The sequence below is a fragment of the Eschrichtius robustus genome, chromosome X (genome assembly GCF_028021215.1).
Source record: "Eschrichtius robustus isolate mEscRob2 chromosome X, mEscRob2.pri, whole genome shotgun sequence".
In the NCBI taxonomy this organism is placed as follows: Eukaryota; Metazoa; Chordata; class Mammalia; order Artiodactyla; family Eschrichtiidae; genus Eschrichtius; species Eschrichtius robustus.
In genome coordinates this window covers 35224769-35296857 of record NC_090845.1, presented here as the reverse complement: position 1 = coordinate 35296857, position 72089 = coordinate 35224769, and the positions used below count along the sequence as shown (strand labels likewise).

General features: G+C 41.5%; 1 pseudogene; it reads right to left on the bottom strand.

Moving 5' to 3' along the window:
- Nucleotides 1–31998: 31998 nt before the first annotated feature.
- On the bottom strand, nt 31999–59203 carry LOC137756286 (serine/threonine-protein kinase MRCK beta-like; annotated as a pseudogene).
- Between the last annotated feature and the right edge of the window lie 12886 nt (nt 59204–72089).

Below are 72089 nucleotides of genomic sequence, written 5' to 3'. Positions count from 1 at the left end.
GATAAGCTGGACTTCATTGAACTTAAAAATTTTTGCTCGGTAAAAAACACTGTCAAGAGAATTAGAAGATAAGCCACAGACTGGGAGAAAATGTATCCTCAAGACTTATCTGATAAAAGAGTGTTATCCAAAATATTTAAAGAACTCCAAAAATTCAACAAAATATACTCAAATTTTTTAATTTAAAATGTTGGCTACACAATAAAATAAACATATCTTGAGTCAACGTATCTGCAGAAGTTTTATTAAAAAGCAAAGGAGTGAATCACAATGCAAGAAACTTGCAATGAGTTTTCTCTTCCTCAAGGGAACAGCTTATATATCATTGCGTTAAGGGAAGGTAAAAAAGTAGTTGGTTCAAAATACAGTAAGTATACAAAATATTTTAGATCATTGTAATGGTGTACTGGATGTGAAAGCCCAAATAGAATTATAACTCAGAGGCCCAAATAAAATGAAACATACTATTACTGTAGAGATCTCCACACATTTTAACTTAAAAATATAAATGAGAAAACTGACATTTTAATTTTTTTCTTCTGAATTAGGAAATAATTTTAAAATATATATGTGTACAGCTCTGCTCCGTAAATTCATTCATAGAGTTCTGTTAATGTTAATAAAACACTCACACTTCATTTATGTGTTATATGATACCTGGACCTTTCAACAGAATGGCTTCCTTATTATTTACAGTTGAGTAAATACACACACACACACACATACACACACACACAGTTTTTGTAATGCAGTCAATTTCTATGGAATCATTTTTCAGTATCTATACTATAGTAATATCCTGTTGAAACCAATAGGTGTGGTTTTGGGGTCTCCAAGGAGCCTGGTCCTTTATGTCTCAGGGCAGAAAGAATTCAGTGAGAGGCAAAGTGGTAGATAAGAAGTGATTTATTACAATAGGACGCTTGTGAGGCTTACAAACGGGCAGGCAAGCGTTGCACTGCCCCGAGTACTTAGTGGGTTACATTTTTATAATCAAAGGAAGAGAGGGGAGGGGAAGAAGACCTTCTTTGTCTTTCTTGAGTAGACGTCACATTTCCATCATCAGCTCCTCCTCCAGGGTGGACAGGGGAGTTTTCTTGTCCCTACATGGTCAGGCCAGGACTGTCATGGCACTTTAGAAAAATTATTTCAGGTCTCAGTACAATGAGGGTCTTTCACTTTGAAATGTCACCTTTCCATAAATGACTGTTTTTTTTGTGTGTGTACGCAGAGCATGTCCTGGGGGTCATTAACTTGATGACACCACCGGGCAGGTTGTAGGCCTTATTCTCCACTATTGTTTTATTGTTTTGGGGGCACTGTGCAAAGAGCATGTTCTAGGGGTCACAGAGCATGTTTTGGGGGTCATTAACTTACTGAGCTCACTGGGCAGGATGTGGGTCTCATGCCACCATTGTTTTATTCTTTGGGGGCATGTCTCGTGCTTCTGTTACATGGTTTTGTTGCTAATCAAGTTAGCTTGATTTTGTTGTTAAGCAAGCCAGTCTGGCTTTGATGCTAACCAACTTGTTCTGCTTTATGAGTCAAGCAAGCCCACATTGTTTCAGAATTTTCCCATTACTTTCTTGAGTGATCATTAATCTTATTGTGGTCTCCCAAAGCCCCCTAAAGTTCCCTCTCTATCTACAATCCCCTAATGGGGTTTTTAGCTAACTATTTGATTATGAAGTATGTTTCAATTCAGACTTTTACAATTTATGAGCAAAGTATTATTGTAAAGAAATAAAGTAACAGAGGATACTCATAAAATGTTTACAGATTGCATGATATAAAGAATACACCTGTATGTCTATGTCAAAGTAAATTTCACATAGAGTGTTCACACTGTGGGGGAGGAAAAATAATTTTCCCTCTACCATTCTAGGTTCTTGGCTGAGACACCCCAGTAATAAAAAGACAGATTAAAAGGAGAAAAACAGAAGTTTAATAATATGTATACCTGCTGTATACATGGGAGATACACAGGAAAATTGAGTAACTCTCCGAAATGGCCCAAGCCACCACCTTAAATATTACCTCCAGCTTAAAACAAAAGATGTTGGGGGTCGGGCAGAAGGTCAGTTATAAAAGGTTACCAGGAAAACACAGTAAACAAGGGTAAGGTTGTTATGCAGATTTAGGCCCACACCTCCTGCATAGGTAAATAGGTTTGTAAAGATTGAGTCATCTCCCTCTTCCTGTACAGCAAGGGCGATACCCTTACAAATGGAGATTTCCCTTGTAAATATCTCTTACTAAAGGGTAACTTCTGCGTGGTTTTCAGAGCCTCTCTCATGTCTGCTTTTTAAAAAAATGATCAGCTTAAAATAATCCTCACGTCAGAGAGGCGTATTTTGGGATAAATTCTGCTCCCCGTACAATGATTGGGCAATTGTGCAGATACTGTTTAGGACAGTTCAACCTTTTGCATATATCTACCAAATGAGAGTCTGGGAAACACAATATTCAATCTTTTAGTAATAGAAGCAAATTGCTGCTTCATTAGCTTTCTTTGTAGTTCAATGAAAAGGTATTTGAAGGTTAACACTTAGACCATTTATTGATACATTAAATGCAAAATGCAAGAATAAATTAAAAAGCATTGATAGCATAGTTTGAGAAGAACTATGTGTTTGGTAGAATTCACCTGTGAAGCCATCTAGTCCTGGACTTTTGTTTGTCGTGTTTTTTAAATTACTGATTCAATTTCATTACTGATAATTGGTCTGTTCATATTTTCCATTTCTTTTTGGTTCAGTCTTAGGAGACTTGCATTTCTAGGAATTGGTCCATTTCTTCTAGGTTGTCTATTTCATTGGCATATAATTGTTCATAGTAATCTCTTATGATCTTTCATATTTTTGTGGTGTTGGTTGTAACTTCTCCTTTTACATTTCTGATTTTATTGATTTAGGCCCGATCTCAATTTTTTTTATCTTTTCAAAGAATCAGCTCTTAGTTTCATTTATCTTTCTTTGTTGCAAGTTTTTTTTATTTTTTAAATTTATTCAAGTATAGTTGATTTACAGTGTTGTGTTAATTTATGCTGTATGGCAAAGTGATTCAGTTATACATATACATTATTTTTCATATTCTTTTCCATTATGGTTTATCACAGGATATTGAATATAGTTCCCTGTGCTATACAGTACGACTTTGTTGTTTATCCATTGTATATATAATAGTTTGCCTCTGCTAATCCCAAACTCCCAATCCTTCCCTCCCCTACCCCCGTCACCCTTGGCAACCACAAGTCTGTTCTGTATGTCTGTGAGTCTGTTTCTGTTTCATAGATAAGTTAATTTGTGTCATATTTTAGATTCCATATATAAGTGTATATGGTATTTGTCTTTCTCTTTCTGACTTACTTCACTTAGTATGATAATCTCCAGGTCCATCCATGTTGCTGCAAATGGCATTTCATATATTTTTTTTATGGCTGAGTACTATTCCATTGTATATATGTACCATATCTTTTTTATCCATTCATCTGTTGATGGACATTTAGGTTGTTTTCATGTCTTGGCTATTGTGAATAGTGCTATTTTTTTTTTTTAATAAATTTATTTATTTATTTATTTTTGCTGTGTTGGGTCTTCGTTTCTGTGCGAGGGCTTTCTCTAGTTGCGGCGAGTGGGGGCCACTCTTCATTGCGGTGCGTGGGCCTCTCACTATCACGGCCTCTGTTGTTGCGGAGCACAGGCTCCAGACACGCAGGCTCAGTAGTTGTGGCTCACGGGCCCAGTGGCTCTGCGGCATGTGGGATCTTCCCAGCCAGGGCTTGAACCCGTGTCCCCTGCATTGGCAGGCAGATTATCAACCACTGCGCCACCAGGAAAGCCTGCTGCTATTTTTTTGATGTGATTTTAAAAGGGATTTTTTTTTACATTTCCTTTCTGATATTTCATTGTTAGTGTAAAGAAATGCAACCAATTTCTGTATGTTAATCTTGTATCCTGCTACCTTCCTGAATTCTTTTATCAGTTATAGTAGTTTTTGTGTGGAGTCTTTAGGGTTTTCTATATATAATATTCTGTTATTTGCATATAATTACAATTTTACCTCTTCCCTTCTAATTTGGGTACCTTTTATTGCTTTTTCTTGTCTGATTGCTGTGGCTAAGACTTCCAATACTATGTTGAAGAGAAGTGGTGAGAGTGGGCATCCTTGTCTTGTTCCAGATTTTAGCAGGAAGGCTTTTAGCTTTTCACCATTGAGTATTATATTGGCTGTGAGTTTGTCATAAATAACTTTTATTATGTTGAGTCATTGATCTTTTCTATTTTTTTAGTCTCTATTTCATTTATTTCTGTTCTGATCTTTATTATTTCTCTTGTTCTACTAACTTTGGGTTTTGTTTGTTCTTTTTCTGATTCTTAAATTTTAAGTGTAACGTTAGGTTGTTTATTTGAAATTTTTCTTGTTTCCTGAGGTAGACTTGTATTGCTATAAACTTCCCTTTTAAAACTGCTTTTGTTGCATCCCGTAGATTTTGGATCATTGTGTTTTCATTTTCATTTGTCTCCAGATATGTTTTGATTTCTTTGATTTCTTTGGTGATTCATTGCTTCTTTAGTCATGTACTGTTTACCCTCCAAATTTCCAGTTATAAATAAGTACTTTGGATATAATGTACAACATGATAAATATCATTAGCACGGCTCTATGTTATATATGAAAGTTAAGAGAGTAAATCCTAAGAGTGCTCGTGACAAGGAAAAATATTTTTTTCTGTTTCTTTAATTTTGTATCTATATGAGATGATGAATGTTCACTAAGCTTATTGTGATAATCATTTCATGGTGTATGTAAGTCAGATCATTTTGCTGCATACCTTAAACTTATACAGTGCTGTATGTCAATCATAACTCAATAAAACTGGAAGAAAAAATGTGTATGGAGTCTCAGAAAGGATGGGTTACTTGTAACTCTAAAGTTTCATTGTCGATTTCCTTCTTTGTTGAGCAAATTTTCATACATGTAGAACAAGTATATGGAAGGCTTGGCATAAATAAGAGAAATTTTATGGCTTAAGGAAGGCAGAATTACTTGACTTATGAAAGACAAGGCAGAATTAAGGAAAATAAAAGGAATTCTCAATTACAGAAAGTATCACTACATAGAGATTGGAACAAAAAATGAAACCTTCTGAATATTAAATAAATATCTGAGTGGAGGGAGGGTAACTTAAATAGTGGAAATTACTGCCAAGTTGAATGGGGGCATCTCAGTAGTTAAAGAGTTTCCAAATTAGCCTAGCTTCTCAATGGGATGAGATGATTTCTTATATGAATGTGAAGGACACAAGTGGGTGATCTTCATATATCCATACAAATCCCATGAACCCTACTTGCTGTGAGGGAAAAACGATAGAATATACTCATTCCATGTTGTGATATTGTGATTTATAAGAAATACATATTTGGTCTTCATTGGGGTTCCAGGCTCACAGCTCCTAAAACCCTTGGAATTTCCTGAATGATAAGAGGAATGGGAACATCTTTTGTTAAAATATTTGGTCTCTTGTCCTCAGTTCCTGAAAATGCTTCAGAGCCATGAAGGTGAAATGGGTATCCTGTTATTCATAACAAGCCTCTTTCCACCAAAACTGGTTTATGTCAATGAGATGACTTTCAGAGAGCACCCAAGGATGGGGCGGTGGGGGGGAGGGCTTGTTGCCAGGGGAATCAACCATGTGATTAGAAGGTTGGAACTTTCAGTCCCACTCCCTGAGGGGAGAAGGGTTGAAGGCTGAATCCATCATCAATGGCCAATAATTTAATCATTCAAGCCCATGTAATGAAGCTCCACAAAAACCCAAAGGGAGGGGGAGTTCAGAGAGCTTCCGCATTGGGGAACCAGAATGCCTCCATGTGCCACCATGCCAGGTCTCACACTCCATGAGGACAGAAGCTCCTTTGTTCAGGACTTTGCCCTATGTATCTCTTCATCTGGCTGTTGATTCCTATCCTTTAATATCCTTTGTACTAAATCAGTAATCCAGTGAGTAAACAGGTTTCCTGAGTTCTGTGAGCCGCTCTAGCAAATTAATCAAACTCAAGGAGGAGGTCATGGGAACCTCCAGTCCGTAGCTGGTGGGTCAGAAGCACAGGTAACAACTTGGCTTTGCAATTGGCATCTGAGGTGGAGGGCAGTCTTGTGGGACTGAGCCCTTAACCTGTGGGATCTAATGCTGTCTCTGGGTAGACAGTGTCAGAAATTAGTTAAATTCTAAGATACCCAGCTACTATCAGAGAATTGTTGGTATTTCCCCACACATTGGAAACTGGGTGACCAGAACCCTTACATGTGTATTAACTTCACAAACCAGGATTGCTTTACCCCTGAAATTTGAAGACTTAGTTTTCTCTAGAACCCCAAATGTCTTGGATGCTTCCAGAAACAGTACTGGTTACTTTTTCATCTGAGATGCCACACCCTTGAGCATTTTTATAGCATATCATTTCAAAATCAGTCTACTCAAATAGAAGTTAAAATAGATAACCAACGGGACCTACACAATAGGGAACTCTACTCAATATTCTGTAATAACCTAAATGGGAAAAGAATTTGAAAAAGAATAGATACATGTATATGTATAACTGAATCACTTTGCTGTACACCTGAAACTAACACAACATTGGTAATCAGCTATACCCCAATATGAAGTAAAAATTAAAAAAAAAATCACTAGAAGTCTTAAGCTAATATACAAAATTATTTGAAATTCTACATTTTCTGTGTTTATAATTTTTTCCTGCTAGAAACCTATTAATATTTTTATGTCTAAGATATAATGCATCTCAAAGGAAATGATTTTAACATTCTTATTTCTATTTGGCCTAATATGTATGAACTAAACATGTTTCTTTTAATGTGTAATCAACATCCATGGCTTTCAATAACAATTGAGAGTTTCACTGTGTAGCCAACATTCATTTTCTGTGTACTGAAAACAAAAATGCCTTTTGGTTTGAAAAGAGCAATTTACTAGCTTTTTAAGGCCTTTACATATGACACTGTTTTTCAGGAAGGTGATAGTGAATGTTAGCAGTAGGTACAGACTGTGTCCTCAAAATATACCATCCCTACTTGCTGTCATCATTGTGTGAACCTAAATAATATTGAACCCAATTCTGGTAAGATGAAATGTAGGTTTGTAGGTATTAAGCAATTTATCCTCTCTCTTCTTCTCGCTCTCTCTCTGTTACCTGTATCTTTCAATGGCTTTTGAAAAAGTATTTTATAGTCCCATGTATTTGTACATACCTCAGAGTTTATTGGGATATATATATATATATATATGTGTGTGTGTGTGTGTGTATGTGTGTGTGTGTATATGTGTGTGTATATGTGTGTGTATGTGTGTATATGTGTGTGTATATGTGTATATGTGTGTGTATATGTGTGTAAATGTGTCTATGTGTGTATATGTGTGTATGTGTGTGTATATGTGTGTATGTATGTGTGTGTATGTGTGTGTATATATGTGTGTGTGAATGTATATATATATGTGTGTGTGTATATATATATTTGCCTCCACTATTCTCATTGCAGAGGAATATTGGAAACTTTACTATAAATCAATGAAGCTAATTTTCAGTTGTGGTTATATGATTATTCTTATTGTTTTGAAGTCACATATAGTGTATTAATGATTTTTTTTTTTCAGCTTGAGGAACTCAGAATTCAAAGATATCATACAGTAACTTAACCATTCTTGTAAGAACCAAATCCTATCCTTTTTTTTTTTTTTTTTTTTAAATTTATTTATTTTTGGCTGTGTTGGGTCTTCATTTCTGTGTGAGGGCTTTCTCTAGTTGTGGCAAGCGGGGGCCACTCTTCATCGCGGTGCGTGGGCCTCTCACTATCGCGGCCTCTCTTGTTGTGGAGCGCAGGCTCCAGATGCGCAGGCTCAGTAGTCATGGCTCACGGGCCTAGTTGCCCCGCGGCATGTGGGATCTTCCCAGACCAGGGCTCGAACCCGTGTCCCCTGCGTTAGCAGGCGGATTCTCAACCACTGCGCCACCAGGGAAGCCCTCCTATCCTTTTTTTTAAACAGTTTTTCCAAGCACTTTTGCATCACTTCACTGTCATGATGGCCTCCTTAAGAATCCTAATTTAATCTGAAAACAAACATTTTTTGAGTGCGTACTATGTATCAGGCACTCTTTGAGGCTCTAGAATTACAGATAACAATCTCTCATCAGGTTGCAGATAGACTAGTGAGGAAGGCAGGTAAGCAAAGAGTTACACTAGTCGTGTATAAATTCTAAATGACTGACTACATACCAAGTCCCGTGGGAGCAGAGTGGCACCATGCCTAATCTTACCTTGATCTTATCTGTGTTCGTTATTTATAGCTGTGTAACAAGTTAACACAAATTTAGCATTTTAAAACAATGCACTTTATTATCTCACAGTTTCCTTGGATTAAGAGTCCAAACAAGACTTGGCTGAGTCATCTGCTTAAGATCTCACACATTTTCAATCAAAGCATCAGCCAGACTTACCTAGTATATAGAGGATCATTTATACATGAAAAATAATACAGAATATTAGATATGTAAAATAAACTTTAATTTTACACATAAAATTACACATATAATGATGTTGTATGGTAATAGTAAATCTTGTTTATCTTCTTTAAAGTAACATTTGGCTTAACTGAATTCTCCTATATAAAACTTTGTGAAAAAAATAAACTACAATGTGATCAGTGGTTTAATCAGACGCTTCTGAATCCCCTTGTTGTGTTTATTCATAATATAGCCTTAGAAAAATGCTAATAGCTTAGCTAATGCTCAGTGGCATAGTAATGAAGTCAATTTTATTCTTTCAGTTAGACAATTGGAATATTAATATTTTACTCCCTAACTTTATATCAGTCAAAATATAATTACACTTATTTTGGCATCTAAATGTATTAAAACATGTCTTGATTACATATACTTTGTCTTGGTAGAAAAAATATTAGGAAAAAGCGACAATCATAAAATTATATTGCTGTCAAATAAGAAATACTGCTCTCAATCTAAAGGATTATATTGAATTGCAAATACTTATGTAGGAAATGTATCTACTAATTTATGTACTCAATTATATTGGTAAGCATATCGAAAAATGCAATAATGAACTTAAATATATAATCAGATCAACATCTAAGTCCACCTAGTTGGCTCTTATTCTAATTAAATGTGCAGTAACTTCTTTGCTATTAAGAACCACATGTTGAAACCTGTAAAGTAATTAGGCCTCTTTTTGATGACTTTACATATGTATAACAGAAACATTTCTACTTTACACTGCTCTAAGGAAAGGCCATTTGTTTCATTTTAGCTCTTCTATTTGAACTTTCAAATAATATTGAAATAATTTATTTAAAAGCTCTTTGAAAATAGAAATGGTTCTACAGAACTCCCACTGAGATTCATAGAAATTCTAAAATTAGGGGAAAACCTACAAAAGCCTTGAAAATTCATGCTCTCAAATGCTACAAATCCAAACAAATTTCTGCTCATGCGTAGACAGGGGCAGATTGAATGGAGGAACCTGGAGCAGAATCATGACCCAGTCCCTGAGGAAATGCACTTTCTGGGAGGAGGTATTGACAGACCCCCACACAGAGCACACAAACACTGCACAGCACAAAGCCATGTACTGACACAACCCTGGGACTCTGTCCTCACTTTTGGTGCCCATGAGAACATCTGCTCTGTGTAGTCCTGGGTTCCAAAGTTGGAAACCACCCACATTGCTGGGCTTATCTCTATGGGGAAGGTAGAGGGGCCAAGTATGGGCATCGATTATTATCTGTATGCGGGGGAGGCAAGGGATCCTTGAGTTTGGGCTGGGTTAAGAGAGGGTTCCAGTTTGAGCCATTTGCTGTGGCCTAACCAGCCCTTTCCCACCAAATCTTGGGCCTATCTTTGAGGTATAACTAGACTCAACTTTCCCCCTAGTAGATTTCTCTTCCACGCCTTTTCTGTCTACAAATGGTTGTCAGAAACAATTCCATTATGTTCTTTGCTTCCATGAATTTGACTATTTTAGATACTTCATATAAGTGGAACCATACAATATTTGTCCTTTTGTGACTGGCATCTTTCACTTATCATAATGCCCTCAAGGTTTATCCATGTTGTCTCATATTCCAGCATTTCCATGTTGTCTCCGATTCTAGCATTTCCTTCTTTTTTAAGGTTTAATTCTTATTTTTAAGGTTTCCTTCTTATTTAAGGAATAATATTCCGTTGTATGAATATACAACATTTTCTTTATCCATTTATCCATCAGTGGACATTCAGCTTGTTTTCACATCTTGGCCATTGTGAATAATGCTCCAATAAACATAGGAGTGCAGATATCTCTTTGAGATCTTGATTTCAATTCTTTTAGATATATACCCAGAAGTGGGATTGTGGGATCAGTGGTAGTTCTATTTTTAATTTTTTAAGGAACCTCCGTACTGCTTTCCATAATGGCAGTACCTCAGATACCTTATACTAGATTAAAGAACAGTAGTTCCTATTTTCCCACATTGATGTTAATTTTATGGACCCATGTACTCTTGAAGGAAACCATAGGATATGGGGAAAGACTGTTGCAAATTTTTAAGTTTGCCATTTCAAGTTGAATTCTCAATAAGTTTATTATTGTGTTCACTCCTCCCAACAAAATTTAATTAATTAAATAGGGAATGTTAATGAATGAGAAAGAGCATGAACCCTGCGCTTAAGTTTGTCACAATCAAGTGAAGAGGGCAAACTTACCTAGTGCTTCCCTGTGGAGTAGGTGCCTCCTCCAGGTGGATGAGAAAAGCTTGCTGAGCATATATCAAATTTGCAAGAATAAGAAAAATGCATCTCTTGTTTCGGTGGATGGAGCCTTGTGCTGGGACAACCTTGCCCTCCACAAGATGCCCCTTGTTAGGCATAATCTTTACTAGGGTACATGGCATCCCAGAACATGGTTACTAATTTCTGTAATACAGTCAACCAGACAGACTGACAATTTCTGGAATAGAGAGAAGAATGCATTTCTGTATGATGGTAGAGATGGGGATAGTTGATTAAGAGGAGTTTGATCAAGGAAGATGAGTAGAAATTTGCCAATAAAATAATGAGATGGCAAGGGGCAGATGTGCTTGGGAGAAGACTGTAAAAAGAGCAGCTAAGCATGAAATTCCACGGACACTTGAGTGGATAATTCTGAGAATGGTTTACAAGAAGTGTCAATAAATTGGTTGCATGGGTAGGACAAAATGGAATTGAGGAGACCAGTAAATTTTAAATTGAATAACAGGTTTTGTTTTACTGAAAGCAGGAACTCAGTGGAAGGTATTGATCACAGGCAAAATCTGTGTTTTAGAAAGGGTCTCGGGAGCCCATGTTGAGAGTACATTAAAAGTTTGGAGAAAGAAATCAGAGTCAGGCATACTGGCTAAGAAGCTCAGGCATTCTATTTCTGCTGCCCTTTGGTTTTCCTTCTCTGATTCTGGCAAGGGCCACAATTTGATTACTGGCAGTAAAAAAGAAGGATGTGAGGAGCAATAGTGAAAAAAGCAGTGACAGTATTGCACTTGGAGAAAGGAATAGGAAGAAGGACAGAGGAACAAGGGACAACTGTAAAGATGAATCTGGATATAAAGATTAATCTTCCATATGACCCAGCAGTCCCACTCCTGGGCATATACACAGAGAGAACCATAATTCAAAAAGACACGTGCACCCCAGTGTTCATTGCAGCACTATTTACAATAGCCAGGTCATGGAAGCAACCTAAATACCCATTGACAGACGAATGGATAAAGAAGGTGTGGTGCATATATGCAATGGAATGTTACTCAGCCATAAAAAGGAACGAAATTGGCTCATTTGTAGAGACATGGCTGGACCTAGAAACTGGCATACAGAGTGAAGTAAGTCAGAAAGAGAAAAACAAATATCGTATGTTAACGCATATATATGGAATCAAGAAAAATGGCATAGATGATCTTATGTGCAAAGCAGAAGTAGAGACACAGATGCAGGGAACAAATGTATGGATACCAAGGGGGAAAGGGAGGGTGGGATGAATTGGGAGATTGCGATTGACATATATACACTATTGATACTATGTATAAAATAGATAACTAATGAGAACCGACTGTATAGAACAGGGAACTCTACTCAATGCTCTGTGGTAACCTAAATGGGAAGGAAATCCAAAAAAGACGGATAGCTGGGACGAAGTGAGAGAGTGGCATGGACGTATATACACTACCAAATGTAAAATAGATAGCTAGTGGGAAGCAGCCACATAGCACAGGGAGATCAGCTCGGTGCTTTGTGTCCACCTAGAGGGCTGGGATAGGGAGGGTGGGTGGGAGGGAGGGAGGGAGATGCAAGAGGGAGGGGATATGGGGATATATGTATACGTATAAGCTGGTTTACTTTGATATAAAGCAGAAACTAACACACCATCGTAAAGCAATTATACTCCAATAAAGATGTTAAAAAAAAAGGAGATATATGTATACGTATGGCTGATTCACTTTGCTGTACAGTAGAAACTAACACAACATTGTAAAGCAGCTATACTCCAATAAAAATTAATTTTTAAAAAGTTTAATCTTAATATCGGTTTAGTTGATATTCACAGTTGAAAGAAAGCAAATTTTAATTTACTTGCAGAGCAAATTGGTGGCATTTTTAAAAATAGAAACTCTTTTTTTTTCCCCCCCCCCCAAGAAATGTGGCAACAGTGAGGAGGAAGAGTATTAATTTTATCACCACAATGACTTCTGCAGTCTAGACACAGTTTCCTGGTATTTGCTGAGATAATGTCGTACAGCACACTACATTTTTATTAGGAAACCCATTTGTATGTTTTTCCATTTAAGTATACATTACCTTCTCAAGATGTCCGTGGAATCATCTCTGACGCATGCAATTAAGTTGGGTTAAGATTGTGTTCAAATGACTGAATTTTTCACTGCAGGCTTACAAATTTTTTTATGAATCTTTCACCTGCACTGAGTTTTCCAACACATTCCCCTGAGTTAATTATTATTAATAATTCAATTAAAATTATTCTTTTCAAAATAACAGCAATTATTCTGCCCTGGTCATGTTATATATAATTTTTTAAAGTCAAGTAGTCATCTTGAATGATTAATGGCCTTTTTCTAGAGTATGCAATTTAAAATTTTATAATTTCAGTTTAGCTCTCATTTGCCTCTCTAGCCTTCAAACTCATGTAATTTGCCCACAGGATCTAGGCTCAAGGTAAGAGAATAAGTAGAATTTAAGATCTGTAAGACAATATGGATATCTGTCTAGGACAGTATCTTTTTATAAGATTGAGGTTATTTGTATCTAGAGGGCATTCACAACATGTCCAAGGTTACCCAGATAATTAGTTACAGAGCTAGGATTAGACCTTTTCTGCCCATTAAGTTTTGTGTCCTTCCTTTCTGGGTCATTAATAGTTGGTCTTCTTGCAAAGTTGCATGCAGCTGTGCTATTTGAGGAATGCAATTACCTAGATACACAGAATGAACAAAATATTTTCTGACTGTTTCTTAGTTTCTCCCAGGATAATATAATTACAATAATCAAGTACAATAAAAATATGAAATTAAGAGCAGGAAGGAATTTGTACAGGTGACTCTAAGGACAGCTCACAATGGCAAGTGTCTGCTGTGTTTAAGAGAATTTCATTTCTCTGGCCGTGATCTCTAGACCTATAAATTAAGGAACTTTTTTCCCAGCATTACTGAGATATCATTGACATGCAACATTGAGTATGTTTAAGGTTTACAGTGTGGTGATGTGATAAATTTATATATTACAAAATAATTGTTACAGTAAGATTAGTTTACACATCTATCACCTCACATAGTTACAATGTGTGTGTGTGTGTTGAAAACTTTTAAGATTTACTCTTAGCAACTTTCAAATATACAATACAGTATTTAAAAAAAATTTTTATTGAACTATATTTGATTTACAATATTGTGTTAGTTTCAGGTGTACAGCTTCAGATTATTTTCTATTATAAGTTATTGCAAAATATTGAATGTAGTTCTCTGTGCTATACAGTAAATCTTTGTTGTTTATTTTATATATAGTGGTGTGTACCTGTTAATCCCAAACTCCTAATTTATGTCTCCATCTCCTCTTCCCCCTTTGGTAACCATAAGTTTGTTTTCTATGTCTTTGAGTCTGTTTCTGTTTTGTAAATAAATTAATTTGTATTACTTTTTTAGATTCTGCATGTAAGTGATACATTTGTCTTCCACTGTCTGACTTACTTCACTTAGTATGATAATCTCTAAATCCATCTATGTTGCTGCAAATGGCATTATTTCATTCTTTTTATGGCTGAGTAAATATTCCATGGTATACCACACCTTCTTTATCCATTCATCTGTTGATGGACACTTAGGTTGCTTCCATGTCTTGACTGTTGTGAATAGTGCTGCTGTGAACATTGGCTGCCTGTATCTTTTCAAATTGGAGTTTTTGTTTTTTCCAGGTATATGCCCAGGATTGGGATTGCTGGCTCATATGGTAGCTCTATTGTTAGTTTTTTAAGGAACCTCCATACTATTCTCCATAGTAGCTGTACCAATTTACCTTCACACCAACAGTGTAGGAGAGTTTCCTTTTCTCCACACCCTCAGTAGAATTTATTATTTGTAGACTTTTTGATGATGGCCATTCTGACTGGTGTGAGGTGATATCTCATTGTAGTTTTGATTTTCACCCTTCTAATAATTAGCAGTGTTGAGCATCTTTTCATGTGCCTGTTGACCATCTGTATGTCTTCTTTGGAGAAATGTCTGTTTTGGTCTTCTGCCCATTTTTTGATACAATACAGTATTTTAAACTATACTGTATTGTATTTTAAACTATAGCCACTGTACTGTACATTACATCCCCAGAACTTTTTCTTTCAATCAATTAATTAATTTTTTTATTTTTGGCTGCATTGGGTCTTTGCTGCTGTGCACGGGCTTTCTCTAGTTGCGGCGAGCGGGGGCTACTCTTTGTTGCAGTGCGCAGGCTTCTCATTGCAGTGGCTTTTCTTGTTGCAGAGCACGGGCTCTAGGTGCACGGGCTTCAGTAGTTGTGGCACACAGGCTCAGTAGTTATGGCTCACGGGCTCTAGAGCGCAGGCTCTGTAGTTGTGGTGCACAGGCTTAGTTGCTCCGCGGCATGTGGGATCTTCCCAGACCAGGGCTTGAACCCGTGTCCTCTGCATTGGCAGGTGGATTCTTAACCACTGCACCACCAGGGAAGTCCTACGTCCCCAGAACTTATTAATCTCATAACTTCCAACTGTCCTTTATTACATTTGCATCCCCTTCTTAGTCTGATCTTATTTCAAGAATAGTAGAGAAAAATAATTACGTCAGACTACAGGTTAAAGTTGCCTGAATAACTTCTCTAACATAAGCAAAACAAGAATTATTTTCATTTATTTTAAGTGTTGTTATATAATAAGGAGAACATATTCAAAATGAACAAGTTAGGTAAAATAATTTTTAGAGAAATGGTAATATACCATCTGTGTAAGAAATGGAATTAAATGGAGACTAATTTATTGATATCTTCATAAAAATTGGCTAATCAATGGCTGGAAAACAGTTTATCATTTGTATTAGGTTTTGGAAATAACAGTTTACTCCTTTTATATAGACAGTCATGGTTTGATACTCATTTGCATGAGGTAGACAAACTTCAGGTTTCATTCAGCCACACACAAAAACACTGAAAATTAGGATAATATTTTAATCACTGAGTCTAATTGCTTATGAATAGTATATTTTGGAGAAAAACAACTGAATTTTAAATTAGAATAGGGATGCCATGACAATTCAAATAAAAGTAAAAGAACTATTTCTTGTTTTCTCAAGCCTCTGCTTTGTTGAGCTGATATTTTGTCCTCTATTCTAATTACTATTGAAAATTTTCCATCATTATCATTGATCAGTCAGCTATATTTGTACTTTAGAAAAATGTTTTTTGCATCCTGCAAAATACATGGCTGCTTAGGAAATATTCTGTATTCAAATTATATAAAAATACTATGTATTTCCTGGAGTAGCTGAACTGAAGACAAATTGTGTATCTTAATTAATGAAATTCTAGGAAACTTCATCTTATGTAAGTAGACCACTAAATGAATTATAATATAAACAAATGTCAGTTTGGGAAGAAGGTAAGGAAGCTAGGAATGTGACCTTACAAACAAATTATTTATTTCTACATTGTCTTCCTATTTAATTTTCAGTTTCCAGTGTTTTACTTCTTACCTATTTATACTATTTTGGAATATTTAAAAATAGATTGCATACTTAAAGATATCCATGGAATACTCTCTCAGGCATGCAGTTAATAGTGTTTTAAGATTGCCGCAGGGCACTTCAAATGAGTTAAAAGCCCTCCTCAGAGTTGGATTTGATACTCTCTTGGTTACCTCATATAATAGTTATTTGTATGCCTGTCACAAGCCCATGTAGTTGCAAGAGTCTACACTGTAGGCCCAAACCTGAATTTTCCAGCCTTTATTTTCATTGATCCTTTCTAGTCTTGGTCCTTCTAGACCTTTTGTGTCAGAATCTGCATTTCACAAGATCCCCAAGTGATGTGTATGCTCATGAAAGTTTATGAAGCCCTGCTCTCAAAGAATGGTCCCAGTCTATTTAAATGGATCCCTAAATACCTCATACGTGCCTGGAAAAGGGGTCGGTTTCTAATATATGTTACTTCATGTAGTCCTTACCACATCCTTACTATCATTCTACTTCTCAAGATTTAAGGATTTTTTAAGTTAATTATTGAAAATATAAAATATATATAATTGTAGAGATAAAATAACAACAAACCTCTGTTGTATCCTCTACCCAGATTCCATTGCATGGCCACACATTTTTCATGATTATTTTGAAGCAAATCCTAACCATCACACCATTTTATCCTTAAATAGTGCTGTGTTTCTAAAACAGTCTCTCTATTTTTGACACAGCCATGCTGCCATTACTACTAAAAATATTTCTTAAGTTATTCCTTAGTATCCTCAAACATCCAGGCAGTGTTCATACCTCCGTAATTGTCTCGTAATTGTGTTTGTCTTATTGCTGATGCTTCTTTTTAAGTAACTTTGTTTCAGTTAACATCTAAATAAAGTTCATCTATTGTGATTGTATGTTTTGTCTTTTGACTGTCTCTGTCTCTCTCTGCAATATGGTGACTTATAAGAAATATACATTTCGTCATTCATGTTAGCAGAAGAGAGTCTTGGGACCCCTCCTGCCAGGGCCTCTGTTCTTGGTAAGGACGCAAAGAAGAATCTGAGGTCTTACCCGTTGCAAGAGAGTTTATTGAAGATAAGGAGAGAACAGAGAGAACACCTCAAGAGAGAGGTGGGCCAGGCCAAGGAAGGCAATGGCCCTGGAAGCTGGGATGTAGAGTTTTTAAGGCAAGGTCTTTGATTGACAGTCTTGATTGACAGCTGCAGGTTATATAACAAGAGGCTCTGCTGTGCATGTCCTTCCCATAATTGTCTGTTATAATCAGATGTATGTATTCATAGAATATTTATGAACATTTAATGAGCCTAAAGGCCACCAGAGGTTATCTATGGACATGATAGCGTGAGGTGCGCGCATGTGCCAGAGTGGGGAAAGTCCCTCCAGTCGGCCATTGGGGGATTTTTCTGGTCCCCTGACCATTTTGGAGTCCTGATGGGGGTGTGTTTGGGGCGGGGTTGGCAAATAGCTTGGCAGGATTTAGGCGGCTACTGGACGTTCAGCCGCCGGGGCCGCCTCTCATTGCTCATGGCTAACTTCCTGCCTAACGTTCAGATGATCAGAATCTATTTTTCATATATATTTGGTCTTCATCCACAGTTCCTGCCTCACAGCTCCCAAAACCCTTGGAATTTCCTGAATGATAAGAGGAATGAGAACATCTTTTGTTAAAATATTTGGTCTCTTGTCCTCAGTTCCTCAAAATGCTTCAGAGTCATAAGGATGAAATGGCTATCTTATTATTCATAATGTAGGGGAGGAAAACTTTTCCCTTTTTCCCTTCTAGGTTCTTTGGCTGGTCTAATAATTAAATTGACATAAGACAGGTTAACAGGAAAAACCAAGTTTAATTTTGTATGTACAGGAGCTCAAAGAAATAGGAGCTCAAAGGAGTGACTAAAGCAGGCAGCTTTTTATACCTTTTAATCAAAGAAACAATTTTTTTGTGAAGAATTGACAAAGGCGTTTGGACTAGGGGTAGTAAATGGCCAAGAATTAACAAGGTTCGTTTATACAGTCTTCTTGGCTCTAAATTCCCTGCCTCTGTTGATATGGATGTCTTCTACCCTCCTGGTACAGGGAGGGTACCTTTCACATCAGAGATTTATTTCCTGCTTTCAGGGAGACAAAGGAGGGTCAGAGTGCCCTTCTTGCACTGGCTGTTTCTTGAGTAACTTGAATTCAAAATACTCAATATGCCAAAGTGGTGTATTTGGGGATGGCCTGTCCTGAACCTGATCAATAACAAGCCCATTTCACCACAGCCAGGTTTATGTTAATGAGGTGACTTTTGGAAAGCACCTAAGGATGGGGGCTGGTTCACAGGAGAACCAATCATGAATAGAGAGGTGAAACTTTCAGTCTCACCCCCTGACCTCCTGGGTGGGGAGAGAGGCTGGAGGCTGAATCAGTTGCCAGTGGCCATGACTTAGTCATGCCTATGTAATGAAGCCTCCATAAAACCCCCAAAGGACAGAGTTTGGAGAGCTTCTGGGTTGGTGAACACATAGAGATCTGGGGACAGGGGAGCACCTGGAGAGAGCATGGAAGCTCCAAGCAATTTCCCTATACTTTGCCCTAGGCATCTCTTTCATCTGGCTGTTCCTGAGTTGTATCTTTTTATAATAAACTGGTAATCTAGTAAGTAAAATGTTTCTCTGGGTTCTGTGAGCCACTCTAGTAAATTAATCAAACCCTAGGAGGCGGTTGTTGGAACCCCCCATCTATAGTTACCCAGGACAGGTGACAAACTGGGCTTTCCACTTGTGTCTGCAGTATGTGTGTGTTTGGGGGTGGGGACAGTCTTGTAGGATTGAGCCCTTAACCTGTGGAATCTGATGCTATCTCCCAGTAGATAGTGTCAGAATTGAGTTAAATTTTAGGATACCCAGCTGGTGTCCCAAGTATTTGCTTGGTGTTACAGGGGGAAACCCTCCCCCCATACATTAGAATTGGGCATGTAGAATCTAAATACTCTCCCTAAATCTCATTTAATCTCTAGGTTACTACAAAGGAAGGTATTTTTTATTCCAATTTACAGAGGACAAAACTGGAACTCAAATTAAGTACATTGCCTGAGATTAAGTAGCTAGTAAATGGCAGTGCCAGAAGTGAAACCAGGCCTGTCCGCTTCCATTAATTCTTCTCTACATCATGTTACCGCCCTTACATTGTCCCAGTTTTATTTCTTCACTCTCATTTAGCTCACTGACTTCTTGCCTTTTCATTCTTAAAGATTGTTTGTACCCACACATGTCCATTTAGGAAGTCCACAGGTTAAAGTCTAGTTTCCTGGGAAATCAGACACACCCTGAAATGATGTCACTACCCTCCAACAATAAGTTACAGAATGAGGAAAAAGGGGTGTGTGTGTGTGTGTGTGTGTGTGTGTGTGTGTGTGTGTGTATGTGTATGTATGTTTTGGTTGCTTTCTTGATTGTTCATTAATTTTAAGGTTGCATTCTTTCAAAGATTATATGTGTCTGTAAAGATTCAATTATTGTTGGTTCCATCCTGGGACCTTTTAAATCCACCCACCATGTTCTGGTTGCATGCAAAATTTCCTCCACACTATTGTAGGGCTATATTTATACCTGACCTTTTCTCCACCCATTTAGGACCTATATTGCATAATGTATGGATCTTACTGTTGCATGCTGACTCATTCTCAGGAACTGTTTAGTTCTGCCTTTAATATGGAAACAGTTTTGTTTTATGATTTATCATAATTTTTCTGAACTTTAAAAAATATTGTCAAGTTGTTATATATTGCAGAATTAGTATACATTGTGCAAGGAACAAGTATGATCCCTCTGCCTTCCACCTTCCTTCCAAGAAATTTTTAAAGTTTACTTAACTACATCAGTATTCCAGAATACATTACAGTACGTATACATTATATTTATTTATAATGCTGAGGGATGGGACTGGTGTTCATATAGTCACCTAACCATCTTCATAGCAAAATTTTCCAGTGTGTGATTGGATTTTGGAAGGCACCCTTTTGACTTTATTATACCAGCATGCATATAATAGAGCAACATTTCACCAATTTTAAAAAGTATTAATTATGGTGCTCTTGTAAAACTTTATTTTTTGATCTTAAGATTGATATCAAAATTTGGTATGTAAATTATTTATTTACTCAGCAAAACTTTCCATTTCTCAAATGATTAGGAAACCACTGTATTCTCAAAATCTGTGTATTATGGTATGATCTAGAATTCTATCCCATGTTTTATTTGCTTGATTATTGACCACTAAAGAATTAAATATTAAGTGGTAAAGTTGTGACCAAATGTTCATTCACTATTGCCCGTTACATACCCTCTACCTTACCTTAACCAACTTTTAGTCAGGGTTTTCTCCACCCTACAGGCCCCTGAACTTTGGCTTGCCCTAGAGTTTAATCATTAAAATGCAGAACATCCCCCCTTAACATCTCATCCTGAGAACTAGCTGACCACATTGAAAAAGACAGCCCTGATCATGCTGTCTGGTCACTCCCACTCATTCCCCCATTTTCCCTTCAAAAATTCCTGCTAGCCCTGCTTACCCCTCTCTATAAGAGAAAAGCGTTTTTAAGTTTGATTTTGAGACATGTTCAGATCCTAAGGTTGGAGCATCCTCCCTATTGCAAAACTTTTTGAGTAAAGTCTCTACTTATCCAAGTCCAGATTTGTTTTTATTTGACATTTGTTAGCATCTCCGACTCGTTATACTCTATTTCTTTACGTTTATTTCTACTCTCCGTGCCTTCTAATGCCAAAAAAAAAAGCATAATAGTCACTAAATTTTTTGAGCATGTTGATGATGTTTCTTTGAGAGAACTGTTTGACTAGAACACATACTTGATATTGTTAATAAAATGCCTCTTCTCTAATTCTTCTTGAATCACTAAATTAGAACTACTAGAAATGGGTTATCCATTTATATTACCCTGTTTAATGAAGTTCATGACTGCACTTTTATGTTTCATATCTCCCAAGTCCATCCTGGATAACAATGACAAGGACATAAATATTCACTCCAGTCACCAATGTTTTTGCTTCCCCTAGTGTTTAATAAGGAAGACCTAGTTCTGTATTTGGAATGAGAGCTCCTTCAAATACTGGATGTGGAGCTCCAATTGCTGCTAATGAAGCCAAGGGAAAGACTTTGGCTTTTGAAGCATAGCAATAGATGTCACACATGAAGTCTGAGCAAAGGTTGATGACAGGCACTGTGGAGAGCAGTAGTATCCAAATGGTCATTGCCCTTCTGAGGCTGACCAAGGTCATGATGGGACTGGAAAATAAGTGATGCACTTAAATTACTCACTCATGAAAAATGTGTACACAACTGTCACCACTTAATCAGTACCAATATTTTTGATAGAAAACTTGGGGTTTACACGGAAGACTTTTTTTCCCCAGAAAGCTCAGTTGTTTTTTTTTTAAACCTCACTAATAATATATTTGAACCAAATTGTTCTGCTAGGTAATTTTAGGCATTACAGTATGGTTGATATTTCACAGTAGTTCTCAATTCTGGCTCTACATCGGGATGCCCTGGAGAGCTGATCCCAGTGCCCAGGCCCCACCAGAACAATTCAGTATCAATCTCTGGAAGGGGGTGAGTGGGGACATATTCTAAAAGTTGTCCAGGATATTCTGTTGTTCATCCAGAGAGGATCATTTCTGGGGTCAGATTACCAGGCTGAGAATCCAGACCCTAACACTGTCCAGCTGTGTGACTGTGAGCTGGTAACTTAAAACTCCTCCAGCCTTGATTTTTACATTTGTAATAAGGAGATAATGGTCATTAATGAAAACTAAGTGAGATAATTATATAAATTTAGCACAGTACCTAGTATATAATAAGTGCTCTCTAGATGTATGGCATTGTTGCTGTTGTTACTGTAGACTCCATTATTACAGCTTGAACTCTGTCTTATAATTGAAATAAAGTACAGTCGAGCTCCACAGAGCCACCAAAGCGATTCTTCTAAAATGGAAACCTGCGCCCTTTGCTCCTTTGCTCCCCTGGCTTTTCCAGCTTGTGTCAGAATGAAAACCAACATCTTTACGGTGGTCTTCATGACCCTCCTGGTCAGGCCCATCCCCTTCCCTGACCTCAGCATCTCCACTGGAGCCCATTTACTCCTGTCCCTCCATGTGCACAGGCCTCCTTGCTGTTCTTCCAGCACCCGAGGAAGGCCTGCTCCCTGCGGCCTGTGCACATCTGTCCTTTGTTGCTTTTCCCTGGACGTGAGAGGCTGCGTCCCTCAGTTACTTCAGGTCTACTGGAATGCTACCGCTGAGGTTCTGCTTTACCAACTTGCATTTTTATTTTTTCATTTAATTTTTATTTTATATTGGAGTATAGTTGATTTACAATGTTGTGTTACTTTCAGGTATACAGCAGAGTGGTTCAGTTATACATATACATATATCCCCTCTTTTTTAAGATTCTTTTCCCATATAGGCCATTACAGAGTGTTGAGTAGAGTTCACTGTGCTATACAGTAGGTCCTTATTAGTTATCTGTTTTATATATAGTAGTGTGTATATGTCAATCCCAGTCTCCCAATTTATCCCTCCCCCCCTTACCCCCCTGGTAACCATAAGTTTGTTTTCTACATCTATGACTCTACTTCTGTTTTGTAAATAAGTTCATTTGTACCCTCTTTGTAGATTTCACATATAAGTGATATCGTATGATATTTGTCTCTCTCTGTCTGGCTTACTTCACTCAGTATGACAATCTCTAGGTCCATCCATGTTGCTGCAAATGGCATTATTTCATTCTTTTTTGTGGCTGAGTAATATTCCATTGTGTATATGTACCACATCTTCTTTATCCATTCCTCTGTCGATGGGCACTTAGGTTTTTTCCATGTCTTGGTTCTTGTAAATAGTGCTGCAGTGAAATTGGGGTACATGTATCTTTTTGAATTGCGGTTTTCTCCGGATATATGCCCAGGAGTGGGAGTGCTAGATCATATAGGAGTTCTTTTTTTAGTTTTGTTTTTTTTTTTTTTAATAAATTTATTTACTTATTTATTTATTTATTTTTGGCTGCATTGGGTCTTCGTTGCTGTGCACGGGCTTTCTCTAGTTGCGGCGAGCGGAGACTACTCTTTGTTGCAGTGTGTGAGCTTCTCGCTGCGGTGGCTTCTCTTATGGCAGAGCGTGGGCTCTAGGCATGTGGGCTTCAGTAGTTGTGGCTCGCGGGCTGTAGAGCGCAGGCTCAGTAGTTGGGGCACACGGGCTTAGTTGCTCCGTGGCATGTGGGATCTTCCCAGACCAGGGCTCAAACCTGTGTCCCCAGCATCGGCAGGCAGATTCTCAACCACTGCGCCAGCAGGGAAGCCCTTTTTTTAGTTTTTTAAGGAAGCTCCATACTGTTCTCCATAGTGGTTGTACCAATTTACATTCCCACCAACAAGGTAGGAGGATTCCCTTTTCTCCACACCCTCTCCAGCATTTATTGTTTGTAGACATTTTGATGACCACTCTGACTGGTGTGAGGTGATACCTAATTGTAGTTTTGATTTGCATTTCTCTAATAATATGTGATGTTGAGTATCTTTTCATGGGCTTTTTAGCCATCTGCATGTCTTTGGAGAAATGTTTATTTAGATCTTCTGCCCATTTTTTGATTGGGTTATTTCTTTTTGATATTGAGCTACATCAGCTCTTTGTATATTTTGGAGATTAATCCCTTGTCAGTCACATCATTTGCAAATATTTTCTCCCATTGTGTGGGTTGTCTTTTTGTTTTGTTTATGGTTTCCTTTGCTGTGCAAAAGCTTGTACTTTAATTAGGTCCCATTTGTTTATTTTTGTTTTTGTTTTCATTAGGAGATGGATCCAAAAAGATATTGCTGTGATTTATGTCAAAGTGTTCTGTTTATGTTTGTCGTAGATTAACTGACCATAGGAGCATGCGTTTATTTCTGGGCTTTCTATCCTGTTCCATTGATCTATTTTTCTGTTTCTGTGCCAGCACCATACTGTTTTGATGACTGTAGCTTTGTAGTATAGTCTGAAGACAGGGAGCATGATTCCTCTAGCTCTGTTTTTCTTTCTCAGTATTGCTTTAGCTATTCAGGGTCTTTTGTGTATCCATACAAATTTAAGAATTTTTTGTTCCAGTTCTGTCAAAAATGCCATTGGTAATTTAATAGGGATTGCATTGAATCTGTAGATTGTCTTGGGTAGTACGGTCATTTTAACAATAGTGATTCTTCTAGTCCAAGAACACGGTATACTTTCCATTTGTTTGTGGTGTCTTTGATTTCTCTCGTCACAGTGTCTTATAGTTTTTGGAGTACAGGTCTTTTGCCTGCTTAGGTGGGTTTATTCCTAGGTATTTTGTTCTTTTTGATGAGATGATAAATGGGATTGTTTCTTTAATTTCTCTTTCTGATCTTTCGTTGTTAGTAAATAGAAATGCAAGATATTTCTGTGTATTAATTTTGTATCCTGCAACTTTACCAAATTCATTGATGAGCTCTAGCAGTTTTCTGGTAGCATCTTTAGGATTTTCTATGTATAGTATCATGTCATCTGCAAACAGTGACAGTTTTACTTCTTTTCCAATTTGGATTTTTTATTTCTTTTTCTTCTCTGATTTCCATGGCTAGGACTTCAAAACTATATTGAATAAAAGTGGTGAGAGTGGACATCCTTGTCTTGTTCTTGATCTTAGGGGAAATGCTTTTAGCTTTTCACCGTTGAGTATGATGTTAGCTGTAGGTTTGTCATATATGGCCTTTATTATGTTGAGGTAGGTTCCCTCTATGCCCACTTTCTGGAGAGTTTTTATCATGAATGGGTGTTGGATTTTGTCAAAAGCTTTTTCTGTATCTGTTGAGATGATCATATGGTTTTTATTCTTCAGTTTGTTAATATGGTGTATCTAATATGGTGTATCACATTGATTGATTTGCATATATTGAAGAATCCTTGCATCCCTGGGATAAATCCCACTCGATCGTGGTGTATGATCCTTTTAATGTGTTGTTGGATTCAGTTTGCTAGTATTTTGTTGAGTATTTTTGCGTCTATGTTCATCAGTGATGTTGGCCTGTAATTTTCTTTTTTTTTTGTGGTGTCTTTGTCTGGTTTCGGTATCAGGGTGATGGTGGCCTCATAGAATGAGTTTGGGAGTGTTCCTTCCTCTGCGATTTTTTGGAATATTTGCAGAAGGATGGGTGTTAGCTCGTCTCTAAATGTTTGATAGAATTCACCTGTGAAGCCATCTGGTCCTGGAATTTGTTTGTTGGGAGTTTTAAAATCACATTTCAATTTCAGTACCAACTTACATTTCTTCAAAAACCCCTACTTCCACCAGCCACTCCCCAAACCCTAAACTTCTTTCAGATTTCTCTGTAGTTAGCATTTACCATCTGAGAGTAGTATATTTATGTGTTTACTCTTTATCTCCAGCAAGGGAATTTGTGAGAAGATATTTGTTTAGTTAATTCTCATATCACTAGTGCCTACAAAAGTGTGCACTGTGCCAAAGGTAGTCACTAAATCTGTTCACTGAAGAAATAAATAGTAATTTACAAAATCCTACTAGTTTAACATCAGCCTTAATCTACATAGGTTACAACAAAACCCTTGGCATCGTAGGCATAGTTTCTTTTGTATTTGTGAGAATGCCAGAATCAGTACAGGGGGAAAAAAAGTTTACCAACTATTAATGATGGCTTTTTAAGAATGTCCCAAAACATCAAGGCCTCAGGTTCTGATGCCCTCTTGCTTGATCCATCCATTCTGTGCTTCTAAGAAGCTAATGGCTCTCTTCAGCTCATATGTAAAAGCCTACTTCTACTATAGAATAGTGCATTTGGGAAGGTTTATGTTCAACTTTCAGTGCACTATTACAGTAAAAATGTTCAATGAGTGGCCATTTTAAACTTTAAGTCTATCTTAGAGTGCTTTCTCACTCTCCTTTTAAATTCATTTTCTTCATTCTTATCTCTTTTCAAGAGATTTTATTGAAATGGAAAATGGTTGTCAGAGATAATTTTGTACAAGGACCAACTTTCTATGATGAAGGTACTTACACTCTGAATTTTCTCACTCTGTCTTTGGCTCTCTCCCTGGAACCCCGTACACTTATTGTGTTAATTACTGTGTCATTGCATCGATCAAATTATGTTTTCTATTGATTTACTTTTACATTTACCTGTGCTGCCCACCAGGTTGTGAATTCCTAGAAATCTAAAGAGCTTTTCTTACGTATATTTTTGTCTCTCTCTCAATGTTTTGTGCATGATATGTGCTCTGTCATTGTTTAATTGAATTAAACATATGCCTGAACAAAAAATGGCTCTTTTAACCTACTTGACTCACACTCTTCGGGCTGGATTTATCTGCAGTGTCCCATTTTAGATGGAACTGTATTGAACTAGATTATGTCTAAAGAAGCATTATGCATGGGGGCATTATGTGGACGGGAGTAAAAATGGTGGACGGAATGGTGGACGGAAGTAAAAATGTCTAAACTAGATAAGAAGAATTTTGGAAAGCTATGGAGGGGTGGGAACTAGTTGCTTTTACATATTTATAAAATTGTCATTAGTAAAAGAGGGGGGACTCACTGTGTACTGCTAATAAGAATATGTCTGTTGGGTAGATGTTAAGGAGCACAAGTTTCAACTCAAGCAAGAAAGCACTTTCACAATATCATTCATCAGTAGAATGGTTTCCTCACAAGTCAATGAATTCCTCAACACTGAAAACATTAGAGCAGGAACATTAAGCACCTCTTGATAAAGTGTGGCTCCATTAGTTCTGTGAAATGTGTTGGTGTTATCTTCCAGTAATTAAATAAAATTTTGGCTAAAGAAATGAACCAGTTCAACCTCTTGATGGATCTTTTCTCCAAATATGAAGTCTAAATACATAATGCTCTTTTTTGTTTTGTAAGTAGAAGCTAAGAGAATTCCATTCTGATTTTACTCTGTTTATTTGCAGTCCTTTATCCTCTTTAATATCTCAAAGTTGAGGAAGCCTAAGTTCATTTTATACATGATAGAACTGAGCCTTCTAGGATATTTCAGTATCCCCAAGAAAATCTACATCCCTCAGATTCTGGAAATTCAAGCTACCTTGACTCAATACCAAGGAGTTAAAACTTCAGAGAAAACAGGTTATTAGTAACATGCATAATGCAGTATCTAGTACTGTCCCTAGTACTGCAGAGTACTAAAAAAGGAGAGATTATCTTCACTAACAGGAGTTCGTAATATAATTGAGGAGAGATTCAGCTACTTGAATGCCAATTATTGAATGATATTTTACATTATAAATAAGCAACACATTACATCACAGTAACCTAAATTACATACTAAATTTGAGTGCTAAATACTGGTATTAAAATTTAAAGATGTGTCTTTCTTAAAGAATAGTTATCTGATAAAGACCATGAGTACATTTTAAGAGAAATGAGTTCTTGATCTGACAGTGAACTTGGTTGCAGACGTTGCGCTGGAGTTCAGGCTTAGGCTGGCTCTAAAGGATAGGAGGGATGTTGATGGCAAGAGCATATCAGAGGAGAGTGATGGATTATTTTTGAGTAATTTATCTTTGATCTGGACTAGAGCTTTTATTTATTGATTACTTACTTATGGTCTCCTGGTGCCCCTTTATTCTGTTTTTGTAATCTAGAAGAAATAAGCCAGATTTAATGTAAATGTTGATATATTATTAAATACAAGTGATAATACATAAACAATGTGGCCAAATATTTTTAACAATTCAAAATTCCCTTTCTTTTTTCTTACACTTCCTTCCAGACTGCTACATAATAACAGAAACATAATTTATTCTCTTGGGCTATTCCTAGACTGTACAGTATATCCAGTGTTATGGATTCTAAGTTATGTTTTCGCTATATTTGGTCTTGTTAAATTTTCATTTGTTATTCTAGGATGATTTATGTTAAATATAATATAGTTTCTAAGTCTCAAAGAGTGAAGGCTACAGATTATAAGTTACAGGGTATTCTGTTCACTTGAACTTCCCAGAGAAGTGGGATCCTAGATTCAAATGCTAAGTGGCCAAGTAGATAACAAAGATGTTAATATTAGGTCTAGTATAAGCAATAGGGGTGATGTAGCCTAGGGCAAATGGCAAATTGGAAAGTAGATGCCCTGACTGAATGTTCAAGTTAAAAGAAAAACTAAAAGCTTGGGCCAGCCAAACAATGATGGAGTCATATTTCGCTCACCAGCTGCCAGTTCGGTATCCCTCATCAGTTGGTTTTTGTTGGTTTGGTTTGGTTTTATTTTTGTTTTTAAACTTGAAAAATGTAAAAATGCAGTTGTCCTACCAGACTTTGTCTGACTTCTGCTACAGGCCTCAAATACACTAGACTCAAGAATTAGGGAATGCATCCAGAAATATCTACTTGACTAGGATAACAGGGATTCCTAGATATAGAGATAAAATTTGTGGGAAGTGTCCTAGTAAATAATTTATTTACTCTAATTGTAGATAACATTGGTGTGAACATGTTGAATGTCTCCAGGTGGCCTTCAGTGCCTCCTTAAAAATGAAGTCATCAATATAAAATAACTAGGGAAAAAAGTATAGTTTGGGAAATTACATTACGTCTGTAATGACAGGTGCTTTGGATAAGTGATGAACATTTAAACTGGAGCTGAATGATAAGAATGTCCAGGTGTTCAATTCAGCACAGCCTAAAGTCAAGAGCAGCTTTAAACATTGAATGCAAGTTTCCAATTCAGTCACCCAAATCTCTTTACTGTAACACTATTCTCAATTATTAATCTGAAATTGTGGATAAATATTTGAGTCATTTATTCATTCAACAAATATTTATCGTGTATTGTGTGCCAGACTGCGTTTTAAGCACTCAGATTACATCAGAGACCAAAACAAAAATCCCTGCCCTGTAGAGCTTAGAGTCTAGCAAAGGGGTTACAGACAGTAAACAGTACACATAATAAAAGATAAATTTTCTTGTATGTTGGAAGTGATAAACACCAGAAGAAAAAAGAAAAGGAGCAGGGTAAGGTAATGGGGAGTGCCAGGGAGTGGGTGTAGTTGGCAGTATGATGTAGAGTGGTAAGGCGGGATCCCTTAAGAGGATGAGAACTGAGGGATGTGAAGAAAAGGAGTAAGTTAGACAGATATCTGGTGGAAGGGTCTTCCAGAAAGAGGGAACAGTTGTTATGAGATCATCAAGGGGGATGTTATAAGGAGGCTGGTGTGGCATAAGTGGAATGAGCAAAGAGAGAGGAAAGTAGGAGAAAAGGTTAGAAAGATAACTGAGCATTGGACCCTGTAGGGACTTTGAGGCTGGCTCTCTTAAGGATTTTTTTTACCATGAATGAAATGAGCTATTGCATGGTTCTGAGCTTGAGAAAGAATGAGGCAGCCACCAATTTATATCTATATCTATATCGATATCGATATCTATATCTATATATCTATATAAGTGATTACTTAAAAAAATTAACTGCTTTAACTTAAACTGTTAAACTTAAATTGATTGCATGATTCAATAATTACAAAAACACAATTTACATTTAAAAAGTAAAAACTAGCATCCTAAACACATGCCAGACCCACAGAAGGTCCAGTAGATCAGGATAGGGCAGGCAGGTGCCAGGTGCGGAGCGCTTTCAGGCACGGAAGTGATGGCACCCGCATCACTCAGTGCCTAGTCATGGTAAGTGCACATGCTATACAGTGTTGCCAAGAATATGTCAACCAGTTGGAGAGCAGAGAAAATCCTAAGACAATACAAATTTAAGAAAATGACACCCCACTGTCTTCACAGTTGCTCAGAGGTCCTGAGGCCACAGATAACAAGCTGTGTCTGCTGGCCACAGTAAATTACCAACTTTTTTTTTTTTTTTTTAAATAATGTGAGGTTTTTTTTGGTTTGTTTTTTAAAAAATTATTTATTTATTTATTTATTTATTTTATTTTTGGCTGTGTTGGGTCTTCATTTCTGTGCGAGGGCTTTCTCCAGTTGTGGCATGCAGGGGCCACTCTTCATCGCGGCGCGCGGGCCTCTCACTATCGCGGCCTCTCTTGTTGCGGAGCACAGGCTCCAGAAGCGCAGGCTCAGTAGTCGTGGCTCACGGGCCCAGTTGCTCCGCGGCATGTGGGATCTTCCCAGACCAGGGCTCGAACCCGTGTCCCCTGCATTGGCAGGCAGATTCTCAACCACTGCACCACCAGGGAAGCCCATAAATTACCAACTTTTAATGAGATATGGTAAAAAACCTGATTACTAAACATGTAATACATGGAGGGATGATATTAATACATGTGCAGAATATCACTGCTGACCAAGGGCTGTGGGGCAATATAGAGGAGTATGCTAGATGATTCCACATGATCGGTGCTGGGTTACCAATCATGGCATCTTCATTCATGGCCAGGGACCAGGGAGCAGTGTGGGTAGTGAAATGTCCCATCATCTGCTTCATGGCTCCCTTGGGCTCTGGCCACCTTCTAGCCCCAGGAGTCCTCTAAGACCCCTGGGATATTCATTGGCTAAGAATGAGTATTTTTATGACAGAAATCAGGAGCTGTGGGAGTGACTGAGAAGCAGAGAATGCAGCCAGACTTCCCAATAAGCAAGTAGTAGTGAAACTTCCTGATTGTGATGAAGGATGGACAGATACACGCAAGGGACCCAGAAGAGTGGGCTAGGAGGTAGGGATGACTATAAAGCCCACTGTTGGTGGGCCTCTACCCATGACTAAAGAATTGGTAGAAAGACTTCTGCAGCTTAATATGCAATAGCTAAGTGAATAAAAATACCACAAACTGACCTCTATTGCTCTGTCTTCAAAATTCTAGTGTCCATGAGAACAGTAAACACTTTTGTATTCTCCTAAGACTTCAGGAAAATAGATTCAGAAAATAGGAAAAATTATATTGTCTGAGGCATTATCCAGAGAGGCCACATTGTATATAAAAAAGTTTCCTTCAAATGAGACATGGAATCATCCATAGGCATAGTTGAGCACAAGCCCTAATAGGTATCTCAGTTTGTTCTGAATAGGAGGTAGACTGAACGGTGGCCTTTCAAGGGCAAACGTAACAGTGTTGCCTCGTAGCTATGCAGAAGAATGGATCTTGTCTACCACTATTGAACAATATGACCTAAAGCTGATCATTACAATAATATAATAAATATTTTCTTCCTTTTCATACTTACAAATAAATTCTACATTTCCTTAAACAACAACAAAGGTTCAACATCAGCCTTGGCACTGACCTGACCATGAGGGGCCATAGATCAAGGAGCTTCAGGTGTCACGGGACAACTGCTGCAGGCCTTCTAGTGGGAGCTGGCTCTTCTAGGGAAGGGTGGAGCTCAGTGGGCTGCTGGGGTTGGAGTTGAGTGCTTGTTGGAACATGAATGAAGCTCTTTCTCAAATTCCTGGTCAGGATCAGACACGCTTCTCAGAGATGTGGCCACTCCCATCTCTGATCCATTCAATGGGAACCTTGAAACGTACATTTTTTTTTTTTTTCTGGACTGAGTCTACTGAGAACGATTGGCTGGAGCAGGATGTAGCCTTTCCTCCAGTGAGGGAAGCAAAACATTCAGAATGAGAGCTGTGAGGACTTGCATTCCACCTCTAGGCCGTGTGTGAGTCATATAATTGAAATTGGCTAGGTTGATATAGTTTTGGAGCTCATTCTGGGTCTCTAGGCATTGCTCACCACGTTGTAATCTGTCTTGCTCTGGAACTTCTGCAAGTATCTGACACCCTTAACATCTCCAGAGGACTTGTTCTTAAAGTAGATTAAGCATGGAAGCTCACAGTTGAGGAGGTTTGATGGTACATTAAGAGTTTAGTGGTCTTATCCTTCTCAGACCAGTTGTTTGGACCCATTCCATAGTCTTAACATCATCATGGGGAGAGCAGTAACTATAAGTAACTATAGTTTGAGGGCCATATTAGCTCCTGCATACTTGACCTTTGGTGTAAGTCTACGTGCAATCCCATATGGCTGAAGCATATGGGATAGGTATTCCTCATTATTGGGCTCCACAGAACAAATGTCATCAAAAGATTACAGTGAGAGGAACATAACTGAGGGGCTGCTGGAATTTACCAGGCTTAGAGATTGCCCATTTTCATGGATACTCAACAGAGAGAACCCAGAAGAGTAGCCAACACAGAGCTTTTCCTTGAACATTGTCGTGCACTGTCGTGCATTGTCGAGCCACAGTTTCATTGAACTGTCTGTGAGAAGGTTTAGTTCTATGGATTTCGTAGCAAAAGATCAGGCATTTCACTGCTACAAGCAGACAGGTTGAAGAACTCTTCCTACGTGTTGAGCTTAGGATGACTAGGCAGCCCTTTATTTCTGAAAGCTTGATGTCAAAGCTCCCTTCCACTGCCTCAGAGGAAGAGTATGGATAAAATGGAGCATGGTCCTGATAAATTGAATATTTATAAATGGAATATTTCCTGCCATATCAATAAACAAAGGATGTCACAGTCAGCAATGGTTGCAACCCTCCAGTGTGAGCTGGTGAGCCCCGAGGAAACTCAGGGCTGAAAAGAATACCTGCCATCTAGCAGCCATCAGACTGCAGCCACTCCCTGCGGTGAGCCCTGAGGAAACTCAGGGTGTGAAAATAACAGGCCCCAGATAGCTGAGGTGCATATCAGAGGAATGATTTCAGTGAGTCCAGACTCTTGCATCTTCCCATGCACAGAAAAGCGCTAAATTCCTTAACTTGAGATATCTGGTTTTCTTTATTTAACAATAATCGTTTGACCTTCCCAATTACCTGCTCTTTATTGCAAAACTCCTATACATCCTGGCCCCTCCCCTCGCCTCCTGGGCTGCAGCCCTCATTTTGCCCCAAATAAAACTTAACTCACAGCTCTCACTTTGTGCATTTTTTTTAAAGTCAACAGTCCTAGCAACAAAGCTATTCCAAAAACAGAAAAGGGTTGTAGTTTTCTTCTTGGGGAGAGAAAGTTCAGTATGGTACACTTTCTTACAAACAGTAGCTTGAATGATCACATCACAGGTAATCTCTATTATGTACACACTTTGCTTTAAACCGACTGCAATCTTAGATGATTTTCCATAACAAGTGTCAGAATTGCTTTAATAAGAGACAGTATCCTGTCATAGGCTTCTAGTGGAATATGCACAACATGATTTTTCAGTCTGTTTTTATGTAGGATAGATTGGAGTCCTTCTAGAAACCTAGCCAATTTCCTCTTTGCTTTCTCATTTTCTGTTAGAATTAGTAAAGGACTAGTCTTTAAGTTGTACTTAAGAGAGAAGCTGTCACCCTGAATATACAAGGAATATCAGCTCGGATCACGTATAACAGCTAACGCGAGGATAAAGCTCATCAAAAAATCCTCACCTCTAAGATACAAGATTGGCTCACAATAACTCCAGGCTGGGTGGGTTTTCTTTCAGGCAAATCATACGGAAAGAGTAGACAGTTATATACCAATACATAAATCTTTGTCATCCTTTCTCCACACTGGTATGTTTTGCACCTTAAGGTAAACTTTGTAGGGTGTTCCTAGGCCTTTCTGCACATCCACTTTAAGAGGCCTCTGGGACTGCCTAGAGGCTGTACAGACCTTGGGAGCACTGTCTTTGTGGGATACACACCTCCAAGCGTTAGCCTTGTTAAATTAGTCCAACCATGAGTGAGGTGCAATGGCCACAGCAAGTAGGACTGGGAAAAAACTTGATGCTAAATCAACGACCTTTTGGCTTTGGTTCAACCCATAAGAGGGCCTGTGTGGTGACAGTGGCACAGCAGCTGGACTTTGCTGCAGCCGAGACATGACTTTTTTTTCTTAGATGATGCATGCTGAATATTTAGGGGTGTATGTGCCTGTGTGTGCGTGCACGTGTGCACATGCACACATGAAGATACCTTAAGAAAACAAATCACAAATGAAAGAAGACGAGAGAGGAAGGGAGAAAGTAGATATGGCAAAATGTCAACTGGTGAACTAATGGAGGATTATATGTGTTTCCTGTTCGAGTCTTCAACTCTTACGTAAATTTGGAATATTTTAAAGTACAGAGTTGGGGTGGGAAGAAGAAATCATTAATAAGTATTGGATGGGTCTGAACATGAAAAGGATAAAAACTAAACAGTACATTCTGGATATGTCTTCCTATGTATTATGGTATTTATCATTTGATTTATTATACTGAACTATCAAGAGTTTGTACATGAGAATCATATGTGAATCAGCATTAGACAGAAATTAGCCAGAATATCTTCTCATAGTCACATTTTATAGCATTTCTTAGAACTCGAGTACCTTTTTTTTTCTTCGAACTTTCTATCTTTGTAAGAATTTATCATGTGCTCCATAGAAGTACTTGGTCAAATAGTATGAGTGTGTTTCATGTTTGGTAATTGCAATCATTGTTGCTTTTGTTGTGGTCATCCATGTACAATGCTTGGTGTCAGTCTGTTTATCTCTTGTAAAAATAAAATACAGTGTGTGTGTGTGTGTGTGTGTGTGTGTGTGTGGAAAAAAAAAAAAAGTACTTGGTCAAGTCAATTTTGTAAGTATTGCTTATTCTTTCCTCTGGGAGCATTTAAATCAAATGTGTTTCTTCCTGGGAACCAGAGGAATATTTATAGCTTCCAAAAAATGCTACTGTTTAAACTACTTTTTACTATGAACATATACAATTGCATATTTTTAGAACAGCTAGAAATTATTAAAATGCATGTTAGTTAATGATAAAGTTGAGAAAATAAGTTAGTGCAAAAAGGTTATAAGTGTTTACATTCATCATTGTCTCTATGGTTTTATTCAGACCTCCTAAATGTAGGCATCTGTGCAGCCACAGGTCTGGAAACTAACCATTTTCATGCAGTGACTAAGAACATAGCTTTGTTTCAGGCAGGTTGAACTTGAACCTGGCCCCACAATTTTCTACTTGTGGGACTTTAAACAATTAATGACCTTTTCAGGGCCTTGTTATCATAAATAAAGTCCAAGGAAGATACTACCATCTGCTCTCTGAGACTGTTAAGAGGATTTATAGAAATGAGATAGTGCACATTATGTATTCAAAAGAGTATCTGACACAAATAGTGCAAGCCCATTACCACCACTTTTATCTACATCCACACCAGATCATCCTCCTTGTTGTCACCAGGAATGTCCATCCTGATTTATGCCGAGTAGAAACACTCTAAATCATTTATGCCAGAGGTGTGTTATTTAAATCCCAGAATGGAGTTGAAAACCATGGTGTCAGGTGCCTTTTCATTTTACTGTCGCTCTAATATTGAGTATTTTTAGAATAAATTCCTTACCACTGATTGTTCCTTTCTGTACCGATTGGCATAGGAAATCCATAAATGTTACCATTGTTTCCTGATGAGGTACCATAAATTATCCTATATTCCAGGAAATATTTTTATTAAAATAAAATATTTTACTTAACTTTAAGTTTTTTTAATTTGACAATATTTATTATAATTTATAATGATATACTGTTATGGCATAATATGCAAAATAAATATAAATTAATTTTTATTCAATATAAATTAAATTATAATTCATTTAAAATTAAAATATAATATTAAAACATAGAGTATTAGTGTTACCATCTGCGTGTCCCTTTTCTTTTTAAACATTTTTAATGATGATACCAATGTATAAAGTGCCCATATAGCCATGCAGTATAACTTGTTAAATTTCTGTATCATGTGCTTCATGGAAGAATGTGGTCAAGTCAATTATGTACGTATTGGTTATGAAACTGAGCAGGACCCTGTGGGGCTCCTGGGCACGGAAGCCTTTCCGTGTCCCCCATTTCCAGCCAGCCTCCATGACCTTCCCTGAATTCCAAAAGGCAGATCAGTTGCTAATCAGGGAAGTGAGGGGATGCAGAGACAGGGAGGAGACCACCTGAGGCCAGATTAAAGGAGTGCAGGTTCTGCACACACCCTGATCCTTATCAGCAGCCCCGCCCTTGAACCGTTACTATAAAACTCCTCACCAAATCCCTCCAGGTTGGGACACACAGTTTTTCAGGGCACAAGCCCTCTGTGTCGCCCTTTGCCTGGCAAAGCAATAAAACTATTCTTTTTTTACTTCACCCAAAACTCTGTCTCCAAGATTCAATTTGGCACCAGTGCACAGAGGCTGAGTTTTTGGCATCAGTTATTCTTACTCTGAGGAGCATCTGACATCAAATGCTATCTTAATTAATAAACTGATTTTGTGAAATTTTAGTCTCACAGTAAAATTTTCAACTTTTTTCCTTTCGTCCTTTACCATTTTACATCCATTCAGTAGTGCTTCTTCCGTTCATTCATTTGATAATTGTCATGGGTAGCTGCTTGTGAATTGTTCCTAAGTGTTGGAGGATTCAGGGGTATGTGGTTTGTTAAGGAAATGATCCCAGGGAAAAAAAGAAGTAATGGAGTAGGGGAAACAGGACAGAGAATCTGTCACCCTAAATAAAAGTGACATTTCAGTCAAAGCTCAAGCCTCACCCTCATCCTTGGGGTTCTCAAGAACTGAAATTGCACCACTGAGTTTTTGGACTGTTTGAGGCAATGGAGCTGGACTATTTTTTTTTTTTTTTTAAATATTTATTTATTTATTTGGTTGCACCGGGTCTTATTTATGTATTTATTTTTATATTTATTTTTGGCTGTGTTGGGTCTTCGTTTCTGTGCGAGGGCTTTCTCCAGTTACGGCAAGCGGAGGCCACTCATCATCGCGGTGCGCGGGCCTCTTCACTATCGCGGCCTCTCTTGTTGCGGAGCACAGGCTCCAGACGCGCAGGCTCAGTAGTTGTGGCTCACGGGCCCAGTTGCTCCGCGGCATGTGGGATCCTCCCAGACCAGGGCTCGAACCCGTGTCCCCTGCATTGGCAGGCAGATTCCCAACCACTGCACCACCAGGGAAGCCCTGTGGCTTCTTTAGTTGCATCCACAGTTGCCTGGCTTCCTTACCTCCCTTTTCCTTTATTTATTCCCTCATTTTGATGAAGCTCATCCTCTAGTAGGTTCCTGGGAAGGGGCTTTAAAGAAGCAAATTTGGGGGGACTTTACTTGTTCAAAAATATTTTCATTGCCCTCTGAAACTTCATTGGTAATTAAATAGAATTCTAGCTTGAGAGTCATTTTCCTTCAGAGTCTTGAAGACATTTCCCCATTGCTTTCTTAGCTACTGTGCTGTTGTTGAGAGGACTGAAGTCATTCTAATCTTTGGCCTTTTGAATAGAAACAGTTTATTCCTCTCTCTGGAAGCAAGTAGGATCGTCTCTTTTTTCCCTAGGGTTCTGAAAATTCGTGATGATATGTCTTGGTGTAGGTCTATTTTTGTAAATTTTGCTGGGTGCTTAATAGGCCCTTTAAAACCTTTGGTCCTTCAGTTGTGGGGCATTTTATTACTAGTTCTTTAATAATTTCTTTCTCTCCATTTTCTTTGTTCTGTTTTTCTGTAATTCTTATTAATTGGCTGTTGGACCATCTGGATTGGTCCTTTAATTTTCTTATCTTTTCCATACTATCTCTTTGTCTTCTTGCTTTACTTTATGGAAGATTCCTTCAACTTTATACGCCAAACATTTTATTTCTCTATCATAATTTTCATCTCTATAATACCTGCTTTTTTTTTTTTTTTTGAGTCTCTGAATGTTCCTTTACTAGCACCCGCTTCTTATTTCATGGATGCAATATTCTCTTTTCTCTTTAGGGATATTAACGGAATTCTCTTCTTTAAAGTTTTCTTCTCCCTGCAATTTCAGTTCCCCCACCACACTCCTTTTTCTGTTTGTAGGTTTCATTTTGTTCTGTTTGGCTTCAGTCTTTCAGGTTAGAGGCTCTCCTTAGAAGGTTGCTCTCTTCAGTTCATACTTGAGAATGAAGTACTTAAAAGCTGACTGGAAGCTCTATGGGAGTAGGTGGGTCTTGTTGAACGTGGGTGACATGGTAGCGTGGTGACATGACTGGCATATTCCCTTGGGGGACATTTGATGTCTACATCCACAAAGAAGTATTATCCGGTAACCTGCCTGGGAGGCACAAGTCTGGCTGCCATTGCTACAGGGTCTGAGTGGAAGAAGAGGGCTGAGAGAAGTAGCATATCAAATTCAGTGTATACTTTCTGACTTAATCCCCTGTTTTTCATACGGTACTCCTGAGTTCAACTGTAGCTGGTGTTCTCCAGGCCAGAAGTCTCCTATCCTCTCCAAAGACCAACCCCCAGTCACTGCCAGAGTATAGAGAGCGCAATCAAATGCTGCACATAGTGAAGTAAGGGATCTGGAATCTAAAGTCTTCATAAAAAGAATTTCACCCAATCCTCCTGCTTTTAGGCCCACCCTCACCCTCAGTCTCAAGCTTTTCAAGGTGCTGGCTGGGTGTATCAGATCGGTTCTCAGCTTTCCCTGCTGCCAGTTTAGGATTCAGATTTCCCAGGTTTTCTAAATCATTTACTGCTTTCCAATTTCCAAATTTTGTTCGGAAACTGTTGTCTTATCTTCTATTGTACTTATCCTTTCAGGTTTCCATCTTTAAAGAATTCCATTTCCTGTTGTTTCGGTGGAGCTTTGGGAAGGAACAAAGGAAGGTCCTAGATTAACAGCTTCAAAGTTCCTTCTGAAGTAGGACCTCTTTGGTCTCCTAAGGAGAGAGTGCAGTCCTTGATCTTCAAGAAATAAAATCATATCCCCATTTTACAGATAGAACATTTTGGGGACAGAGAAGTCAGGTCATTTTTCCAAGATGACAGCATTGGGGGTGAGGCAGTGGCTCAGTGCATTTGTGTTGAAGGAAAAAACAGTGCTGTAACACTATGCAGTTGTCACATTCCTGACATGTTACTCTATCCTGCCTGCTCAGTGCTTTGCAGTTGACCTCTACCAATGTCGCCGCCAAGCAGTATAAAGCCAGCGTTAGTTGCTGAATACTAAATGACCAGGCTAAACATTCACACGTTGCTCTCTTCTGCAAAAAATGGAAGTAACGTGACCTAGTATTTTTCATGATGGACTGTAATTAACTAACCAAGCTGAACAAGCCTTGAAATTCATCTGAGAGAAGACTACCATTGCCAGCTTTCTGAAACTGAAAGCATGACAGATTTGTGAGTTGGGTCTTTTAGAGACAGGAAAAAAAGCTGAGGCCATCTAAAATTGAATTTAGTACCTAAAAGTAGGTCTCAAAATGAAAATGATGCTTTACCCTTTACAAGCAGAGTTTTCTGGATCCTTATGCCTCCTGAAGCGATTTACTGCATGGATTTCTCTTAGGTCAGCAGGATGGTTACTCCAGGTTTAAGCCAAGAACATTTCGCAATCAGTTTTTGCTCAGATTCATTACTTTTACAGCTGGCTGTCAGGCTTATATTGCATCAGTAGGAGTCAGACTAATATTGCCAGCAGATAATGTCATAATCTGTTGATGAGACTATTCATTTTTTTTGTCATTTCTTTATTTACTTAGGATACCAACTGTATCTTCTCTATTAAAATGTGTCAAATGTGCTGACGCTCTATATACCTCAGTTATGTTCTCTTGAGTCTATGGATGAAATGAACCTATACCAAAATCCTGGGGAAGAATGCCTCTGAATTAATTATACTGCCTGTGAGTGCACTTCTATTTAAATATGCATTAAATTGCATTTGCAGACCATTTATATTGAAACCGGTCATTGTTGCCGGTTTGTGGCTTTGCTTTCAGGAAGAAGGCTGCTATACTTAAAGGAATCAATAAAGAATAAATATACTCGAAAAAGAGTTTGTGACGTGGTGTTGTTAGAGGGAAGTTGTGGAAAGAGGAATCCTGCAAAGTGTGAGGACAAGAACTCATCCTAGAGATTATTTAGAACAGCTCTTTCATTTTATAGAAAACTGAGTCTCAGAATGATTTAGTGACTTTCTACCAAAATGCTCGGTTATTTGTTGGTGGAGCTCAGAGTAATGAATTCTCAGGCTCCTCAGGCCCATTCTCTTTCCACTTTACTGTGGCATCAAGGTATTTAAAAAACCTTTCTCTATGTTATTTATTTTTAATAAAACAATATTCATAAAGTTGGCCTTTAAAATTTTGTATTGAGAAGTAACTTAAAACTTACAGAAGAATCACATGTATCATACACATAACTCCCTAACTTTACCTTTTATCTAGATATGTCAGTTGTTAACATTTTTCCACATTGTACGTGTGGGTGTACACACACGTACTTAATTATTTCAAGTTGAAGAGGCAGTTGGGTGTAGCTAATATCACCTAAAAACAAGCAGTTCTCTTACAAAACCATAGTATAAGTATCAAATTCAGGAAATCTAACTTTGATACAATGCTATTTTTTATATAGAGTCCACATTCAATTTTCATCAATTGTCCCGACGATGCCTTCCTGGCAATTCTCCTTTTTCCCCCTAGATCTAATCCAGGTTTATGTATATTGCATTTAACTGTCCTGTCTCTCTAATCTCCTTTAATATGGACTAGCTCTTGGCCTCTGTCTTTCATGACACAGATATGCTTAGAGAATCTAGGCCGGCTGTTGTGGAGGAGTCTCTCAGTTTGGGTTTGTCTGATGTTTCCGCATGATTAGATTTGGTTTATGTACTCTTCTAGCAGAAACGCTACATAAGTAGCTATGTGTCCTTCTTCGAGCAGTCACATCGGGAGGCACACGATGTTGGTTTATCGGCTGTTGGTAATAACATCTTTGACACTTGGTTAAGTGGGGTCTTCCAGTTTTCTTTTTCTTTTTTTTTTTTTTTTTTATAAATTTATTTTTTTAATTTTTGGCTGTGTTGGGTCTTCGTTGCTGCGCATGGGCTTTTCTCTAGTTGCGGCGACTGGGAGCTACTCTTCATTGCGGTGCGCAGGCTTCTCATTGTGGTGGCTTCTCGTTGTGGAGCACGGGATCTAGGCATGCGGGCTTCAGTAGTTGTGGCACTCGGGCTCAGTAGTTGTGACTCGTGGGCTCTAGAGTGCAGGTTCAGTAGTTGTGGCCCACGGGCTTAGTTGCTTCGCCGTATGTGGGATCTTCCCGGACCAGGGCTCGAACCCATGTCCCCTGCATTGGCAGGCGGATTCTTAACCACTGCGCCACCAGGGAAGCCCCTTCCAGTTTTCTTAGCAGGATATTTTCAGCACAGCATGAGGATCAAGAAAGTTTGCACAGCAGGAGGTACCTAAAATCCCTCTGTGACCTGGACTAGATAAAAACTTGGCAAGAGCTAGGGTTAAGTATGGTTCCTTGTAGTGCTGGCCAGTGTGATTTAGCCCTGCAGCCGAGGGACCTCACCAAAGATCTCAACTTGTATAGTTTCTCCAGGCCTCCTTCTGCCAAACCCTGCAGTCTGCAGCACTAACATGGCAACCCCTGACGGGGCCTGCCGAGTCTCTTTCCTAGGAAGCCACACTACATAGATATCTCTTTAGAGGAAGGGAACTCACAGAGCATTATCTCAAAATCCCAAAATATACGAGCTGGGTGAAACCATATGGTCTGTATCACCTGAGCCCTTTATTGACTGGTTGTAGAGATGTTTGGTTAACAAGGCTGACTTTATCTACTTGGGCTTATTTATGAAATGGGCAATGATAATGACCACAAGGAGTGTATTTCCCAAAGCTGTGCCTGTGGTTGCAAGGACCTCCTTTCCCCACTCAATTCCTTCACGCTGTCCTCTGCTGAGGTAATTAGCTGAAGAAAAGGGATCTTCACAAACGGCTGTGATTGCCTTCCTCTCTGTGATGTAGGTCCTACCTGCTACCCACTCCTATGCCCTGCCCTTCCTCTTACTAAGCTGGAATAACGTTTAAGAAGTTTTGACTTGAATATTTTATCAAGAAATATTCATTCTTGATCAGTGATCCCTGGGCTTTCTAAGAAAGGTGATGTTATATGGGACTGTGGACCTTCAAATTGGATACTCTCCCTTCTTGAGGGGCTGATCAGAAACTAACAGTAATCAAAACAAAATAACCAAGCAGCTCTCTGCAGAAATGTTTCCAGGCCTGCCTTCCCAACTTCAAAATGATTTAATAATGAGTTGCTGTTGGGACTGGAGCTTCTCCGACATTTTAGAATGTGATGGTTAAAAAGGACTGTCATTTATGAGGGACCTGCTAGCAACCTCAGTTTCTGCACTGCACATGAGAATAACCTGATCTGAAGAGACATATTTGGAGCGAGCTTGAATTTATTTGGCCTTGCGGTTGAGTCAAAGCTATTTAACCTGCAAGGAACAGAAACGTACTTAAATTAGCAGCAGGCGACCTCACGGACATGGGACTGAGCCTCATGGGAGCTTGAACTAGAGAGGGGTTCTGTAGTCAAGGCCTTTCTGGAAACAGTCACTATAGGAGTTCCTGGCCCTTCACAAGAAAACTCCACAATTTCTGTGATTTGGCTGCACTCCCCATGTCTGCTTCTTCCTGTTTTCTCATCAACTCGCTCATTCTTCTAATTTCCTGAAGAAAGTCTGGTAGGATCGGGGTGGTGTCTTAGTTTGAGTTCCACCCAAAGTATATGCTAAGAAAAGTGTTGGATGCAAGTAGTATATTTTTGGAGTGAAAACAGGAAGCACAGAGAGGGAAGAGCGGTGGAAAGGGAGGAAATTCAATAAAAGAGGTGTTAATAAGTGAGTTATTGCTATGGAGCTCAATTCTCCGAGGGACCCTCTGAGAGACTGAGGATCATGCTGCAGAATCGTCCCTCCAAGAGAGTGAGGAAATTGGGGATGTACCCAGTTCCATCTGTCACCCTGCTAAATATTCATCACCTTTTTTTTTTTTTCATCACCTTTTAAGACCATGCCTTTGATGAGTTTTTTTTTTAATGAATTCATTACAAAAGAGTAGAAGAAATGCCCTATATGGCCTCCAGGAAATCATTCAAGTATTCCAAATTACAGGTAAGAATTTTTTTTTCTATTCATGCTGGAGTCAAGGGAATAAATAAATCAGCTCTTTGTTTCCCTCTTGAGCCAAAAACCAGTTGAGACATAAGACACAAGAATCAAATAGATAAGAGAGAAAAATATCAGCTTTGTCACTCTAAGATTGAATTGTACAATGAAACGGAATATATGGCCATAATGAGTCCCCCAGAACCTCCCTTCCTGACAGCATGTCTGAGAATGCAGCCTCCCACTTGCAGGGGGAAATCATTCCTGGGGAACTTAACACAGGGAGTTTGTGAGAGAGGGTGAATCTTTGGGGTGGCGGGGGAGAGAGAGAGAGAGACAGACAGACAGACGGACAGAGAAGGGGTAAAGCTATAGAGCCACACTGTGTTCGTTGGGTCTTCTGAGAGGCAGACTCTGAGACACAGGAGTGCAAAAATTTTATTGAGAGGTAAAGTTTTGAAAGATAAAAGAAGGAGAAAGCACAATTGGGCAGGAGAGCCTGGGATCTCAATGCACATTTGACAAAACGTCTGCCAAGCCATTGGGGAGCTCCACAGCAAGCACTGTCTATTAAAGGGGTACCACCTTGGCCTGAAATGCCAGGCCTTGGCACTCCTGCTATGTTCAATCATTGGTTGGGGCTGCCCAAGAAGAAGAACATGGCTTTCAAACTCTGGAGGCTGTCAACTAACTTCACTTGTTGCAACTCACTGTCAAGTTCTTTCTTGAAGGGAGATCTGAGTGGCACCCCTCCAGGGCTGCCACACAGACCTACTGTGTTCCTTTTCCTACTGTCTCTGATTAGAAAAGTCACTCTTTCATCCCTGAAGAGGAATGGACAAGGGAGCAGAGAGAAGCTAGCTGTGTTGCTCCCATGTGTTTCTTTCTCAAGGAATGAAGTGGAAACACAGAAAGAAATACCAATTAAGGAAAGGTCCTTTACACAAACGTGAGACATAAGAAGGAATTCCCTCTGCTTCTTGCAACCAATACCATATAACCCCACTTGCCTTCTCAAAACGTCCTGTTAACTGGAGAACTTTTTATGTTGCCGAGCTAGAGATCTGGAGGGGACTCTGCGTAGCAAGACGGAAGAGAAAATAAGTAGGGGTGAGGATGACAAGAATGGAGCCAATGACGCTGGGCATTGTATGGAGGAAGGACAGAGAGAAAATCATTGTATCAAAGAAGGCTAAGAAGGGATTTGGGAAAAGATAAATGTCAGAGATATTAAAGTTGATTACTTTGGGTAGCATGATATAAATTCCTTCTTGATCTCCACTGTGGAATCTTAAGAAAGTCTGCATTGCCCTCAGATGCTCTTGTGAGAGCGGATTCTTCACAGGATCCTCAGTGAGGTATTGACACGTATGCCTGGAGAAATATACCATGCAACAGAACTTAGTAGCTGAGACACAGTCTACCTTAGGTCTGCGTGATGCCAAAACCTATGCTCTCAGCTGCTCAGCTTATACTGCTGTTGGTTGGCTTCCAAGGAGGGTGGCAGTGGTTCACAAAGTCAGTGGAACAGCTTAAAAATTATTTTGCCCTGAATATGCCAGAATTGTGGAGTTCCTTCTTTAATGGGCGTGTGTTCCAAAACCCGGGCTGTGGAGCCAGAGAGTAGAGACACACTCTTCGTTTTCCGTAGTTGCTCCAGAGTAACTCTGCCTGGTTAGTCAACCCCCAAGGGTTCACGTGACTTGACAAAGAAGATAGCCGAGATCCTCCCTATCGTTGCGTTCAGCCGTTACCGTGGAGTTTATCCTGGGTCCCCCCTGGAGTAGGTTACAGGTGATCAGAAGCAGTCCCTCTGGGGGGAACTACAAGCCCAAACAGCCAGACCAAAAGAAAGAAAATGCAGTCTCTGGTGGAGAGCAACGGAGAGAAGCTAAAAGCACATTTCCTGGATATATAAAATGAATACCCTCAAATCCTCCCATCACCGCCATTATTGTTAGTACTCATAACAAATCAATTTTAGGAGTCAGAAAAGGTCTGTTTCTATCTCTTCCTTTTCCCCTAGGCTGCAGTGATTATTGCTCACCCTACTTCTGTCCAAACCCCGCTGCTTCGGATTCTCTCAGGTCTTCATCCCCTGGCCTCATTGCCCACTTTTCTTCTTCCGCTGCTGGTGCGCTTTCTCCTCTTCCATAGGCCAGCCTTTGGTCTCCTCTCACAATAAACATGGCAGCACAGAGCACGTAGTGCACTGAACTGCCACAGACAGAGGCCAAACAAGAATGGGACGAGTATTGACCTCACCTCTGGTTAGCAAGCCCCATGTTTCCTTTTCACTCTCTCTCTCTCTCTCTCTCTATATATATATATACTTTTAATTGAAGTATAGTTGATTTACAGTGTTGTGTTAATTTCTGCTCTACAGCAAAGTGATTCAGCTATATATATATATATATATATATATATTCTGTTTTTTTACATTCTTTTCCATTATGGTTTATTATAGGATATTGAATATAGTTCTCTGTGCTATACAGTAGGACCTTGTTGTTTATCCATCCTATATATAAAAGCTTACATCTGCGAACCCCAGCCTCCCACTCCATCCCTTCCCCACCCCCTCCCCCTTGGCAACCACCAGTCTGTTTTGTACATCCGGGATTCTGTTTCTGTTTCATAGATAGGTTCATTTGTGTCCTACTTTAGATTCCACATATAAGTGATATCACATGGTATTTGTCTTTCTCTTCCTGACTTACTTCACTTAGTACGATCATCTCTAGTTGCATCCATGTTGCTGCAAATAGCATTATTTCATTCTTTTTTATGGCTGAGTAGTATTCTGTTGTATATATGTACCACCTCTTCTTTATCCATTCATCTGCCAATGGACATTTAGGTTGTTTCCATGTCTTGGCTATTGTGAATAGTGTTGCTATGAACATAGGGGTGCATGTATCTTTTTAAATTATAGTTTTGGATATATATGCCCAGGAGTGGGATTGCTGGATCATGTGGTAATTCTTTTTTTAGTTTTCTGAGGAACCTCCATACTGTTCTCCATAGTGGCTGCACCACCTTACATTCCCACCAACGGTGTAGGAGGGTTCCCTTTTCTCCACACCCTCTTCAGCATTTGTTGTTTGTAGACTTTTTAATGATGGCCATTCTGACCGGTGTGAGGTGGTACCTCATTGTAGTTTTGATTTGCATTTCTCTAATAATTAGTGATGTTGAGCATCTTTTCATGAGGCTGTTGGCCATCTGTATGTCTTCTTTGGAGAAATGTCTACTTAGGTCTTCTGCCCATTTTTGGATTGGGTTGTTCGTTTTGTTGTTGTTGAGTTGTATGAAGCTCCATGTTTCCTTAATTCTCAAAAAGGAAACCATGAAACAAAATATAAGCCACCAAAAGTAAGCTATCATCATGACAATTCTAACGTGTTCCATGTTAGGATTACATGAAGTATGGTTGCCTCATGAGGACTATTTCAGAAAAGAGGTTAGCTGTTTAAAATATGTATTAGTACCCATCCAACACCGTGGAGAGGAAGGTTGGTTGGTTTCTACAGGGCCAGTTCCACTTATTCAGAAAAATTCCTATAGTAGAAAATTTACTCATTAATTCATATTACCTTATTATGAATATCACTTGGGAGAAAAAAGGTGTAGCAGATGCTGTTGATGCCCCACTCATATCCCCTTGACATTTCCCATGTCCATCCATGCTGCCCAACTTCCAGCTGCCAGCACCTGCAACTCTTTGCCTGAATCCTCTCTCTGGATACTGGAGCCCTCTCTGCCCTCTGCCCTCCCAGAAGCAACCCTCAACCAATGACTGATGGAGTTACTGGGTAAATATCCCCACTCCCTTGCCTCATGAGTAGAATAAATCTGAGGCATGTTTTATCAGGAAGTTGCCCTTAGTGATCCTTCTCATCTATGCAAATTGTACTGGCTTCCTTCCCTTCCCTGCTTTACTTTTCTACTTGTTACTGGTATTTCCAGGGATTATCTGCCAAGTAAATACTTGGCATTTAAACCATTTTCTCAGGGTCACTTCTGGAAGAACAAAAACCAAGAAAATTTGCCTGACCCACTGCTTACTAAGCAACCTTTTGATTTGTAGTATAGTTACATTAATGGCTAATTTCTGGTAGGACGTTCTTGGGAGGTAATCTATCCTGGTTATATGTGAGTCTTATCTGGCTGATTAGTGACTCTTGGAAATACTGTGGGTGTAAGTCAATCTTCTAGAACAGGGATTGGCAAACTACAACCTGTGTGTCAAATCTGACCAGCCAGCTGCTTTTATAAATAAAGTTTTATTGGGACTGCAGCGACACCCATTCATTTACATATTCTTTGTGGCTTTCACACTACAGTGACAGAGTTGAATAGCTGTGACTAAGACCATAGGTCTGTAAATTCTAAAATATTTACGCCTTACAGAAAAAGCCTGCTGATCCCTCATGTAGAACTGTTCTCATTTGGGTTCACTGAGGAGAAGAAAGCCATGTATTTGTGAATACGAGGGTCAGAACTTGGACCAATGGCATCTCACCAAACGGCAGCAGCTCAGCCTGAAATCCAGACTGATCACCACCCACTCAGTTTGTCCCCGTGTTTGGTTATAGCATGTCCAGAATCATGTCTTGAGAATTCTAGAGTCAAAATGAGCAGGAGGTCATGGGCTAGAAAGGAATATTGAGAAAGTGTCTTTTATTTTATTTTACTTTTTTTTTTTTGGACATAGATAAAACCATTTTTATTTTATGTATTCTTTCACATCTTTATTGGAGTATAATTGCTTTTCAGTGTTGTGTTAGTTTCTGCTGAACAACAAAGTGAATCAGCTATATGTATACATATATCCCCATATCCCCTCCTTCTTGAGCCTCCCTCCCACCCTCCCTATCCCACCCCTCTAGGTCGTCGCAAAGCATCGAGCTGATCTCCCTGTGCTATGCAGCAGCTTTCCGCTAGCCATCCATTTTACATTTGGTAGTGTATATATGTCCATGCTACTCTCTCACTTCGTCCCAGCTTCCCCTTCCTCCGCTGTGTCCTCAAGTCCATTCTCTACGTCTGCATCTTTATTCCTGCCCTGCCACTAGGTTCATCAGTACCGTTGTTTTAGATTCTATATATACGCTTTAGCATATGGTATTTGTTTTTCTCTTTCTGACTTACTTCACTCTGTAGGACAGACTCTAGGTGCATCCACCTCACTACAGATAACTCAATTTCGTTCCTTTTTATGAATGAGTAATATTCCATTGTATATATGTACCACATCTTCTTTATCCATTCATCTGTCGCTGGACACTTAGGTTGCTTCCATGTCCTGGCTATTGTAAATAGTGCTGCAGTGAACATTGTGGTCCATGTCTCTTTTTGAATTATGGTTTTCTCAGGGTATATGCCCAGTAGTGGCATTGCTGGGTCATACGGTAGTTCTATTTTTAATTTTTTAAGGAACCTCCATACTGTTCTCCATAGTGGCTGTATCAATTTACATTCCCACCAACAGTGCAGGAGGGTTCCCCTTTCTCCACACCCTCTCCAGCATTTATTGTTTCTTAGATTTTTTGGTGATGGCCATTCTGACTGGTGTGAGGTGATACCTCATTGTGGTTTTAATTTGCATTTCTCTAATGATTAGTGATGCTGAGCATCTTTTCATGTGTTTGTTGACAATCTCTATGCCTTCTTTGGAGAAATGTCTATTTAGGTCTTCCACCCAGTTTTGGATTGGGTTGTTTGTTTTTTTGATATTGAGCTGCTTGTGTATTTTGGAGATTAATCTTTTGTCAGTTGCTTCATTTGCAAATATAGAAAGTGTCTTTTAAAATGAGGTTGATCCGCACACTTGAAAATTTCTCTCCAAAAAACGTTCTTTCTTGATTGGCCTGGTGCTTGCTTATCATCCCATTGTGCTATACCCTCTTGGATCTTACAGGCTCAGCATTAATTATTAATCAATTTGAAACTGGTTAATGGAGGTCCTCTGTATGTGATCCTACGCTGTGGATGCCATGATTCTAGCTAGCTTGAGCTCCTTCTGCATAGAGACACTTCCTATTCTTTCTTGTCAACCGTCTAACCCCCAACAATCGATAAAACCGTATTCTATATATAATAAATGCTCAGTAAACTTTGTCTCATATCCATCACACACAGACTCCTACCCTTGAGCCAACATGGTAATAAAACTGGAATCATATGTCAAATATGAAGTAATTGTGCATAACAGGTGAGTGATAAGGAATATAGGTTTGAAATATGCGAACACAGTGGGTGAAATCCTTCATCCTGGCCATCCAGGCTTATTTTCGGACATTCGAATGGAACAAATTGCTAAGTCACAAAATTTTACACCTGAGCCCTTCCTGAGTAGGTAATAATGAAACTAGAAAAGAAAGAATAAATCTGACCCCTTTGGGAAATTAACCAGATTGCATAAACTCTATGTCTTGTTATGAAATCCTTTTGGCCAGAGACTACTTACTAAAAACTTGTTTTTGCTCTATCATCCACAATCTAGTAGGGGGATAAAATAGGTAAGCCAATAACGACATTTAGACATTGGAAAGAATAGCCTACCACTACATTTATTGTCTCGACTCTCTCACTTCTATTCATTTTTTAATCCACTGTGATCTGGCCTTTATTTTCAGTTAGGTTCAGCTTACCATTTTTTTTTTTAAAGTTCCTATTACATGTATGCTAGTACTTAAGAAGAGGGGGAAAAAACCCACATATTCCCTGCCCTCAAGGATTCTATAGCCTATTAAGGAATGTGTATAATGTGCATGTGTATAAAAAAATTGTCATACAGAGTGGTAAGTGCGATTGAAAGAAATGAAGTAGGAGTTGTATTGCCTCTGTTTAAGGGTGGATTTTAGGTTGAGTTTTCTGGAAACAGAGCCTGAGACGGGGGTTTATTGAAGGACTATACTCAGGGGAAAACTGTACACAAGTAAGGGAAGCCGAATAGGGCAGGAGAAGGAGTCAAGCAAGGATGTGATCTTAGGCAAAATCTAACCTTGGCTTGACACAAGACAGATTCTGGAGCACAAATCTCACTGCAGAGACAGGGCAAAGGGTTCAGGCTCTTGTGCCTCTATCACTGGCCGTCCCAGTTAGCCAAGGGCACTCCTGAGAACATCACAGATGTAAGCTGTCAGCCGCAGCACTCACAAGCAGCTGGGGGTTTGGCTGTCCTGGCTGGTCAAATTGATCTGGGCAGAGCACCAATAGCATCTACAAAACGAGGGTTAGAAAAAACTAGATGATATGTTTATCACTTTGGGCAGCCCAACATCTGAGCACCCTTCCTGTTTGGGGAAAAATGTCAAGACAGGAAACACTCCCATTTACCATTGCAACAAAAAGAATAAAATACCTAGGAATAAACCTACCTAGAGGAGGTAAAAGACCTGTACTCAGAAAACTATAAGACACTGATGAAAGAAATCAAAGGTGACACAAACAGATGGAGAGATATACCATGTTCTTGGATCGGAAGAATCAGTATTGTGAAAATGACTGTACTACCCAAAGCAATCTACAGATTCAGTGCAATCCCTATCAAATTTCCAGTGGCTTTTTTTTTTTACAGAACTAGAACAAAAAATCTTAAAATTTGTATGGAGACCCAAAAGACCCCAAAGAGCCAAAGCGGTCTTGAGGGAAAAAAACAGAGCTGGAGGAATCAGACTCCCTGACTTCAGACTATACTACAAAGCTACAGTAATCAAGACAATATGGTACTGGCACAAAAACAGAAACATAGATCAATGGAACAGGATAGAAAGCCCAGAGATAAACCCACGCACCTATGGTCAACTAATCTGTGACAAAGGAGGCAAGAATATAAAATGGAGAAAAGACAGCCTCTTCAAAAAATGGTGCTGGGAAAACTGGACAGCTACATGTAAAAGAATGAAATTAGAACACTCCCTAACACCACACACAAAAATAAACTCAAAATGGATTAAAGACCTAAATGTAAGGCCAGACACTCTAAAACTCCTAGAGGAAAACATAGGCAGAACACTCTATGACATAAATCACAGCAAGATCCTTTTTGACCCACCTCCTAGAGAAATAGAAATAAAAACAAAAGTAAACAAATGGGACCTAATGAAACTTCAAAGCTTTTGCACAGCAAAGGAAACCATAAACAAGACGAAAAGACAACCCTCAGAATGGGAGAAAATATTTGCAAATGAAGCAACTGACAAAGGATTAACCTGCAGAATTTACAAGCAGCTCATGCAGCTCAATATCAAAAAAACAAACAACCCAATCCAAAAATGGACAGAGGACCTAAATAGACATTTCTCCAAAGAAGACATACAGATTGCCAGCAAACACATGAAAGAATGCTCAACATCACAGAAACGAAGACCCAACACAGCCAAAAATAAATAAATAAATAAATAAATATTTTAGAAAACAAACAATTCTTTAAAAAAAAACAGAATGCTCAACATCACTAATCATTAGAGAAATGCAAATCAAAACTACAATGAGGTATCACCTCACACCAGTCAGAATGGGCATCATTAAAAATCTACAAACAATAAATGCTGGAGAGGGTGTGGAGAAAAGGGAACCCTCTTGCACTGTTGGTGGGAATGTAAATTGATACAGCCACTATGGAGAGCTGTATGGAGGTTCCTTAAAAAACTAAAAATAGAACTACCACGTGACCCAGCAATCCCAGTACTGGGCATATACCCTGAGAAAACCATAATTCAAAAAGAGTCATGGACCACAATGTTCACTGCAGCTCTATTTACAATAGCCAGGACATGGAAGCAACCTAAGTGTCCATCAACAGATGAATGGATAAAGAAGATGTGGCACATATATACAATGGAATATTACTCATTCATAAAAAGGAACGAAATTGAGTTATTTGTAGTGAGGTGGTTGGGCCTAGAGTCTGTCATACAGAGTGAAGTAAGTCAGAAGGAGAAAAACAAATACCGTATGCTAACGCATATATATGGAATCTAAAAAAAAGAAAAAATGGTTCTGAGGAACCTAGGGGCAGGATAGGAATAAAGATGCAGATGTAGAGAATGGACTTGAGGACACGGGGAGCGGGAAGGGTAAGCTGGGACGAAGTGAGAGAGTGGCATGGACATATATACACTACCAAATGTAAAACCGATAGCTAGTGGGAAGCAACCGCATAGCACAGGGAGATCACCTTGGTGCTTTGTGACCACCTAGAGGGGTGGGATAGGGAGGGTGGGAGGGAGGGAGACGCATGAGGGAAGAGATATGGGGATATATGTATATGTATAACTGATTCACTTTGTTATAAAGCAGAAACTAAGACACCGTTGTAAAGCAATTATACTCCAATAAAGATTTAAAAAAAAAGAGGGAGGGGATATGCGGATGTATGTATACGTATAGCTTATTCACTTTGTTATGCAGCAGCAACTAACACAACAATGTAAAGCAATTGTACTCCAATAAAGATGTTAAAAAAAAAGCAAAGAAAGACAGATGGAAGACAAGGCTCCACTCCATATGATGTTTCCCATTTTCTGAGCAAAGTTCTACGGCCTTCCTCATCGGCTACCAGACATCCTTCTAAAAATGCCTTTTCTGTTTTGATTAGCCAGGGTCCAATTTTGTGGTTTGCCACCAAGAACCCTGACAAGTACAGAGATTATGGACATTGTTAGGTCATAGATGATTAGAGCCTGAAAAAGATGGGGGTGTCAGGTAAGAGGAGAGCTAATGGAGAGGAAAGGGATGTTCAGATTGAGTAAGGCCAGAAGTCTAGGGTCGACTCTGAAATGTTTTACTTGTGAGGCTACCAGAAGGTGTGGCAAATCTAGGGGGAGTTTAGTGAAGGGGCAATGAGTTCATCTGGGGACTTGTGGAATCTGAGTTTTCTGGCGACATCCAGAAGGAGATGTCTCACAGATGGCTGTGCAAATGTCATAGTCAAGGGAAGCGTCTGGGAGTGGGGGGAGAGAGAGAGAGAGAGAGAGTAAGATTGGCCCATGGATGTGGCGGAATTGGAGGGGAAATATATATTGAACAAGGGTTGAAGAGGCCAACAGCAGAATGCAGGAGGATGGTTAGCTTTATGTAGTTCTCTGTAGATAAACCTTAGGTAAACCGCGAAAGGACAAGGAAGGTAAGAAAAGAAGGACACTATTAACAACTACAGAATGATCAAGCAGGGCAAGTGCTGAAAAGAGACTAACGGTAATGTGAATTAGTAAGCCAGTGATTACTTTTGAGAGAGGAGTTTTGGTAGAGTTCCTTAAAGGGAAAAAACTCTCCCTCCTCCTGTGTCACGTAAATCCACTGCCTCTCCCCTGTCTCCTCGGGGTCTTCTTTCATTAACTGTATCCCAGTGCACTCCTGAATTTGTAACCTTTCCCACTCTATTGGCTCCTCTGCAGGAAATGAACATAGCTAAAATACCCTTTCCACTCTTCTCCACTTGTAGAACTCCAGTTCCTCTTTGAAGACTCAGTGTTACCTCCACAGCGGACGTTGCCCTACGACCCAGGTAAGATTTAGACCCCTTTCCCCTCCTGCACTCACAGGGCACCTTGTAAGCCTCCTCTTTTACATCTTACTCAGATAGATTGGTGCTATCTCTCTGTGTGTCCATCTTTTCCACCGCGCTTGTGAGCAGGAACTGTGCCCTAGTCATATTATATTCCTAGTGCCAAGCACAGCGCAGAAAACTTCAAAGAATCCAGGATAATTTGTTGAAAGAATTTGGCTAAACATTCTTGGCTATTTTAATTGGGCTATTTGGCTAAAAATTTCAAAAGCTGCATGAATGCTCCCTCCTAGAATGTTTTATTTTAGGTGTATTTCTTGAATTATGGTTCTAAAAAATATTTTAAGGTGGAACTTTTACTTCTCCGTCAACTTTATAGAAGGATTAAACTTTGGGGAGAAAAAAAACCATGCCCAGGGAATTAGCGCACAGAAAGAGAAAAAGAGAATAAATCTCCTCGTTGCACGTGGCATAGTTAATATCAGATATAACATGTTGTAAACCAAAAGTAATGTTACCAAAAAATAAACGTTAAAATACAGATTAAAGGGAAGGAGTCTATTCCTCCTCAGGCAAGGCAGTCGCTTTGCATATTAATGAAACTTAAATGCCTCACAGTAAGAAAAAGGATTGGAATAGATTGCAGTAACTTAAAAATGAGTACACTTTAAACAGCTTCTGTGATGAATGTGTGATTATGGAGAATCAAAATGGCTAGTCCCACTCTGATGCTCCCAGAAGAGAGATGAGTGCTGGCCCTTAATTAACAAAGCCACATGTGGAGCCGAGGAAACTGAAGACACAAAGAAAGTTGACAGGTTGACTTGCTGAAATACGCAAAGATGTCAGTCTGGAAGGTGACAACTACAATTCTGGGGAGTGTGAGGGTTAGGGATGTGTATAAAATATTATAAACATCCAAGCCATTCTAGAATATTCATTGAAAGTGACAGAAAAATGGAAGGCAACAGGAAAAGACAAAGAGCTGCGTAAAGACAGGTGAAAAGTTTCAAATATTTGACGGCTTGAGATGACTTGAGGGCTTGTGGCAAATTACTGTAAAACATGGCTTGGCAAAGATCTCCTGTAACGTTTTAGGCTTTGCAGGCCACACGGTCTTTGTTGCAATGACTGACTCTGCAGTTGTAGCGAGTATGCAGACACAGACAACAGGTAATTGATCGGGTGCGGCAGTGTTCCAGTAAAACTTTGTTTATCAAAACCCTTGGGGGCCAGATTTGGCTTGCAGACTGTGGTTTGCCAGCCCGTACTCTTAAAAACACCAGTTTGTGACAAAACAGCACATTGCGCGAAAGCTAGTATGTAAATATGTGTGTGTGATCAATAATTGTTGGTTCAATCATTGTTGTTCGGGTTTTTTTTATTGTGCTTGGTCCGGTACTTCCATGAGGGTATGGCTGAGTGAGTTGGTTAAATCGAGGCAGCAGTGTTATTTTCCAGCGTCCCAGGCGATTCCAAGGTGCAGCCACGTTTAACAAATAGGATGCTGAAGAATGCTACGCAAAATTCAATGTGCATATTATTCATCACCTGGGGTCTTGTTAAAATGCAGATTCTGATTCAGTAGGTCTGAGGTAGAGCTTGGGATTTTGCATTTCTAACAAACTGTCGGATGACACTGACCTGCCGGTCCAGGGACCACATTTTGAGTAGCAAGGTGCTTGCACTGGCTTTCAATGCCTGGGATGTCTAGGTCCTGCCCCTGAGACTGATGTAGTTGGTCTGGGAGGTGGCCTGGGCATTGAGAGCTCTAAAAACTCCCAGGTGGCTCTAAGGTGCAGCAAAGCTTGAGAACCTCTGTGCTAAATCAAGTGCGTGGTGACATAAATTTTTGTTATTATGTTATCAGTAGCCCTGTTGCCCATTCTCCCCTTCCAATCCACGCATTCCTCTCCTTTTCAGGTCCAAACATCCAGAAGGTGGGTGGGATCAGGATGAGCTTTTCATCCTTTCAGTCTTTCCCACCTCTGAGGAGTGGACTGTAGTTCAGGATGGAAAGAGGAGGGAGGCTCAGGCAACCTGGGTTGGGGAAGAATAAGCAAAAAAATTGTCCTAGGGGCCGATTTAAAGGGGAGGCTGATTGAGACAAATGGGGAATTACCACAGAGGGCTGTCACAGCAGAACTCACCTCCAGGCTTGGGCCTGAGTTTGGGGCACTGAAAACAGCAATCTACCCTCCTGAAGCCTGGCAGCAACTGGCAGCCAAGCAGCTAGGAAGGATTTCTCCTTCTTGATATGCAGAGTGACACAGTTGGTCGAAATGCAAGAGAGACCCCTAGTGGCAAAGTATAAATGTGAACTCCTTTCATCAACAAATCATAAACACCACAGATGAACTTAGAAGTAAGTGAATGATAATGATGGTAATGATGATAAATGATGGCTTACAAATAGTATATGTACTATATGTGCCAGGCACTGTTGTAAGTATTTAGAAAATACTAACTCATTTAATCTCAGCAACCCAATGGGGTTGATGCTTTTAAAAAAATTTAGTTGGTTTACAATATGTTTCTGGTGTACAGCAGAGTGATTCAGTTATACATATATATTCTTTTTCATATTCTTTTCTCTTATTGTTTATTACAAGATATGGAGTATAGTTCCCTGTGCTATACAGTAGGACGTTGTTGTTTACCTGTTTTGCATACAGTAGCTCGTATCTGCTAACCCCAACCTCCTAATTTATACCGCCTCCCCCCTTCACCTTTGGTAACCATAAGTTTGTTTTCTATGTCTGTGAGTCTGTTTTTGTTTTGTAAATAAGTTCATTTGTATCATATTTTAGGTTCCACATATAAGTGATATCCTATGACATTTGTCTTTCTCTGTGTGACTTAACTTCACTTAGTATGATAATCTCTAGGTCCATCCGTGTTGCTGCAAATGGCATTATTTCATTCTTTTTTATGGCTGAGTAATAGTCCATTGTATATATATACCACATCTTCTTTATCCACTCATCTGTCGATGGCCACTTAGGTTGCTTCCACGTCTTGGCTGTTGTAAATAGTGCTGCTATGAACACTGGGGTGCACGTATCTTTACGAATTATAGTTTTGTACAGATATATGCCCAGGAGTGGGATTGCTGGATCATGCTGTAGCTCTATTTTTCGTTTTTTAAGAAACCTCCAGACTGTTCTCCACAGTGGCTGCATCAATTTACATTCCCACCAACAGTGCGGGAGGGGTCCCTTTTCTCCACACCCTCTCCAGCATTTGTTGTTTGTAGATTTTCTGATGATGCCCGTTCTAACTGGTGGGAGGTGATACCTCATTGTAGTTTTGATTTGCATTTTTCTGAGAATTAGTGATGTTGAGCATCTTTTCATGTGCTTCTTGGCCATCTGTATGTCTTCTTTGGAGAAATGTCTTCTGCCCATTTTTTGATAGGGTTGTTTGTTTTTTTTGTTATTGACTTGTATGAGCTGTTTGTATATTTTGAATATTAAGCCCTTGTCAGTCGCATCATTTGCAAATATTTTCTCCAATGGGGTTGACACTTTTATTATCCCTGTTTTACATGTGAGGAAACTGAGGCGCAGAGAAGTGAAATAACATGCCCAAGTTCCCCCAATTTAGCAAGTGGCTAAGCTGGGATTTGAATGCAGCCAACCTGTGGTGAAGGATCCAAGACACCAAACTGTTTCTCCAAAACAGGAGAGTAAGAAGGATCTTCAGACAATTTATAGTTATAAACACTCACAAACAGCTGCTCAGCCTGTGCTTCCTCATATCTAGAGGAGAACAGTTTATATATATATATATGCATATATATATATATATATGTGTGTGTGTATGTATGTATGTATTGAGACTGTATCAGAGAGAGAGCAGGGACCTCAAAGCAGACAGAGAAAGAGCGAAAAAAACAAGTTTGACTAAAAAGAGTAAAGGGGGAAATACCATTCAACACCATTTTTCTGGAAATTAAACTCAAAGGACCATAGTCCTCATTTTTAAGAAAGTATTGAAGCACAGTTATGGGGAAATGTAGAAAGAAATGACTCCTTAGCTAAACTTGTTCATATTTCAGTAAATGTTGAAAGCAATCTGGTTAACTCTAAAATGACTCAAGCTACTCGTGTGTCTTTGAATATAGGATACAAAGTCTGAAAATTTCTAACTCTGACCTTTGTAAACTGTACACGACACAGAAGAAACAATATGTTTTGAGTATTTTTTCTCAGACCTAGACAACCTTAGGGCTTACATGGGAACAGATTTCATCTGCTCAAATAGAGAATGGACTGAGAGAGGGGAAGAGTTTTAAAAGGGGAACAGAAAAAAAAAAAAAAAAACAAACAAACATAGAAAAGCAGGTCTGTCGTTTCCTTGGGAAATCCTTTTACTGGGAAATAATTGTCTTTCTACCTATAGTCAAGAAGACAAGGTAGTAGGCTAATGCCTCTCCACATCTAGAAAGGAGAAACCAGAGACCACACTGAGATTAAGAACAGGCTGATCTTGAGATAAACGCTGAGCAGACACAGGTGGCCACAGTCTGGAATGAGGCAGTGGTCCAAGTGGGACCAGCAGCTCTCTAGGTGTTCCAGTGTCTCATCCCATCCTCTGAGTGTTGGCTGCTCTGGGTTTGGGGCCGCCTGTGCCATAATCTCTCTACTTCCTTTCTGGTGAGCTTACCTACTCCATGACCTCAACCCATCTATGTATATATAGGCTAATATGTCCCATATGTATTTTTCCAAACCTGACATGCCCCCTGAGCTCCAGGTTCATTTTTCTGGCTACCTGCATGACAGTTCCACTTGGGTATCTAATAGGCATCTCAGATTTTACATGACATGCCTTCCCAGCTCCTCGAGTCCCCCTGCAAATACCCCCAGATTAATAAATAGCACGACCATCAGCCAGGGTGTTCAAATCCAAGCTTGAGCCTAGATGATTTTCGTCATTTCCCATTCCTCACCTCTGGTCCATAAAGCAGCTCCTGTAGACTCCTCCAGTTCATCTGAAATTTGCCTGCATCTCTTCATTTCCTCTACCAACACCGCCGTTCAAGCCACCATTGTCTCTCTGGGCCTGCTACAGTTATCTCTTAACTGGTCTTTCAGCTTCAACTCTCCTCATCCTCTACATTCTTCAAAGCTGACAGAGTCAGAGTAACTTGGCTTAACATTCAGAGAGCTTTATTCTACTTGATATTCAATATCACAAATTGACCTTCAGCCTGGACCTTATATTTTTCACTCCTTCTATTGAGGTAATTTGGGGTTTGGGGTACCATGTTACCTTAATGGAAGAAAGAGTACGGTAAAACAACCTACATTTGCATGTGTTGTAAGGGCAATATGCATGTCCAGCATGGTGACTAGGGAGTCACCCCTATGTTTGTGTGCAGGCCAGCCTGAGGCTCGCTCAGTTACCATCATCACTGTCGCTCAGGGTGAGCTTGTCAAAGAGGGACCCTGCCAAGCTGGCTTCTGGGGTCTCCATCTTGCTTCCCAGAATCAACAAACACTAACATTTACATATTTTAGTGAACTCAGAGTTTTCAGGTAAAGTTTAAGGACCCTTTATTTTAATCCCTGTCCCATCCCATTCCCTTCATTCTTCCTCCAGAAGCAACACTACTGTGATTTTTATACCATGGTTTTATACTCCTGCTATTCGCAGGCACCTGCATTCAGCAGGGCCTCACCTCACCACCCCCTATATACCCACATTGTTTCTAAGGGGAAGATGGATTTTGCACTTTCCGGGGCCCCATGGAACGCCTTCTCCCTCCCTCTGTGGAGATCCTGACCTGCATGTGGGTGGGGCATGGGTGGGGGGAGAGCCTCCTGGATACCTGTTTTAAAAAGTGAGGGATTTGCCCACATGAATCAGCCAGAGACCTTTATTTATTTATGAACCAATAACTTCATTGGAAGAAACAGAAAAACTGGAAGAAAAAAACTTAAGTGAACTTCTTTTGCAAGGGCACTATTGCCGTTTGCATGGCAGGCACGGTGACCAGGGCTCTGGTCACCCCGTGGCTCTGGGGAAGTCCAGGCTCAGTTCTTCTCGTCTCTGTCGCCCAGGGTGAGCTTGTCAAAGAGGTACCCTGCCAGGTCGACGTCCGGGGCCCCCATCATGCTCAGGGTGGTGACATGACCCTCCAGCTCTCTGATGAACGCCACCTGCTGGCCGAGGCAGTGAGTTGCCAGGAAGAGACGGAGGTGGGGGTCGCTCTTGTCGGTGGCCAGCTGGTGCAGGTCGAGCAGGCTCCGGTTCACGCGCTTCTCCAGGCACAAGGTGTACCACATGGCCTTGAGGCCGCTCTTCCACTCGTCACTGACTGGCTTCCTGATGTCTTGGAAGTGGAGGCGGCCCCCGCGCTGGTTCTGCAGGCGCATCAGGCCCTGGGCCCGCTCGCTGTGCTCGTGGGAGCAGCACAGGAAGAACCCGGTGAAGTTCTTCGAGGCTACGTCGTCGCGGTTGAGGTAAAAGGCCACGGCCAGGCACACGGAGGAGGCGTGGCGCTCCAGGGTGAAATGGCTGTTGACGGCGGCCTCGCAGTCGGGCTGGTAGTTCTGGCGCACCTGCGGGGGCGGCGCGGGCAGCATGGCGGGCGGCGCGGGCAGCATGGCGGGCCTGAAGGCCATGGTGAAGGCGGTGTGGAAGCGGGCCCTGCGGGGCCGCAGGCGGCGGTGGCCTCGGAGTATCCCCAGGGTGGGCGATGAGGGTGGCCGGAGCCGCTGGGCTCCGAGCCGGGTGGCAGATGGCTGGATGCCGGCTCTGGGATGGACCCGAAATGGGGTCCGTTATGGGAGTTAGGCGGTGGGCTTCCGGTTCTGTTACCGGAAGAGGTCGCGTGGGGTGGGCGGGGCACGAACGCTGCACCCACGTTCCATCAACGCCTGGGTGAGGCAGGGTGACTTTGACCTGAGCACCTGGTATCTATTAAGTTTTTAACTTTGCAAAAATATTTCGGTTTCCAAGGACTTTCTCTTGTTCTCTAATTGGTCCCTCTTATAGCACCCTGTTCTCATTTTATAAACCCATTGTCTTCCTTAAATTCTGAGAATATGAATTTGTAATTTTTGGTAATGTTCTCTTCCGTTTCCTGTATTATAGTTGTTTTTTCCTCCAGAAATTGTTCTGTTTGTTCATCATGATCTTCTCTTTCACTTTCCTCCAATATCTGGCAAACATTTGTCCATTCGTATTTGGGAGTGAAGGAGTCATGTGATCAGCCTAGGTAACTGGCATGGATCTGATCTACAGTTGGGACGCCCATTTCACTAATAGTCTTCTCCTCTGAATGGGGGGGCTCAGTGTGTCAGTTAGGGAGTCTTTTCTATTTGGGATACATGGTGTGGAGCTTGTAGGTAAGATAGGGACCATGCCAAGTGCCAAAAGCTTGGCATTTTCTGACATTAGAAGACTTTCGTGTATCTCTTCTGTAATAGATTGTGTCATTCTGTTTTGTTTCTTCCTCTTCTGCTGAGCGGGTCTGCGGTTATCTCAAACCTGCTCTCATATGGGTTCCCTTCCTGAGCCTTTGAATGACGTAAGGAGACTATCACCCCATCGCCTGTACCACCACTGTGCCCTGGATCTTGGTAAGAACAAAAGATAAAAATGTACTGTCTGAGGCCAGCAAGACTTGGGATATTTGTTACAGCAGTTAGCCTACCCTGACTAGTTACCCAAGGAAGTTCTGGATGACTACAGGTTATAAGCCATTGTAAGCTTTTATAGCATTTCCTCTTGGTGGAAACGCAGATCCAAAAGTTAAAAAGTCTAGACAGAGCTGAATCATCAGGCTCTTATTTCTTTTGCAGAATTCATCAATAATATATATCAGTCCTGTTCCCTTTTTCCCTCATGGAGAGTGGAATGAAAAATCCCTCAAAGACCCATGAAGCACAAGGAGTAAGTTTTTCCATTTCCCTCAGTGCTGGGGAGCAAACCCAGGCTGGTCCTCAGGTGCCCGGCCTTAAGCTGACAACAGGAGGCATAAGGGGTGGGACTGGGACCGGCTGACCCCTGAGCCAGTGAGCTGTGGTGAGGGAGATGTGGGTCATGTAGGAACCACATAACTGGAGGATGTGTTTGTGTGGGGCAGCTCCCCAGAAGAGGAGGATACTGGTCCAGAACTGGCAGCGGAGCTAAGGAGATGGTCCAGGGGTCGTACCTGTTGGCCTGCCCTATTGGAGTGTGCGGGCTGTAGGCTGGAGGGAGTCCCAGACCTGCGCGTGTCTCCTCCACCACACAGCACGCCGGGCGCTTAGCACCTCGTTCCCTGAGCAGTTCTTCGCCTTCGGGAAAGAGTAGAGAGAGAGAAAGGAGCAGCAACAGTGGGCTCAGGAAGGCCTGGAACAACCAGTCTGAGACATCTGTGGGGGTGGGAAATGGCTTCAGCGCCCAGACGCTGCCTCGGGAGGCCCTGGGGCAGGGTGGCCTGGCCGTGCTCTCCGCGAAGGCCGGGGTTCGGGAGCCTGGCCGCGGCGAGCACCGGTTAACCGAGGGGACCAGGGCGCCAGTCCCAGTGAAAGACTTGATGAGTCCTCCCCAGACCCGGTGAGTCCCTGCCTTCTCACTAATCCTCGCAATTCTGTGAGGGAGGGTTGTTTTTATCATCTCCCACACGAGGAAACTGAAGTCTGCGATATAAACTTCTTGTGCAGGATGACGTGGAAACTGCAGTGAAGTCAGATCTGACTCTCAGCTACACCCCTAGTGACCTCAGTCAATAAAATGGGGTACACACAGGACACTGTGTCATGTCGTTTCTTGAGGCCTCTCCCAGGTTCACATAATGAGAGAACAAAGAGGTGCAGACAGACAGCTGTTCTGATTCTGTAGCAGCTCAGTAACCCCTCTGCCCCCCTTCTCGGCACAGTCCTAACCTTCAGCAGGGCCAGGTTTCCCGTACCCAACCATACAGGACAGTCTCTTCTTGCTCAGCTTCTACTAGGAAAGAAGTTTAAGTAAATTTTTAAAAATGTGTGAAGGACCACAGTTTGAGATGGAACAACACTTTTCCTCAGCAGGCCGGCAAGCCCCTGACCATGGCCGGCAAGCCCCTGACCATGGCCGGGACGAGGGGGTTGAAGTTGGGCATCACTCCTGTCATGTGCCTCCTGGCCAACCCCTCCAGCTGGGTTGTTCTTGATTTACATTCTGCTGGTCTAATTGATAGGTGACATTTCCTCATAAGTTTGTGATCTCTCATCCTCTTTCAATGGGGGTAATCAATATTTCACCCTAGGGTTAGAACAGAGACTTGGGTTGCCTTTCCACGTAGACTAAAATCAGTTTTCTAGAGAATTATTTAGCACCTCTCTCCCAAACTCCTGTCCCTTGGTCGATTCTCCAAGTAACCATTGACATGTGTGTATGCTTCTTTCCAAGCAGACTGTACTCTGTGAGGTCTGACGAAGATCACCACCCCTCTCCCTCTCTCAACAGTCTGATGCACGTAAATCCCCCAAAATTGCTTACTGGTTATGTGTACCTCTTTGGCGTAACTAAACCACACTTCTCAAATGTGGACCATAAATCTTCACACCTGGTGTTTTAATCTGGGGGGAGGGGTGGGGCTGATATGTCAGAAAACCACCCATGTTCTGCCTTTAGTGGCCAGCAATGGACTCGGACCCATTTCTTGTGGAAACGAGCGCAGAGAGCGGTGGGGATCCTCACTGGTCCTCAGTGCTTTCCTGACCGTGATTTTATGGTTGAGCACGTGTCGTTCAGAAATCCAGTACCTCAGTTGTGCTTCTTCATCCAGAAGGAGTTCAAAGGATTCCTCTGTCACGTGTGGCCAGAGACGGGGACTCTCTTGTGGGGAGTTCTAGTCCAGCTGTGGTCCTGTGATTACCGACTGCTTATCACGTGATCAGCTTGACCCAGGGAGGGGTGAGGAAGAACCGCTACAGGAGGAAGGTATAAACAACAGAAGTCATGGGGGTGGGCTCAGCCTCTCAGTAGCGATGCTGTTGTCCAGAAATGCCTGGGGCACTCACCTGGGCCATACTGCTTGAGGCGGCCCTCACAGACCTCTCCCCTTTGGGAGCCAGTATTGTGATTGGACCCGCCCTCCCCCCCCCCCCACCTCACCTTGCGGTTCTTATTATGATTGCAAGATGCACTTCAGTAACAACGATCAGGGAACTTTGAAAAAAAAAAAAAACATGGTTTGTTACTCACAGGTCCTGGAGGATACATGGCATGCGTGGAGCCACACAGCGAGGTCACGGGTAGAAAGAGAGAGAGTACGTGTGCAGGCCTGGGGTTCTTTTATTGGGGTCTAGCATGGGATGCCTAGGGTTTCACAGGTTCAGTCTTTATTGGTGCATTTAAAACATGAGCGGGAATTAAAATGCCAGAAGGGAAAAACAAGTGGTCAGATGGTCAGGTCCCTAAGTCGACCAGAGATCTCCAAAACAAAGGAAACTTCTGGGGCGGGGCCGCCTGGCTCTTCCTCTAGTCCTGTAGCCGGCAGTGTGTTTATTCAAGATAGCTGTCTTTGAAGTGGCTGCCTAGGCAATCAGAAGCTTAAGGTCAGGCACTTGCGTTACAATAAAAAAAAAAATTAAAAAAAATACTAACTCAGCTGCTTGCAGTACAATCCCCCCCCCCACCGCCCCCCACCGCCCCCCGCCCCGTGATGCTGAAGCGTCTGAGTTAGTGGTGAGGGCGTTAACAGCCGTCAGTCATTTGTAGGCGGGGAGCTGTCTGGTTGGGAGCGCACATTTTGGCCTGCTTCCGTGGGGAAATATGATACGGTGCTGTCCTGCTGTCGGCAGGGGACAAACTCACAGTCTGACGAGCCTCTTGGTATAGGGTAGGGTCAGCGAGCAAGGACCCAGCAAGTTCTGCAAAATCATATCATAGTAGGTCATCCCCCGATGCCGTCGGGGCAATGCGTTTAGTCCATTGTTTCTGGAAAGTCTTAGCCTCCATGGCAGCGTTCCGCAATATAAACTGGGAAGTCGGGCCATCTGGGTGAGCAGCTAGGTCTCCAACTGGTGCCATGGCCCTGGGGTGTCCTCTCTGGTATAGGACGCATGGGCATCTCCAGTGGTGAACTCTTGGGCTGGGGCGGTATTGCCTGGAATGGTATCCTCTCCAGCAGTGAGTCTGTCTCACTCAGGGGTGAGGTCCTCTGGAGTGGTGGCCACCCAGGGGCGGGTGCGTCCTCCCATGTGGCTATGCAGTTGGGATACTGATCATGGGCTGGGCATAGGCTAGCCTGATACAACTTAGAGGCTTCCCCGAGGACCGAGCTGCACATCTGATGCCTGCCGCTAGTGGAACAAATTGTTAAGAGCTCTCTGGGGTCATCAGGGGCACATTTGGCAACAGAATGGGTTGCTGTCCTTTCCTTCCCGGAGGAGCTCATCCAAGCACATAAAGATTCTGGGCACGTTTATGTCCCAGGCTACGGGAGATCTTATGGATGCCACTTAGGCATTCCTGGGCTCAACCCGTGAGGGCAATCAGTGGGCAAATCCTGGGAGCACAGTCCCTGTACCCAGGTGGGTTTTATGTACGAGCAATCATAGGGCCAGTTAGCTTGTAGCACGATTTGGTGTTGAAATGGGGCAAGTGTCGTTTAGACATTGCTTCCAGAGGGCCCCTTGCCTATAAAGGGATGCGATCCCTTGGCCGCTCAGACTCGGTGGCACGCTAGCCTGAGCCCTTCCCGCAGGGCTCTCCAACATTCCCTGCTTTTCCACCCTGTGGTGCTACCGTGGGCCGGAGCAGTGTGTTTACAGCATTATATCTGGGTGAGGATTAGGCCCAAGGGCTCTCGCAGTAACCCTGTCACCCAGGCGGTACAAAGCAGTAAGAATCGCCATCACCAGATGGAGCGCTGACGTGTGAATGAGCTTGGGTCACGTTCCTTCTGGGTGAGCTCTCTGTGTGTTGCTTAATGGCTGAGCGCGGTCGCTTGGTGGGGGAAAGTACTGGGTCGCCTTGCCTGGCGTGGGGTCAGGCCACGACTTGTAGCTTGCTCGCCATGTTCTCACCCCCAAATGTGGCCTGCGTCCACCAAGCAGAGCTCCTGCCCCTCTTTCAGACACCCAGAGTGCGCCACTGGTTGGTCCCGGGGCGATGACTTCTACTTCCTCTGAATTAGCTGGGGAGTTCAGTTTCATTAGCCGGCTCTTGTAGCCACTGTGTTTGGTGAGAGCGGCCGGTGTGGAGGTGGCTCCTTTTGGAGAGTCGTCACCGTTGGCAGGATTTCCAAAGCGATGATCTCACACTGACTTGGTGGGCTTGTGGCCTGTGGGGCATTCAGTGGCGAGGGGACCGTATTGGACTGTCTGCCCTCGATCAGCCTATATCAGAGGGAAGCAGATGGTCAGATGATTAAAAAGAAAATCATAGCAGCATAGGGAAGTGGAGTCAGAGGTCAACATTTAAAGGGCATCGTGCTGGAGTGTGAAAGCTTGAGAACTGCCGGAAATGACCCAACGTGGAATCTTGGAGGGTGTATGGTAATTGTGTAATAATTGGTAGGAGGGGTATAAAGGCTCAGGGGGTGAGAATTAAGCAAGATGAGGGCCTGCGGCAAGAGGTCCATCCATGTCGAGAACCACTTGCTTGAAAATAATTTAAGTAGTGTCTCTTTAAGAAGGTCATTAAGATGCTTGATGAGGCCAGCCACCTGGGGGCGGGAACCTAGATGGAAGTTTGGAAGAATGTTGGGGGGGAGAGCCCACTGTTGAATCTCCTGAGAGGTAAAGTGGGTGCCCTGGTCAGAGTCAGCAGTGCTTGGCGGCGATCTGAAGGGAACCGCAGTGAAGGTAGGAAGGAAAGAGGTTACCTGTTTTGAGGAGGAATTTTGGGTGGAGTTCACCAAGAGAAGCCTCGTGTTAAGCATCAGTGATGGTGATGGGTCATGTGGAAGCCCCAGCCGGGCGGGAGTATGGTCGGGCTCCCCGGGGGAGTGGGTCCCCGTCGGGACGGCCCCCCGTTGTTTGCTTTGGGTGCAGAGAACGCGCTCATCTGTCACCACCTTGGCTGCCGCTGAGGAGGGGGGCGTCCCCTCGCGTGAGCACGACTTGTTAAGGCACGAATTCCCCGATGACCTGAGGTTGTGCGGGTCCATTTCGCCAGCTGGGGAGAAGGGTCGGTACCCTGAGGCATCTACGGGGCAGAGAGTGGAGGGCTGAGTGAGGAGGTCTGACCGCAGCATTCTTGAAAATGGCTTCAGGTGTGGAGCGGTTGGCGTGAGCAGAAACGTGAGAACTGACGATGGGGGTCGGGGGTTCTCCTCGTTCCTTCCGTGTCTTGGAGCCCCAGATGGCCTTGCCTTGCATGAGGAAGTTGTCCCTTAGCCACTGGCCAGGCCAAAGTGCAAGGCTGTTAGCAGCGGCCCGGGAGTCTGTGAAAGGCCCCTTTTTGTGGCCTCCGTAAGGGCTGGGTGAACAGCTACAGGTTCTGCCCGTTGGGCTGAGCCAGGGGTGTCCTCCTCGACTAGAAAGGTGCCCGAGGCCGGGTGGATGACGCAGCCCTGCAGCGAGCTGCATGGCATGCAGTGATGGCCCTGCCCTTGGCGAAGAGCACTAACCCCCTGTCCATTTCAGACAGTTGGTCCCAAGGGGCTCCCCGAGTAGCCACAGGAGGAGAAAGCGGGGTGGGGTGGGGACGGGGGCTGTCACTCCTCGAGGCTCTCCGGCAAGGGGCTGAGCATGTGGGGGAGACCACATCCTCCTGCCATCTGGAAAGGCCTTTGACCTCAGGTTTAGCCCTCCCCTGCAGGTACCATTTCCCTGTTGCCAAGGGGGCATCAGTGGCCGTGCTGAGCTTTTCTCTTCAGAGGCATCTCTAACCCAGGGCACTTTAGGAACTTGTGTTCAGAGTAATCCCAGGTGGGGGCTGGCTAGGGGCTCAGTTCCTAAAAGAGCCCAAGAGGCTGCCAAAAGCTGGTGCCCAAGGGGAGTACGCGGGCCTGCCGCTGGGCTAGGTGCTTAGTCCACAACCCCCCCCAGGAAGCCAGGTAGGCTCCTGTTTGGTCCCGAGACTCCAGGAGGCCACTTGACATGGAATGCGGAGCCAGTGGGGACTAAAGGTAAGACCCGCTGGACTGCGTGCTGGGCACCTTGCAGAGCCCACTGGTTGGGCTTTGCCCCAGTGGAAGGTGGGTGACTTGTGTGCGACTGCGTGTGCGATGGGGCGCGATGAGGGACGTGTTGCCTCCAGGACACGAAAAGGCCTAATATGTGTTGTGCTTGTCTGAGTGTAGTGGGTGGTTTAATGGTGAGTAGTTGATGTTTGGCTGTTGGGGAAATTTCTCAGCCCTTAGAGGACTAGGTGACGCCCAGAAACAAGACGGATGAGGTCGGGCCTTGGCTCTTGAGGTCCAGGTGGTTGGTGTGCGAAGGGATGCAAATCTGCCCGTACTGCTTCCTCAGAGGAACCCCTGAGCATAATGTCATCAGTATAATGCCAGAAACGGCACCTTTCCAAGTGTAGGGATGCAAATCTGCCCGCACTGCTTCCTCAGAGGAACCCCTGAGCATAATGTCATCAGTATAATGCCAGAAACGGCACCTTTCCAACTGTAAGGTGCTTAAGTCCTGGTGGCAGAGGTTATGTGTGGTTGCAGGGCCGTTTAAATATCCCATTGGGAAGCACGTAAACGTATAATCGGCCCCCTTCAAAAGTGAAAGCAAACGGAGCCTGGGATTCCTCCACGATGGGAACAGAATGGAACATGTTAGTAGGTCAGTGAACACAGAGGACGCTCCTTGGGCCGACTGTACGTCCTCAGCCAGTTCTATATTATTAGGAACTGGAGCCTTACTGGGGAACCTGAGCACTTTTTGGTTTCGATAGTCAACGGTGAGGTGCCTTTGGTTGGTGGCTGGCTTAAGTACGGGCCAAACGGGGCTACTGAACGGGGAGATGGTGGCTTCACGACTCCAGTCTCAAGCATATCGTTAATGACAGGGCGTAGGCCTTCAGTGGCCTGTTTAAGTCGCTACTGGGGAATGTTTACCGTCTTGACCAGGGGAGGAAGGGTCCCTGGCGTCCATTTGGAGAGTCCCACCAGGAAGGCCAAGAACTTGGGCTTATTCCATGTGGCACGGTGTTGTGTCAGTACCTCCACGCCTATGATAGGAAAGAACGAGCTGGGGGGCCACCACCAGAGGAAGCCATTTGAGGTGAAGGGTCCCAGTAGTGGTATCCGAATAGGTTTGTGAAGCTTGGATTGTTTTACCAGCAATGCCCCGTAGGTAGAAGGGCTTCCCTTTTGGGGATACAGAGGGATTGCCTAGAATGACGATGACTTGGGTCCCCATGTCTAGTAGGGCCAAAAGGGACTGTGCATTTTTATTGTCCTAATGGACCACCAGGGTGGTACAGGGGTAATTGTCCCCAGGTGGTGGGACAGGCCCCTGGGAGCGGCTGATTCCCGAGGGTAGGAGCTTAAGTGGCTGCCAGCCCTGGAGGTTCGGGAAGGGGGCCGAGGGGGTAGCGGGGACGGGCTTGGGGCTAGAGGATGGACGGCAGAAGAGGGCCGTAGCTGGGAGAATGTGAGTTTCGGGGCCTGGAGTTTAGAGAGTGGCTGTCCGGAGGTTAAGTAGCCAGGAACCCCAAGTTTTCATAACTCGCGGTAGAGGTTTTGCCTGTGTATTCCCATAAGGGACAAAATTAAATCAGAGGTTTATTAGGAAGGGAGTGGGGAACCCTTTCCATTGAGGGAAATTTGTTCGAGGGAGACCCTTCTGGAGCAGTGGTGACGGAGGGCCCTGAGTGTGACGTATTGGGGCATCTGGGCAGCAGTCTCGTCTGTGTCTAGCAGCCATGTCAGTGCCCTCCGGTTGCCTGATGGATGGTTTCAGGAATCCCCCCGAAATGTAGTAGCGCTGCCCTGTAATTAGGGGGGCGCCCTGTGAAAAGAATTCTCTGGACTTAGGGTCAAATGGGGCCTATTCAGGGTTGGAAATTCAGGGAGTCATTTGGGTCACTGTGGTGATGGAAATGACAAAGCCATTGGATCATGCCAGTTTTGCACAGCAGGAGGCATGGAGGACCCTCATGTACATTAATGGTCAATTAAGGCCTTTTAAATTAGTGGTCTGACTGTCTCATTAGACCGTGTGGCCTTGGTCACGGCTGCTCTGGGGAGATCATTGACTTATTATGGCAGCGGTGACATTTTGGCATGGATACTGCGGGCAACACACGACAGAGGCAATATGCAAAAGCACGTAGCGGCGTGGCAGACCTCCAGCAAGCGGTGTTCCGTTCCCAGATGGTGTTACCCACCTGGGTTGGTCAGCTAGTAAGCCAGTCGCAGCTCACGGGTATTCCTCTTGATTAACTGCACAGGCAAATCATGCAATCCTGCCAACAAGGCCAATTGTTTTGTGCTGGTCTCAACCTATCAATAGTGATCTATTGGCTAGAAATGCCTAGGGGCACTCACCTGGGCCTGAGGTGAGCCCTCACAGACATTTCCCCTTTCAGAGCCAGTGTTGTGATTGGACCCGCCCTTGTGGTTCTTACGATGGCAGCTACCATCAGGGAACTTTGAAAACAAAAAAAAAGAAAACCAAGGATTATTACTCACAAATCCTGAAGGATACATGGTACACCTGGGGCCACTCAGCGAGGTGGCGGCAGAAAGACAGTGGGCCTGGGGTTCTGTCTTTATTGGAGCCTAGGATGGGGTGCCTAGGGTTTCACAGGTTCACTCTTTGTTGGCGAATTTAAAACCTAAGGGTGGGAATTAAAACTCAGGAAGGGAAAAACAAGTGGTCAAATGGTGAGTTCCCTAAGTCGACCAGAGATCTCTGAAAGAAAGGAAACTTCTGGGGCGGGGCCACCTGGCTCTTCCTCTAGTCCTGTAGCCGGCAGTGTGTTTATTCAAGATAGCTGTCTTTGAAGTGGCTGCCTAGGCAATCAGAAGCTTAATGTCAGGCACTTGCATTACAAAAACAAAACCAAACAAAACCAAACCCACCTGTCAGGTGCTTACACTATATTTACATAAAGATGCCCTCTCGGGCTTCCCTGGTGGCGCAGTGGTTGAGAATCTGCCTGCCAGTGCAGGGGACACGGGTTCGAGCCCTGGTCTGGGAAGATCCCACATGCCGCGGAGCAACTACGCCCGTGAGCCACAGTTACTGAGCCTGCGCGTCTGGAGCCTGTGCTCCGCAACGAGAGAGGCCGCGACAGTGAGAGGCCCGCGCACCGCGATGAACAGTGGCCCCCGCTCGCCGCAACTAGAGAAAGCCCTCGCAGCCCAACACAAACGAAGACCCAACACAGCCAAAAATAAATAAATGAATAAATTAATTAATTTAAAAAAAAAAAAAAAAGATGCCCTCTCTTATTGTACGTCCTCTAGGGCAAGGATGGGTTACAGAAATGGCTGAGGGAGCAAGAGTGTCCTTCAAATGCGTAAGTCGGCTATGTGGTTTTTCTTCCAGTTTTACTGAGATATAGTTGATATAGTGTAGCACTGATAAGGCTAAGATGTACAGCATAATGGTTTGACTTACATAGATCCTGGAGTGATTACCAGTATGAGTTACCATCAATCATCTCATATAGATACGAGGAAGAAACAAATGTTTTTCCTCGTGATGAGAACACTTAGGATTTACTCTTAACAACTTTCATGTATACTATACAGCAGTGTTCATTATATTCATCATGTTGTATATTACATCCCCAGTACTTATTTGTCTTAAAACTGGAAGTTTTCACTTTTTGACCCTCTTCATCCAGTTTCCTCTCCCCACATGCCCCACCTCTGGTAACCACAAATCTAATCTCTTTTTCTGTGACTTATTTTGTTTTGATTCCATATATAAGTAAGATTATACAGTATTTGTCATTCTCTGACTGATGTCACTCAGCGCAATGCCCTCAAGGTCTATTCATGGTGTCACAAATGGCAGGATTTCCTCCTCCTTTATGGCTGAATAATATTCCGTTGTATATATGTATCCCATGTCTTTGTCCATCTACAGATGAAAGGATAACATTTAGGTTGTTTCCATGTCTTGGCTATTGCAAATAATGCTGCTCTGAACGTGCGGGGTTGGGTAGGGACAGATATATCTCTTCAACATAGTGTTTTCACTTCCTTCTGATGTATTCCCAGAAGTGGAATTGCTGGATCATATGGTCGTTAATTTTTTTTGAGGAATCTCCATACTGCTTTCCATAGTGGCTGTACCAATTCGTAAATTCCCCATCAGTGCATAAGGGTTCCCTTTTCTCCACATGCATGGTGGCATTCGTTATCTCTTGTCTTTTTGATGCTAGCCATTCTAACAGGTGTGAGGTGATATCGCATGTGGTTTTGATTTGCATTTCCCTAATGCTGTTGAACATCTTTTCACGTACCTGTTGGTCATTC